The sequence below is a fragment of the Mesoplodon densirostris genome, chromosome 18, assembly GCF_025265405.1.
Source record: "Mesoplodon densirostris isolate mMesDen1 chromosome 18, mMesDen1 primary haplotype, whole genome shotgun sequence".
NCBI lineage: Eukaryota > Metazoa > Chordata > Mammalia > Artiodactyla > Ziphiidae > Mesoplodon > Mesoplodon densirostris.
Genome location: NC_082678.1, coordinates 11,499,797 through 11,567,598, shown reverse-complemented (window position 1 = coordinate 11,567,598; position 67,802 = coordinate 11,499,797). Strand labels below are relative to the sequence as shown.

At 56.9% G+C, this 67,802-nt stretch overlaps 4 protein-coding genes and 1 non-coding gene across 7 annotated transcripts in view; 4 read left to right on the top strand and 1 right to left on the bottom strand.

Moving 5' to 3' along the window:
• ICAM2 (intercellular adhesion molecule 2) overlaps window positions 1-3,071 on the top strand; it is a 4,399-nt gene extending 1,328 nt beyond the window's left edge. Inside the window, exons 2-4 of the mRNA XM_060082561.1 lie at window positions 509-775; window positions 1,919-2,239; window positions 2,893-3,071. Coding sequence (XP_059938544.1) covers window positions 509-775; window positions 1,919-2,239; window positions 2,893-3,071 — 767 coding nt within the window. The remainder of the gene's footprint in view (window positions 1-508; window positions 776-1,918; window positions 2,240-2,892) is intronic.
• A 165-nt stretch (window positions 3,072-3,236) lies between these two features.
• On the bottom strand, window positions 3,237-7,193 carry PRR29 (proline rich 29). Its single transcript, XM_060082701.1, has 9 exons — window positions 7,134-7,193; window positions 6,771-6,846; window positions 6,483-6,589; window positions 4,571-4,800; window positions 4,338-4,408; window positions 4,120-4,144; window positions 3,710-3,836; window positions 3,564-3,666; window positions 3,237-3,445 (listed from the first exon to the last, which is right to left on the bottom strand). Exons 1-9 carry the CDS (start codon window positions 7,191-7,193, stop codon window positions 3,237-3,239), a joined length of 1,008 nt encoding a protein of 335 aa, XP_059938684.1.
• Window positions 7,194-30,936: 23,743 nt separating this feature from the next.
• SCN4A (sodium voltage-gated channel alpha subunit 4) lies at window positions 30,937-57,883 on the top strand. The gene is made up of 24 exons (XM_060082306.1): window positions 30,937-31,209; window positions 31,299-31,417; window positions 31,546-31,635; window positions 31,926-32,054; window positions 32,553-32,644; window positions 34,485-34,781; window positions 35,579-35,642; window positions 35,898-36,039; window positions 36,823-37,032; window positions 37,654-37,807; window positions 39,661-39,899; window positions 41,678-41,851; window positions 42,724-43,080; window positions 47,979-48,470; window positions 50,171-50,303; window positions 50,996-51,150; window positions 51,631-51,804; window positions 51,901-52,023; window positions 53,281-53,559; window positions 53,849-53,902; window positions 54,110-54,247; window positions 54,805-54,909; window positions 55,557-55,827; window positions 56,658-57,883. The coding sequence occupies exons 1-24, from the start codon at window positions 30,937-30,939 to the stop codon at window positions 57,881-57,883; spliced, it is 5,490 nt and encodes a 1,829-aa protein (XP_059938289.1).
• Window positions 42,560-42,632, top strand: TRNAK-CUU (transfer RNA lysine (anticodon CUU)). The gene has a single exon. It is a non-coding gene; the product is annotated as a tRNA-Lys (tRNA).
• Window positions 57,884-64,306: 6,423 nt separating the features above from the next.
• On the top strand, window positions 64,307-67,295 carry CD79B (CD79b molecule). 3 transcript variants are annotated; one of them, XM_060082426.1, is made up of 6 exons: window positions 64,307-64,373; window positions 65,030-65,083; window positions 66,105-66,416; window positions 66,636-66,754; window positions 67,034-67,075; window positions 67,197-67,295. In XM_060082426.1, the coding sequence occupies exons 1-6, from the start codon at window positions 64,307-64,309 to the stop codon at window positions 67,293-67,295; spliced, it is 693 nt and encodes a 230-aa protein (XP_059938409.1). The 3 variants fall into 3 exon arrangements, with proteins under 3 accessions (XP_059938409.1, XP_059938407.1, XP_059938410.1); XM_060082424.1 differs by having other exon boundaries at window positions 65,027-65,083; XM_060082427.1 differs by lacking the exon at window positions 66,105-66,416 and having other exon boundaries at window positions 65,027-65,083.
• The last annotated feature ends 507 nt before the right edge of the window (window positions 67,296-67,802 follow it).

Below are 67,802 nucleotides of genomic sequence, written 5' to 3'. Positions count from 1 at the left end.
GTCTCCTTCACCGCACTGTGAGCGCCGCAAGGGCAGGGTTTGGTCTGCTTTGGTCCCAGCTGGATCCCCAGAGCCTAGAACAGTGCCTGGCACACAGCCGGTGTTCCAAAAGGATTTGCAGAAGAGAGGAAAGGAGGGAGGGAAGAGTTGAACCCATGGCCATGGGGGCTCAGAGGACACAGTCCACCTCCATTTCAGAGAGGCCTTCGTGGAGGAGGGGACATTTGGGCTGGGCCTCGTAGGTCGAATAAGATCCCTCTCCATGGAGACAGAAGACGTGCATGAGAAAGACTAATCTGGAGGCAACGAGCTGGAGGAACAGCAACCAGAGGCAGGGAGACAGCTGCAGGGGGGTCACAGTCTCTTTGGTCTAGACCCAAGGTGATAAGGTCTGAATAAGGGGAGAGGACAGAGGGGACCTCTACCCCTTAGCAGACTGCCCGCCGTGGGCAGCTCCACTGGGCAGGGCGGCAGGGACTTCTGCTGCCTAGTGTTTCTGGTCTTCCAGGGTCTGGCGAGGAGGCGTTCGAGGTACGCATGTGGCCAGAGCAGCTGATGGTGGAGTCCGGGGAGTCTCAGGTGATTAACTGTAGTACCACCTGTACGCAGCCCAACGCCGGTGGTCTGGAGACCACCCTACACAAGACTCTCCTGGAGGAACAGGCTCAGTGGAAGCTGTATGAGGTCTTCAACATCTCCCAGGACACAGATGTCATTTGCCATTTCACCTGCTCCGGGAAGCAGGAGTCCAAGAGTCTGAACATCAGTGTGTTCTGTGAGTGCAGCACCGCGGGGCCCTGCTCCCCTAGGCCAGAGCCTGTGTCTACTGAACGCACGCAGAGCTGCTCTGTTACTGCTGCTGGGCGCTCTTGTTATGGCCCCCACTTCCCTGGGCTCCTGGACCCAGTCCATGGGCTCAGAATCTTCTCACACCCTCCCCTGGCCTCCTTGAGCCTGTTGGCAACCCTGGTTTTGAGGTTTGCTCAGAGGAAGACAATCCAAGCAAGGTTTAGACAAATCTAAAAGTTGTTCCCCATGCCGTGCTGCGGTCTCCTCCTCGCGTGGTAGCACCCCATCACCAGAACATCCCGCACCCCATGACAAGGAGTGGAGGCCCCATCGGGAGGGCTGGTACACTCTGCAGTAGCCCACTGGCCTCCCGGAGAGAAGGCTGAGGCGTGGTTTTATCTCCCCCTGAGGGCCCTTGACAAATGTGTGGTCATCACACACATACCTGCCCAGAGGCCATGGAGACCTTGGATAGACTGGGATTCTCTCAACAGCTCAGCACCAAGGGTATCGCTCGAAACTGTCATCAGTGGATCAGATGAATAGAAAGCTGTCCTAAATCTAACATATTATCCTGGGGTAATGGGGGCAAGGCATTCTAGTTCAAAAAGGAGCCCAGGGTACCACCGAGTTTAATAGCTAAGGCCTAGAGGTAGCTCAGAACCCGATCCTGAAGAACCAAGGCAGGTCTGACTCCAGCCTCCACCTCTGAAGTGAAGAATCTCACAACTCATGGTCCAGTTCCAATGAGTACTCCCTTCTAAGTCTCTCTCAACATAATTATCCAACCATTTAATTTTTGAAATTTGTATTTAATTTTTGGAGAGGAAGGAGACAGATCCAGAACTTTTATATCTTTCTAGTTGACTGTACAGATTCTGGACCTTTTCTTTGTAGACACCAGGCTACCTCCATTCTTGTCCATTCCAGAAATCATGTCCATAAAACAACCACCCAGTACATCCTTCACCCTGAACTGCTTCCTCCTTCCTCTTTTTACACTGTAGAGCAGCCAGGCCCCAGCCCACTTCCTGAGAACACTGTGGTGACGGGGATGGTCCTGGCTGGGTGGAGCCTGCTGGAACTGCACCCCCATCCTGACCAGACCTCGCTTCCTTCTTTCCCTCAGACCCTCCAAAGCAAGTGCTGCTGAAGTTATGGCCCACTTTAGTGGCTGTAGGGAGATCGTTCACCATCCAGTGCAGGGTGCCCTCTGTGGCACCCCTCGAAGGTCTCACTGTCACCCTGCTCCATGGCAGTGAGATCGTATACAGCCAGACCTTTGTGGGGACAACACATTCCCCCCAAGAGGCCATGGTCACCCACAACACCACGGCTCACAGGGAAGACGACCGCCACAACTTCTCCTGCCGGGCCGAGATGGACCTGCGCTCTCGCGGCGGGGACCTCGTTCACAGCGTCTCAGATCCCCAGGCGCTCGACGTCTATGGTGAGGGGGAGCCCCCGGAGGAGGGGGGAAGGAGAGGGCGTTCACTCTCAGCCCCTCATGGGAGGGAAACGCCTTTGCCCCACTCTCAGCCAGCTCAGGGGGCAGCACCCAGGAACTTGATCCCAAGAGTTCCCTGGAGCTCTCTCCAAGTTGCCAGCTTGGACCCCAGCTAGCTGCTTGGCCATTAACAAGCTGGGTGACCTTAGCCAAGTCCAGCTCCTCTCTCTGGCCTTGGCCCCTATCTGCAATAAGTGTAGCCTGACTGACCCTTAAGATCCCCTGGAGCCCTGCTGTTCTGTGACTCTAGATGACCTAGATGTTCTCTGTCTTCTGAGAGTTTGGTAGAAGCTCCCTCAGCTCTGCCCAAGGAGGGGCTCGGCCTGGACCATGCCATTGTCCAGGCTGTGGTGTCCAGCAACCACGTGCTGGTGGCAGGGGGACATCTGCCCTCACGGTCTCACAGAGGCCCAGCTGGTGGCCTGGACCCTGGCCCACCTTTCCTCTAGTTGATATACCAGTTGCCCCTCACCTCTGCAACACAGGTGACTGCAGAATGACGAGGGTGGGTGGTGATGGAGGGATCTCTACTCCCCCTTTGGCCCTGGCCCCTGGGACCAGAGGACTTCTAAGACCACTGCCCTCTCCCTCCCCAGAGGCTGCACAAGACACCCAGATGGCGGTCATCATCACGGCCGGGTCAGTGCTGCTCTTCTTGTTTGTGACGTCCGTCCTGCTGTGCTTTGTCTTTGGGCAGCAGTGGCACCAGAGGCGGACAGGTACCTACAGGGTTCAAGCTGCTTGGAGGAGGCTGAGGTGGGCCTACCGGGCATAGCCTACGTGAGCGGCGTGGCCGCCAGCATGGCGGCCGCTGGGACTCAGCATGGCTCCTTAGGGCTGTGGTTCAGCCCTGGCTGAAGGACCATGACAAGCAGCAGAGGACTTCAGGGACCCTTCCTTTTCTGGTCTGAATACAAACACCTGGACTTAACCCTGAGCCTCAGTGTCTCCTCCTGGGAATGGTCAGGAAGGGAGCCACCAGGCCCGGTTGGACTTCGGTCTCCAAATGTCCCCTCAGCCTCCCTCCAGTCTCTCCTTCACGGGGGGCCTTCCAGAGCCCCGGGGAGCCCAGGCCCTGGGGCACCCCCATGCTGACCAGCCCAGGCACCAGACGCCCACCCTCATCGGACACTGAGTGACTCATTCCTACTGAGAGTGGGTGGGGAGATGCACCATGGCCCAGAGGGGCAGAGAGACACTCTGTTCCCACGTGGCCCACTCTGTTCCCACCGCAGGCCCCCGTGTCAGAGCAGGGCATGGCTCTGACCTTTCCTTTCTGTCAACAGAGCCAGCTTCCAGGGGTAGGCATGGGGGCCCCAAGGGCTCAGTTTTAGGATCTCCTCAGCCAGGCCTCCCCCATCACTCTGGGCCTTCAGAGAGCCGCGGACAACAAAAGCAGTCCTCGCCTCTTACCTCCTGCTCGGTTATTGGGCCAACGCGAGACGCCGCAGCGCTGGCCATCGCCGGGGTGGTGGGTGGGGGAGTGGAGGTCGAGGGAGGGCTCTGGTTCCCAGGCCTCTGCCAGCCCAGGCAGCAATCACTGGGACAGGGTTGGGCTTTCATGTGGCCGCCAGGGCCTGGACACTGCTCTAAGGGGCTCTCACCCTGAAGCAGAGATCAGGCTGGTTCAAGGTCTCCGTGGGGTAGAGAGGGGACTGACTGACCTCGGGGAGAGGGCCTAGTTGGGGCTGAGGGGGTAAGAAGGGCTGCCAGGCGTAGGTGCCGGGTTGGAAAAGCACTAGCGGGGCACACGGGGGCTCCAGGGCTATTTCCAGCCCTGCGATGAAGCTGGCGTGGGTCCTGGGGCTGACGTCTGTCCTCACGGTAGGCTCTCGGCATCATAGTAGTCTGGGGGGGGACAGCACGCTCATCGTGACTCCCTCCTGCCTCCGTGGAGCCCAAGGAGGAAACCAGAAGGGGACAGGCCAGTTGTCTGGGGCCATGACAGTAGGGGCCCCCAGCCCCACAGGGCGCATGGCCTTCCTGGCCTGCTGATCCACCGCCAGGCCTGGGCCCCTCTGCCCACCCACCTGGTCCCTACCTGAAGCTGGGGGTACATCCACACCCACAGTCCCTGTGGCGCTGGGGGGTGGGGGCGGGGGCACGGCTCTCCTGGGACTGGGAGAGAAAAGAAAGAGCCCTGTCAGAGGCCCCAGGCTAGCCTCTGGAATTTCACCCTCAAGTTTCCCTACTCCAGCCTGGCCCCTGGCCAGCTCTTCCAGCCCAGCCCCAGAGCAGGGCCCGGGCAGCACCCAGCCCCCTGGCCTCACTTACGCCCCCCTTTTCCCAGAGGTAGAAGGGTGGTGCTGAACCCTGGCCAAGTGCTGCAAGCAGGGCTGAGGTAGGGGAGGGGAGAGGAGAGGGGCCGGCCAGGGGAGCAGGGGGCCCAGAGCAGGCATCAGGCAGGGCAGGTAGTGGTGGTGGAACACCAAAGGCCCCTCCTCCTGGGCTTCGGTCTCCTCCTCCTCTTCATACGCTGCCTCCTGTTGGCCCTCCAGGTAGACCTGGGGATTGTGCAAGAGGGGAGGGGAGATGATACAGGATCAAGCTCTCCCTGCCGCCACCCCTCCATTCCTCTAAATTATTTCTCCAGATACTCAGCACAAAATAGCTACTGTTTATTGGGCGTTTACTACACACAAGCAAGGCTCTTTGGAGACATTTATTCCTTATTTTGCGGATGGGAAAAACTGAGGCTCAGAGGTTAAGTAACTTTTCTAAGGTCACCCAGCTAATAAGGCCAAGCAGGGACTGGAGGAATCCAGGTATGACTCCAGAGCTGGGGCCAGGAGTCCAGCAAGCTGCCCTTGGCCTCACCCTGTTATGGACACAGGGTTCTTGGACTCTTTAATCAATAGAAATTGATATGAAGCCAGCCAAGGAATTCAGGCTGGGAATTCACTGGGACTCATGCTGCACGAGGGAGCGAGAACAAGAAACAGGTGGCCCTGCTCGCTCCCCAAGGAGAGTGGGCTGGTTCCTTAAATGGGGAGAGGGGAGGGACTGATTGGTGGGTTGAGCTGGAGGGGAGGCTTAGGTGGTCTGCCCACCCTCTTGGTGGTGCTGTGTGCAGGAATCATGCTCAGTACCCTACTTTTGCCCCTCAGAAATGGCAGCTGATTTGTGGCCTTTTTGTATCTTATTGTTCATAATTGCCCCACCTGCGCATGCGTGCCATTATTTTTAGTCTCATTTCCTTTGTATTCTGTGGCTCGAAGAGACAGTTTGTCCAGGTGCAGGCACTGCAGCACCGCAGCAAAGGGTCCCAGGTCCCAGCCTGTCTCAAGCCCCAGTCCCTGGACCCACTTGTGCCCCACTTGTTGAGGTTGGGCGCTCCTCCCAAGGACCCCCTGAGGGCCTGGGGGTGAAGGGGTGGCAGCAGCTCCTCAGGGTCTCCCTCTGCCTCGACTCCTCTGACCGGCCCCTCCGTGAATCTCTGTCCGCTCCCTCCAAGCGGACAGGCATCCTCTCACCACCGGCGGTCACCCCTCCAGACCTCTCCGGCTGCCCACTGCTGGCTGAATAGGGCTCAGCCTTAGAGCTCCTCCCCTCCCGTGCTCCCATCACCTCCCCCCTCCACCCCCCTCCACGTATACACGGGGTTTCCTCCATTCTGTCTCCTGATTCTGCTCCTGCCCGGACACCCCTCACCTCCTCCAAGCATCAGAATCCTCCCTGGCTTTCAAGGGCTGGTTCTAAGGCAACATGCTCCTCCAAGGAGACGATCCTCATGCCCCAACCAGGTGGCCCTCACACTTTGTGCCAGTCACAGCCAAAGTGGCCTTGTATTCATAGTCATTCATTTATTCATGCACTTGTTCAACAAATAGCAGTTGAACCCCTAATAAGTATCAGGCACACTGCAGGCCCAGGGTACAATGGTGCCTGCCCTCCTGGGTCTGCAGTCCAATGGGGGATTCACTGCAGGGGAACCTTGAAAACAAGACCTGAGTGGTCTGGATTTTGGGACCCGCTACCTCCACACCATGGAGGCTGACACGCGGGCCTGGCACATAACAGATGCCGAACAGACCTAGCCAGATAGATGAGGGCTGGCTTCTGGCTCCTCTGTTGCCTGATCCTTTTTCTCAAGGTGGGGGGAACCCTAAATGGATGCCCACCTCTGGCCCTGTAGGTGGGCAGCCCTGGTAGCCCACCCCCACTCCCCCACCTCCAGCCCACGCACCTGCGGGCCGGACCAGGCAAGCCCCTGGTTGAGCGCCGCTGCCACCTGGCCACTCAGAAGCAGCTGGTGCATCTGTGCGTTCTGCAGCATCATCAGTTCCAGCAGGTCTAGGGGACGGGAGTTCAGCAGGCCCGCGCCAGAACTACCCCCGCCCTTGCCCCGACCCCAGGGCCTTTTCCCCAACTCCAGCTCTGGGGGGAGGGCCGGGGAAGGAGGGGTGCTGCAAGGACGCCCAGAGAATGTGCCGGGCAGAGTGGGGTACGAAGTGGGGAGATCCCGGAGTCTCACCTTCCTTCACGCGGCCCGGCTGTGGGGACGGAGGTGGGATGGTCCACAGGAGGGGCTGCAGAATGGTCACCCAGGGCTGGGGGGAGGGGGAGACTCAGGCTAGGTGGGGAAGGGATGGGGACCCCCCTCGCTCCCCACGCCTTTGAGTCGCTTCCCTAACCTCGCAGGAGCTTCTCCCCTCCGCGCCCCCATGGCCTCCCTGTCAAGTCTCTTCCTCTGGCTGGGGTCGCTCTCCTCACCCACCCCCCACTCCTCCAGGGTTCGGACCCTCCAGGGGCAGCTCCCCAAGTCAGCCCACCCCTCCACCCCGACCCCAAGGCCTTCCAGGTAAAGGCAGGCTCTGGTCCCCAACTCAGCCTTCACCGTCGGGGCTGCAGTCTGTGCTGGGGGATGACCCCAGCTCCCTCCAGTCCCTGAGGCCATGGCCAGCTGCTGCGGATCAGGGTTACCTTGACGACGTTGGGCGACGCCAAAGTCTCCTCCTACGCATGCGCAGGTCCCGCCAGCGTTCCGGTGCCTGGGGCGTTCGCCCTTTGTTGCCGCCTCCTGCTCTTCTCTCTCCACCTCTAGGGACGAGGGGTCCCGAGGACCCTCACCCCCACCCCCGGAGGCCCAACTCTCTCCCAGATGTCCACATCCAAACCCCCGCGCCGTGGCTGCCTGGGCGCCGTGGCTGCCTGGGCATCGCGGCTCATCCCTCGCTGTACCTCGCACCCTTGGGCATCCCCGGCACGGAGCCTGGGGGGGGGCCGAGTTTGTTGAGTGAATGCGTGAGTGGCTGGGGAGGCCCGCCCCAACTCGGACACTTGTTTTTTGGAGCCCAGTGCCCAACTAACTAGGATGATGAGTTAGGAGTAGAGAATTCTGTTGGAGCAGGCTTGGGGGCAAGGGGCAGGTGAATGAGGAGGGCAAGGGATGTGCTCCCTGTCACTCTGAATCAGAGGGCCGTCCTGCGGGCCAAGAGTGGTTTCTGGAGGCCACCAAGGAAGGAAACACCAACCAAGTTCACGGAAAAGGCTGGCCCCTGTTTGCTCCCTGGTTCCTGGTCAAGGGGAGCCACTGCTCCAAAGAGGTGGCAAAGTCTGGGGAGTTTGACATCAGTGACCCCATTATTGTCCTTCATCCCGGAAAAATTACCAAAGCTTGCGTTCTTTCAACAGGAAGTTATCGAGGTCCTCTTTGCTTAAGAACAGGTGAAGGGAGAGATCTATTTCGGCAGCTGTGACCATCCTAAGATAGGCCCTGAGCAGCCGTCGAAGAAAATCCAGACAGGAAGCTGGGATTAGCACCCCAGAGTTGCCTTCCCCCACCCTCCCCTCCTGTGCAGCTCCCCTCCCCAGAAGTCCTGGTGTCTAGAGCCAGAAAGACCATTCCCACCTCTTCCTCTGTACCTTTGTCCCTGTCTCCAGGAGATGGGGACTGTGGGCAGTGCATTAGCTGTCCCCGTGGGTCTTACGGCCTTGACAGCCATCATCAAGCTGAGATCGGGCACTGTGGTCACAGGCACGCAGTGCGTGGGAAGGACACAGAGGCGCGTCTTCCCATCTCCACCTTCATTCCAGGGAGAAAGATGAAACCAACCCTTGTGCTCACCATCAGCACACTTTGACCCAGGAGGTGCCTGTGTGTGCGAGGTGCCCTTCTGAGCACTGTAGACACAATAGTGTATCCTCGCTGGTTCCAGCGTTGTTGGGACGTGAAAAATTCCCCTGAAAGGAGAGCAAAGGTACAAGACTGTGCCAAGTGCCTTCTGAATGAACCATACAAGAAGGGATCATGGAAAAGAGAAGACTCAGCCACTGAAGGGTGGAGTTCTGAAGGAGGTAGAGATCCTTGGGATGGGGCCAAGCAGTGTGAGAGGGAGAGGTCAGCCCAGGCTGCGAACACAGCCAGAGCAAAGGTGCAGATGCGGGAATGGACAGGGCCTGTAAAGATCCAGTGGCTCAAACTGCCTGGCTAGAGTAGGGGATCTGGGCAGAGGGAAGTTCCAGGCAGACACAGGACAGACTCAAAGGCCAAGTTATAGAAGTGAGGCTTTGCCATGTGGGTAATGGGAAGCTCTTGGTGGGTTTTGAGCAGGAGAGAAATAAGGGGACGATGTGTGCACAGCCACATTTTAGAGAGATTTATCTCGTTTGTCATATCTTTGTTTATGTCAACCAGAATTAGAAAGAACAAATGTCTGATGGGATGTGTCCTCCCAATGGAATACTATTCCGCCATTGACAATTTTGGTATAGAATATATCTACTGATGTGGAATGATGTCCAAGAGAGTCAAGCAAAACAATCAGAAAGCATAGTAAGATCTTATTTTTGTTTTAAAAAGTATATGTATATATGTGCATCTCGGGGGGGGGGTGGGGAACAAGAGAGGAAAAGAGGGAGGGAGGGAGGGAGAGAGGGGGCAATTATAGAGAAGCTGTCAGGGCTGCCCATATCCGCCTGCCTCCCCACTTCTCCACACCCTCAGAGTGCTTCCTGGGATCTCCTTCCAAATAAACTTCTTGCTGCCAAATCCTTGTCTCAGGCTCTACTTTTGGGGGAATCCAAACTAAGACACCAGTCTCCCACTTTCACCATTTCTGCTGCCCAGGCTGCTGCAAAATCCTGGGAAAAGCCATTCTAGCAGCTCTCTGATAAATCTGTGTTCAATGACGTGAAATACCAAAGTCGACATTGAAGTACATTCGTCTGGGAGTATAATGGTCCATGGATTAAACTGAGGCAAAGCTGGAGGCAGGGAGGCCAGCAAGGAGGCCACCTTCCTTCCCTGTAAAGGAAGCTCAGAGCAGGCTGGAGGTGGCTGTAGGAAAGAGGCAGGAAGAGGTGATCATTTCAATACCTCAGATATAAGATTGCATGTTGACCCTACATGAGACTTACTTGTATTTTGGAAGACAGAGTTGAGATAAAAACCACCTGGCTTCTGGTACCCAATTAGAGATGTCAAAGGAAATGGAAGCATTTGTCCTTTGAATAATGGGAAAACCACACACTTATCTGGCAGCGCTATTTTGCTTACAGATCTAACTTCAATCCAACAGTGGAGGAGGTGCCTTTCTGGCTACTTGCCCTGCCTACTATTATTTTCTTTGGGGTGTTGAACACTCCACCTAATCCCTTTCCATTCTTCTCAGTGGGGACTCTTATTTGCATCTTCAGTTTTTTGTTTTAGGTTTTTTGTTTGTTTGTTTTAGTGTCCCAAAACTATATGTACCGAAAATCCTCCCTGTTGCCTTGGTAAATCTATTCCTGGAAATAAGCTAGACGTGGAAAAAAATTTCTACTCGTATGTGTTCGTTGCAGTGTTACTTTTAAGAGTTGAAAGTTGAACGTTACCCAGTGTCCCATAATAGGGAAATGGTTATGTAAATGGAAGTAATTCACTCCAAGGAAGAGTTTGCAGGCATTAAAAACCGTGGAAGGGGAAAAAGGGCTCCCTCCTCTCCTCCTTAGATGGAAATGTAGAGAAAAGGGTCCTTTTAGGAATCCAAGGGGAGGGACTTCCCCGGTGGTCCAGCGGTTAAGACTCTGCGCTCCCAGTTCAGGGAGCCTGGATTCGATCCCTGGTCAGGGAACTAGAGGCCGCATGCCGCAACTAAGAGCCTGTATGCCACAACTAAAGATTCAACTAAAAGATCCCACATGCCACAACGAAGATCCTGCTTGCTGCGACTAAGAGCCAGCACATCCATATAAATAAGTAGTAAAAAAAAAAAAAAAAAAAAAAAAAAAAAAAAAATTCAAGGGGAAATGTCTGTGTGGTACAGATGAGGAAGTGCTGAGCAGAGAGAGACTGACCCAGTAGCAGTCTCTTTTTTTTGACCCATTTCCTAAAAAGGCACAAATTGGAAGGAGTTAGAATATGAGGGTTGAAAGAGAGGCGCTAAATACTGCTTTGCAGAATTTCATGACTAACTGGATTTGTGGGGAGAAGCCTTGAAATTACAACAATAAAGAAATTCCATTTTTCTGCTTGGAGGCTCTGACTATACTATTTCTACAAATCATGGTTATCCTTGTGAGATGTGTGTGTGGGGTTTTATCCAAAAGGCCCCTGATGGTACTTTGGGGACTTATAAACACATAGACCACACCAATGGGATGCCATGTGGTGGGGACCCAGTTTCAAGGTCCCACCCCATCAGAATGGAGCTATGGGATGGAGTCCAGAACCCCCCCCATCCTGGGCTCCCTGGAAATTGGGGTGCCACCAACCATGGGGGAGTACTTGCTGAAGCTCCCAGAAAGTCACCCTGGACTGAATGACTCAGGGAAGAAACTGACTGCTCAGGCCAAGGGGTGGGGCTGGGACAGGGTGTGACGCAGCCAATTCCTGTGGGTCAGGATGAGATTTTCTGAAATGTGATTTTATTTTGCAGGATTCTTTGGCTTGTGGGTGACTGAAATTCAACCTAAACCAGCTTAAAGAAAAGGAACTTTTGGGGGCCCATGGGATAGGGGAGGACAGTGATGGCGTTGGTTTATAGTTTAACTGACTCAGGTGTCTTCAGGTCTCTCTCTCTCCATCCTTCTCTCCCTCTCCTTCATCTCCCCCTCTCTGCATATTGTTCCCTCTTCCTACAGACAGACTTTTCCACTCGTGGGAGACACACCGCAGGCACCTTCAGATGTACTTCAGTTACTCTACACAAACTTAGAGAATCCCACAGAGACAGAGATGATCTTTCTTTTGAATCAATACATAGAAATCCCCAGGAAGGACTATGATTGGCCCCACCTGAGTCACATATCCAGCTTTTGGACCAACCACTGTGGCCAAGAGGATTGGCCAGACCTAGGTGACAATGTCCATCTCTGTGGCTGGGGCAAGGTGGCTGTCCTGTAATCAGGAGCCCCACCAGAATCACATATTTGGAGTAGGGAAGCAGTTCCCCAAAGCAAGGAGGAATATTGTTATCAAGAGAGAGGTATTCATTCCACTCGGGCTGTGGATAAAAGTCGTATTTAACACACAGCTTTTGTTTTCCCATCATCCCCATCCTTAATCCAAATGGCACCTTGTGCAAGTTAGAAAAATTAGCCCCTTCCTCTAGATATTTTGCTACCATCTGCTAGAAAATTATCATCTTAAATATACTAATCTACAATGACTACAAATGGGATTGGTGCCCAGAATTGTGCAGTGCACAACCCATACAACCAAATGCAGCAGCCCTGCCCCCTCATATACTATAATTCCCTTCAATAACTTCAATTCCTCATTAAAGAAAGTCTTACTCCATAGAGCTTAGGGCAGGGGCAAGGCAGCGACTGAAAGGGCAGAGCCATAATTGGGAATGACAGCTGCTTCCCACCGTCTCCCCTCCAGTGCCCACAGACAGGGAGCCGTGTGCTATCCAGGGAACACTGACCAGGAATTCCAGACAGTGGCCAGCAGCAAAGCAAACTGGAGCTGCAGCAGGGCTGGGAGTGATAAGAGGGACCCTGGGGAACAGCTTTAGGGAGACAACTTGGGAAGGATGTGAGATAAAAGGTTTGCTTTTCTCTGAATGCCAGAAGAAGCAAAGAAGAGGCAGGGGCCAGCAGACACTGGATTACATTAGCAATACCACTACGTGGAAAATGTCTGTCAGGTCAGTGAGCAAAGCAGGATAAAGAACCTTGCAGAGAAAACACCAAGGCTCCCACTTTGGTCTAGAAGACATGCCTCTGAGGGTGTGAGTGATTCACTGGGTGGAGATGGGCGAAGTCCGGGCACAGCAGGAACTTCTGAGACCACAGCCAGGCCTGGCCCACAAGGAAGGGCTCAACAATGCTGAGGCTGGATCCACAGAGAGCTACTGGGAGGAGAGGTGCCATCAGGCCCGCTCCCAGGATGGAGGGTGACCACTCCCCGGGGCTTCCCTGTGCCCCTCTCAGAGGTCACTCCGGGCTGGGCTCGGCTCAGACAGAGCTCTGGCTGCCGGAAATGACGGTGGCAGTGATGGGTATGGGAGACTGGGGGAATCTTTGGGGAACAGTTATTCTGGATTCACCCAGGGATTCTCTCGTCTGCCGGGGCAGGCGCTGGTGAGCGAGCAGAGATGGGTCGTTTCTCAACGCCTCCACTAGGGGTCACCCCAGTCCCAGAGTGGAAGGTGGGGGAGGGGGGCTAAATAACCTCATCCCTCCCCCTACGACACCCCCTTCCCCAGCCTCTGAGGGACAGATGTCTAGCCGGAGGGGTGGGGGAGTGGTGGTGGAGAAATGACCCTCAAGACTGCTGTGTGGTACAGCTGAACAGCTGTGTGTGTGGGGGGATGGGTGTGTGTGTGTGAGAGATGTGGGTGTGGGTATATAGGTAGGCATCTACTTGATAAATATCTAGTGACCATAGGTACATATAGGTGGCCCTGTGTACATGTGAATGGGAGCATGTTACATGGGCACAGACAACCACATGGATGCAAGTAACATGCATGAAATGCAAGAACGCATGGGCGTGACTGTGGTGTGTGTACACACTTGATACAAGTATAATGTCTGTGATACGTGGCATCTGTGCTTATCTGGGCAGAAGAGCACGTATGGCTATATGCGTGTAATAATACACATATGTGCACGAGCCTGACGTGAGCGTGGGAGCGAGTCTGTACGTGTGAGCCGCAGGTCTGAGTGTGAATGGGTGTGACACGCAGTGGAAGCGTTTGTGTGACTGTATGAAGGGTGGTGGTTTACGTGTATGGCTGAGCGTGTGTGAGTGTGACGAGAGGGAGCGCAGCCATGAGTGTGCACAGAGTGTGTGAGTGTGCTAGCCAGTCTGTCCCCCGGGAGTGCTTCTGGGAACGAGCGTGAAAGGAGATTCACGTGTGAGAATGAGCCTGCGTTAGTTCGTCAAGGGAGGGAGAGAAACGCGTGTGCGGGCTCAGCCGCGTGCCCCAGTGAGCGTGCGTGTGCGTGAGCGTGTGCGTGTGCGTGAGCGTGTGGGTGGGCGAGCGTGCCGCGTTCCCCCGGCCCAGGCGGTCCCGGCCGGGCCCAGCACACCCCCGTGAGGGAAGCGCGGCCCAGGCTCCCACCTGAAGATTGGCCCAGTCCTCAGGTTTCACTCATGACCCTGTGACATCAGCGGCAGCAGCTGTCCCCGCCGGCCCGGCCCCCCGGCCAAGTCCCCCAGAGTCCCAGCCCCAGCCCGAGGTGGGCACGCCGCTCCGCGCTCGGCAGCGAGCACTCCGCTCCCGTCCAACAGTGAGTACTGCGCCCCTCCGCGCCCCGCCCCGGCCGGGCGCCCCGAGGGCAGGCCACCCGGAGGGGCCGGGCACCCTGGCCCCCAGCCCGGCTTGGCTCCGAGGAAGTCACCACTTTGCTCCGGGCACCGCTGTCCTCCTGCCCACACCGGGCCCTGCTCCGAGGCTGTCCCTGCCCAAGCTCCTCGGGCCGTGACCCTCAGTCCCCATGCTTGCCTCTCGCTGCCCCGTCACCTGCTCCCTGTGCCCTTGCCCGGCTGCCGTCCCTGCCCTCAGCAGGGGTCCTCACCCTGGTCACCAGTGGCCCAGGGGTTAAGGCTCGACTCCTTGGAGTGACCCGAGGGACAGAGACTGGGCTGGTGTCTTCAGGAGAGGAGGGTGAAGGAGCCAAAACAGCGACTCGCTGGGCCTGTGTGCGGTGGCCTAGAAGGCAGGGGCGCGGGGGGAGGGGAGCAGGAGGCCGGGGTGGGGGCGGGTGGGGGCGGGTGGGGGCGGGCGGCTCCTTTGCTCTGCTGAGACAGGAATCTGCGAGATGCCAGCAGAGGACACATATCAGGCTGCGAGGCCAGCCGGGCTCTGCCCTCCGCCCTGGCCTCTCCCCGCCCGGGGCGCCTTCGGGCTCCTTTCCTGGAGAAGCCCTGCGTGGTGGAGGGGGTGTGGGAACAGGGAGCCAGAAAGTCCGGCGTGAGGGGGGCCACCGCGCCGAGGGGGCTCTGGGGGACTCAGAAGGAGCCTCAGGGCCGGGGTGAGGGGGCAGGGGTGCGGTGCCAGGGCAGAGCGCAGTCCCCTGCCCGCTCCCTGCTGGCAGAGCAGGGTGCCCAGGACACTGGGAGGGAGGGCGGGCAGTGGCTAGCGGAGAAGGCCGAATGGGCTGAGCAGAGACAGAGAAGGTATTTTGGAGGCGCGTGGGGCTGGAGGGAGGTGTGCTTTCAGGGCTGCTGTGTGTGTGTGTATGTGTGTGTGTGTTGGGGGAATTTGTTCAAAAGATTTGGGATGCCCCATCTAGAAGGCTCCAATGGGGGCCGGGGGCGCTGCTTGAGGCTTTCCAAGAATGCACTGATGGGGGAGGGAGGGCCTGAGCCCCTTCCCACTCCACCCAGTTAAGTACTGTGTCCCGCTGCCCCTCACCCTGCTCAGTGCACGGGGTCAGGGCAGGGGGCCAGGTCATGACGTGAGCTCACGGCACCCCACTGTGGGGAGGCAGCCCTTCAGGTAGAGACTAGACAGGTCCCCCTCCTATCCACACCGCCTGCCGCGGGGGCCTGCCCAGAAATCAGTCACCCCAGAGCCCCGAAGGTTAGAGCCCAAGAGATCCTTGAAGGCCATTTAATTCAGCCCCTAAGCATGAGCCAGCTGGGGGAGAGTAGCTAGAGACAAGTTTCAGGCATCTGGCTAGTCTGGAGTGGGGAGGGGGCTGACAGAGAGGTGGGGCGGGGCCACGGGTGAGCACTGTTGTCACTCATCTGTGACCCCACGGGTGGCATTGACTGAATCCAGGTGTGCAGGACTGGGGTTGGGGGCACAGAGGGCTGGTTCTCTCAGGACCCTCCAGATCCTCCCGGGGTCATCCCCAGTGCCCTGCCTGTGGCCAGCGGTGTGGACAGCTGTGGCCATTGCACTAGTTTGGAGGCTTGTCACCTGTGCAGGACGATGCAGGGGCCCAGACATAACCCAAGGGTCCACCCGCATCTCCATCCCAGGCATCTCTCAAGGGATTGGCAGGGATTTTCGCAGGGTTTGGGAAAGGTACTTAGGGGTCCTTCCTAGGTGGTCCCATCCCAGCCTGGCCTTCCTTGATATTTCTGCTTGGGCACCTGCACAGGGTGGGAGCTCAGGACTCAAGATCACCTCGAGCTCTAAGCTGGCCTGAGTGTCAAGGTCTGCCCAGCTGGCTTCCCTGCCCCGACTCCAGACCCAGACCAAGGGGAAGCCCTGAGGTTGAAGCCAAAGGCATTGAACTCCTGGCCAGATGTTGGGGGTAGTCCTGACAAAGTCCCTGCCTTTGGGGGCAACTCTGGCCACCAGAACAGAGAAAAGTGTAATGGCAGGGATGGGGGGGGTTAGAGAAGGCTCCTGGGAGAGGCATAGCCAGAGAGGAGAGAAGGGATTGGACCTCACAGAGAGGAGTGCGAAGGCTCTCTCTCTGCAGGTGACAGGAGAGAGATGCATTGAAGAGAAAGAAAATATCTGAGCCCAGGGGCCTCAGAGAGCAGGTTAGGGGAAGGAGGTCAACAACCCCAGTCCAGGTTACACAAACTTTCTGTCCCTTGACTCCTTTTACAGGGAAGGCTCAGGCTCAGCGGGTCTTGTCACCCAGGTCACATGGCTGATGAGGGGCCAGGGCTCTGTCCACAGCGGCCAAGGCCCCCGCTCGCTGGGAAGGAACTCACGCTGGTGCAGGGCTGGGTCACGGGGCAGAGTTCGCTCCTGGGATACAGGGAGCAGTGGGTTCCTGCGGGCAGCCCTAGGGGTCTCCAGCTCTGCAGTAGCAGGAATAGGCCTGGGCTCCCCAGGGCTCCATCAGAAGGTGCTCATGGGGCTGGGGAATCCCAGGGTCCCTCCACCTCCACCACCCCTACCCAGGCCTTTCATGTGCTCTGGCCCCCATTCTGCCTCATCAGCAGCAGCTATTTTTATTCCCTGCAGTTTTCAGTCAACAGCCCTTGTGGGGGGGGGATGGGGCAGCAGGAGGAATGGGAGGGGCTTGAGGAGCCCACAGGAAGTGGGGGTGGCAGGGGAGCCGCTGTGCCCCTCAAAGGACAGGCTGCCCCCTCCCAGGCCTCCCTGTCCTCTGCCAGGAGCCCTAGCATAAATGGACAGTGCAAAACCACAAGAGTTACCAGACCCCACTGCTTTCGCACTGGTTTGTGAAACCAGGTGCCTGTCTACCCCTCCCCTGCCCCACAGGTGCTACAAGGTCACCGTCCAGTTTAGACTGGGGTAATGATATACCTTAGTGGTGAAGAGCCAAGGTCTCTTTCGAGAGCAGGGCTTCCAGCCTCAGTTTACTACATAAATAACACTTGACAACTTCCTTACCTTCTCTGTGCCTCCGTTTTCTCATCTGTCAAATGGAGTGATAACAATAGGATCCCGGTAAGGATTACATGAGCTCTTGACATGTGAGGTGCCCAGGACAGTGCTTGGCAAGCACATACGTGTTAACTAGTAATTCATTTTTATGCTTGTTAGCAGGCTGTGACTCTGAAGTAAATGTCTCCTTGTTGGGGGGGAGGGTGACAAAAGGGGAGAAGGAGCTATAAGGTGGGGAAGCAGGACAGAAGGTAGGACAACCCTATCCAGCTCCAGGTACCCTGCATAGCTGGGAGGGGGTGGGGGTTTTTCCTATTGGGAGATCCTTTTATCATATGGACAGCAGAGCCCATTTTATGAGGGTCTGTGGTTTGCAAATGTTGCCTTAAGGGCTGTGAAAGCGCTAAACAGAGCCCCCCACCCCGGGCTCACATTTTAGTAAGAGCTGCAGGTGACTCGTCTTTTTTGAGGCTTTTTAAGTTCTTGATTGGCCTAATTTTGGAGAAGGATCTTCCACCAGGGTAGTTGGTGAGAAAACATCACTGGAGCAGTTTCTGGGGTTGAACAAAGTTCTCGGAGTGACTGGCAAAGCCAAGCTGGCTGCGGGGCGGGAGAGTCCATCAGCCTTTCTTGGGGGTTTCAGGTTATAGGCTGGGGTCCTGCAGCCCGCTCATCCTACTACCTTGTGCAACTCCCAGGGCCCGACCGGGGCCTGAGGCCCGAGTGGGAAGGGCACAAAACTCACCTACCCAAATGGTTAGGGATTGATGGAGGGAATGGGGAGCGAGGTCGGCCTTGGGATTCTCCAGGCTCAGGATCAGTTTCGAACAGTCCTCTTCTTGCCCTCTGGGTGGACCTCAGGCAGGAAAAAGGCCTGTCAGCCATGGTCTGGGAATGGGGAGGGTGCGTGGCAGGGAGAAGCCAGCAGGGGCCGGCAGCTCCAGGGGCAGATCGTAGGTAGAAGCAGGCAGGGTGAGAGGAAGCAGCCCTGTGGGCAGGGGCTGGGTCTGCCTGAGGGTGGGTGAAGTGGGCCTAGAAATGTGTGTATACGAGGGGGTGCGTACACAAGTTGGAGGGGGGTATCCATGGAGCCCTGGTCACCATGTTTGAGGTACCTTCAAAAGAGCCGAGCCAGCGGAGGGCAGGAAGCCCCAGGCCTGGGTGGAACTAATCAGCCTCCCCACCCCTTGGAGCAGCTGGGAAATGACTCATAGAAGCAAGAGTGAGAGAGAGAGAGAGAGAGAGAGAGAGAGAGAGAGTGTGTGTGTGTGTGTGTGTGTAGGAGTGAGCTGCAGAGGGGTTGGGGGGTATATGAGGGTCGATCAGTGCCAGTGAAAAACCAAACCTCAGCAAAGGCTCTTTACCAAACTACAGGTGGGGACCTCTAGTCCCCACCACTCACAACTCGCAACATGAGGCCCCAGGAAGCCTGAGCCCTGGGCCTGCCAAGGGCTGCCAGACGCCCACCCCAGCCCATGCCTTTCAGGGACTTGGCCCAAGGACTCTGGTCTGTCCTTTGAAGAGGACCGACAGGTGAGGATCAGGCCAGCCCAGGGGGCAACTGGATGGGCCCTCAACCTGGGCGTGCCCCGTGCTGGGGGAGGGCAGCCATGCCCAGCCCAGTTCCCCACTGGGCGGGCGAGAGGGAGGCCATAGTAAGAGGCATGTGGATTTGGCGCCAGAGAGCTGCATTCGAATCCTGGCTCTGCCACTTGTTAGCTGGGATGATGAATGTGAAACACTTGGAACGGTGCCTGGCACGCGGTAAACACCAAATGAACGTACAGATGACTGCTCTGCATCAAGAAATAATTCTTACGCCTCCACCTCTCGGGCCCACACACATCGGGATAACAGGTGAATGCACTGAGGTTTGGGGAACAGAGGAACCAACCCCCTCCTGCTCCAAATAGACTTTTTCCTGAGCTGATGCTGACCGAGGCCTGGAATTCTACATCTTGAGATGAGATAAACTCCTTTGATTTAAGGCTCAGTCTTGGGAGGGGAAACCCACTCTCTGGCCTTTGCTTCTGGGGAGAAAAGGCTTCCAGGGCCGACTGATGAGCTGGGAGGGTTTAGCGGGAAGGGGCACGGTTCACAAAACCCAACAGAGCCCATTTGTGGGTTTTTATTTCATCAGGCCCCTAGCTGACCAGAAGCACTCTGGGTGGAGGAAAAGAGTCAGCTTTGGGAGGAGGCAGGCTGGGGAAAAACTAGAGGATGTTCTTAGAGAGCCTTTGGGGATTGGCAGAGCCAGAGATGATTGAGGGGAGAGGGGCAGACAAAATACCCTGAACAGGAGGCCAACCTTGCCATACAGTAAGGGCAAAATAAATGTGGCCTCTACGATCATTCTTTCCCCATAGGGAGGACAAATCATCAGGCCGATTGAATCAGGTGCCTGAAAAAGGGAGGCTTGTTTTGACCCAGTGAGCCCCACCTGGAAAATGCAGTCAGGACCAGCCCAGCCCTTGCCCAGGGTACCTCACCCCCACCCCCGCTGTGTGACCCTGATGGTCTCCGGAACTCTCAGAGTTCCTGAATGTCCGGAGGTTTCTGCACTGGGCTCCAGGCTGCCCTCCAAGACCTCTTGGAGCAGATTTCCTCTGCAGAGAGTGTTAGACCAGGAGGGGAGGGCCACCTGGGGTGACCTCCTCCAGGCCCCTGGCCTGCCAAGGCCGGGGTCCTAAGTGCTGGCAGAGAAACAACACAGCTACCCCCTTCCCATGCCTACCCTTCAGCCTGCCCCGGGTTAGAAAAAGTTGTGACTTGAGATTTACAACTAGGGAGACATAGGGCTCCATTTTGCATTCTTGGAGCTGGGCCACAGTGGAAATGCAGGAAGTTGGGAAGTAGGCCACCAGGATGTACGGTGCTGTCCTTGGCCAGGACAGAAAAAGTTTGATCTGTTTCGGTCTCTCAGAAAGTTCTGAGTCTGAGCCCTCACTGCAGGTGAAGCTTGAGGCGGGGCCTCCACTGGCTGGCTGCAGCTCTGGGTAATTTTGCTCCTAATCCACAGAGAAACAAAACAGCCTGAGCCTGGACTGCAGCTTTACCGGAGAGGAAGGGTATGCTTGGTTGGCAAGAGGGATGGTGACTGGAGCCTGAGCAAGGCCAGCAAGCTATCCACCATCTCTGCATCCTGGGGGATGTGCCCTAGAGTGAACGGGAAGGCTGTGAGGGGCAGGTCACATCCATTCTCAATCTTCTGGGAGTTTCTCACAGCAGCTTTTACATCTCAGGCTGGCGGGGCATGGCTGAGGCTCCTGGGGGTGGGGGGAGTGGGAGGGGAGGGAAGGGGAGGGTTTCAAGCCAATGCAGTGCAGCTAGGTGGGTTGAAGGACCCTCCCTGAAAGCTTGGTGTCCCAGGAAGAGAAGGTTCTAGAAGCATATAGTGGCAAGAGGTGGGGGGTGTGTGTGTGTCTGTCCTGAGCCTTGTTTGGCCAATAATTTGGGACAATCTGGATCACAGACACTCAGCTGTGAGGGACTGGCTTTGAACGGAGAGGCAGAATCAAGATTCAACAAACCTTCACAAAAGACTGCAGGTGAAGAGGTGCAATGAATGAGGGGAATTTAAGTAGAAGTAGATGGAAAATCCTACACCTGGATTTATATTAACCTTGCATCCTAGCTATAATCATTATTAGTTCCAGGAGGGGGCTTTTTGGTTGACTCTTTTGGACTTTGTACAAAGACAATCATGTCATCTGTGAACGAAGACAATTTTATTTTTTCCTTCCCAATCTGTACACGTTTTCTTTTCTTTTCTTGTCTTATTGCATTAGCTAGGACTTCCAGTATGATATTGAAAAGGAGTGGAGAGAGGCGACATCCTTGCCTTTCTTCTGAACTTAGTGGGAAAGCTTCTAGTTTCTCACCATCAAGTACTATGTTAGCTATAGGATCTTTTTAAATGTTCTCTATCAGGTTGAGGAAGTTCCCCTCTATTCTTAGTTTGCTGGGAGTTTTTATCATGAATGGGTTGGACTTTGTCAAATCCTTTTTCTGCATTCATTGATATGATCAGATGATTTTTCTTCAGCCTGTTGATGTGACAGATTAACATTAATTGATTTCTAATATTGAACCTGCCTTGCATACCTGGGATAAATCCCATTTGGTTGTATAGTTCTTTTTATATACTGTTGGGTTTGATTTGCTAATATTTTGTTGAGGTCCACCTGTATTTAAAAGAGAAAAATCAATTGCACAATTATAGGACAGGGAAGATCTAATATGGCCATAGCTCATGGCGAAAAGCTCCAGGGGTGACTGTAAAGTCACCTTGTAAGTGGGCTGCTGAAAAAGTAAATGCCATCTTGGGATCAATGAATTCAATGGGCGTCTAGGCCAAGGAAAAAAGGCCTCTCTCTGTGGTCAGACTATATCTGGAATTGGGTGTTCCAATCTGGCAGCCTCACAGAGGGAGACAATGCAGGGCTGGACCTGCTCCAGAGAAGAGCCGCCTCACCCTCCAGTGTCCTCCCCCTCGGCTCCCTGCCTGTGGACAGCTGGCCCCAGCCTGGCTCCCTGACTCCAGACGCTTCCTTTCCCACCCCTTGCCTCTAGTCTCCCAAGACTTTACCCACCACTTCCGCCCAAACTTCCGTTTTGACGCAGTTTCCGATGGAGCTTCTCACTTACTAAATGGGCCCTGGTGCCCAGGGAGCAGGGTTTTAGTCCTGGCTCAACCTTTCATTTATCATTCTCTAAAATTATCTTATTTGCTTCCCTATTTATTATCTGCCTCCTCTCTCGGGAATGCAAGCTCAGTGAGGACAGGGACTTTGCCACTGCTGTATCCCTGGCTCCCAAAACAGAGCCCGGCATAGAACAGATGCTCAGGAGATGTTTGTTGAATGAATAAATGTGTGATCTGGGGGAGTCACTACTCTTCTCTGGGCCTCAGTTTCCCCATCTGTAAAGTGAGGGAGTTGGACTCGATCTCTTGGGTCCTTGCAATGCTAACATTCTTTTATTCTCTGTTTTTTTTTTTAATTGAAGTGTAGTTGATTTACAATGTTGTGGCAATCTCTGCTGTACAGCAAAGTGACTCAGTTATACACATATAGACATTCTTTTTTTATGTTCTTTTCCATTATGGTTTATCCCAGGAGACTGGGCATAGTTCCCTGTGCTATACAGTAGGAACTTGTTGTTTATCCATTCTAAATGTAATAGTTTGGGGACTTCCCTGGTGGTCCAGTGGGTAAGACTCCATGATCCCAATGCAGGAGGCCCAGGTTCGATCCCTGGTCAGGGAACTAGATCCCACAAGCATGCTGCAACTAAGAAGCCCACATGCTGCAACTAAGAAGACTGCATGCCACAACTAAAGATCCTGCATGCAGCAGCAAAGACCTGGTGCAGCCTAAATAAATAAAATAAAATAAAAATAAACGTAATAGTTTGCATCTACTAACCCCAGACTCCCAGTCCATCCCTCTCCCTCCTCCCCTCCCTCTTGGCAACCACAAGTCTGTTCTCTATGACTGTGAGTCTTTTTTTATTTTGTAGATAGGTTCATTTGTGCCATATTTTAGAGTCCACATATAAGTGATATCATCATATTTGTCTTTCTCTTTCTGACTTAACTTCAGTTAGTGTGATAATCTCTAGTTGAATCCATGTTGCTGCAAATGGCATCATTTCATTCTTTTTTATGGCTGAGTAGTATTCCATTGTATATATGTACCACATCTTCTTTATCCATTCATCTGTCGATGGACATTTAGGTTGTTTCCACGTCTTGGCTATTGTGAATAGTGCTGCAATGAACGTAAGGGTGCATGTATCAATATCTTTTTGAATTATAGTTTTGTCTGGGTATATGCCCAGGAGTGGGATTACTGGATCATATGGTAGTTCTATTTTTAGTTTTCTGAGGAACATCCATACTGTTTTCCATAGTGACTACACGAACTTACATTCCCACCAAAAGTGTAGGAGGGTTCCCTTTTCTCCACACCCTCTCCAGCATTTGTTATTTGTATCTAACATTCTTCAATTCAGTGGGAAGAGGTTCCCTCAGGCCCTCAGCCACTACATCTCAGGAACAGGCTGGGGTGGAGGCCAGAGACTGATCTGTGGCTGGTGGAAGGAGGGGTCAAGCTGTCATGTGGCTCTCTTTACTCTGGGTTGTAACTTGAGGGGCCATGTGGAGATCTGCCAACAAGTCACCCAGCCAGTGATATGGGGCATTATCAATGCTTGTCTCTGCCAGAAAGTCACCATGCATACACCCCAGACGTCCTTTCATTTTCCACTAGTGCCACTGCAAACAACACAGTTTGTAAGGGTGAGCACACATTGTAAGGGTGAGCAGGAGGCATATACATGCTGGCCAATGTGGCCCCACCCAGGCCCACCACCCCTGGGAGGGGCTCTCCAAAGCTGCAGGATGAAATCCAGACTCCCAGACATGGTCTTCAAGGCTCTGGCCTAGCTACCCAACCCACCTCCCCCAAAACCCTAAACAGATTCCATGCCCCCCAAAGACTGACACAGTGTAGTTCCGTATGTCCTGAATCTGCCTTTGCTCTGGCTGTTCCCTTTCCCTGGAGTGTCCTTCCTCTCCATTTCCCTGTGCTCACAATTTACTCATCCTTTGAGACCCAAGTGAAAAGACACATCTTTCCTGCCCCCAGACTGGAAGTCACCACTCATCCACGTGAACTCCCATAGCACAATCAACTCCCTTCTTTGGGGAGGGCATTTCTTTTTCCTTGTACCATAGCTTCGTGTACCCATGTCCACCCTCTCCCCAGCTATCAGCTCTTGGAAGGCAGGATGCCCAGCAGATACATCTTTGTTACCTACTCAGGGCTAGCTCAGGTTCTGACTTATGAACAGAATGAATGGATGGGTGGATGGATGGATGGATGAATGAATGAATGAATGAATGAATGAATGAATGAATGGGTGAAACATATCAGAATCCATTTTATTCCCAGAAAGATCTGTATCCAAGGCCTCATCCACTCACTGAGTGTCTGCTGTGTACCCAGCACTGGGATTGGCCATGGTGACCTAGACAAGACATGGTTCCTGCTCTCTTGGCATTTCTGTCTGGTGGAGGAGACAGAAGAATGAATGAGGCCAATAGAAAAGTGATTACAAATCATGATAAATGATGTCAAGGAAAATACAAGGGACTGTAATAGAGAGTTGAGGAGGAGAAATCCTCTTGGAGAAGGGACATGAGAGCCTAGACCGGGGAGTAATGTCTAGGACATGAGAGCCTAGACCATGTGAAGAGCGGGGAGGCAAGAGCTCCAGGGAGAGCAAAGGCCCAAAGGCAGGCATGAGTCTGGTGGTCAAGGAGCTGGAAGGAGGCCAGGAGGACAGATCAGCAGACAAAGGCGAAGAGGTAGATCGGGGCTGGATCACCAGGGCCTTAGGTTTTATTCTAAGCGCAACAGGATGTGACTACAGAAATTTAAGCAGGAGAAACAACATGATTAGTTTCTTGTTTTTATTTTTATTTTATTTTATTTAATTAATTAATTTATTTATGGCTGCATTGGGTCTTCGTTGCTGCGCACGGGTTTTCTCTAGTATGTCGAACGGGGGCTTTTCTTGCTGCGGAGCACGGGCTCTAAGCACACAGGCTTCAGTAGTTGTGGCACATGAGCTTAGTTGCTCCACGGCATGTGGGATCTTCCCTGATCAGGGCTGGAACCCGTGTCTCCTGCATTGGCAGGTGGATTCTTAACCACTGTGCCACCAGGGAAGTCCCTAGTTTCTTGTTTTTAAAACAGCACCTGCTGCTTCCTGGGACTGGTTTGGAGAGGCCAGGGGCAAAAGCAGGTAGCTATCGTAAGAAATTGTTGTGAAATGGACCAGGGGAGAAAGGAGAGGTTAGATATGTTTTGGAGATGGTATTAACAGAACTTTGGACAGGCTGAATGTAGAGGTGAGGGAAAAGGAGAATTCACAAAGACACCTCCTTTTTTTAAATAAATTTATTTTATTTTTGGCTGCGTTGGGTCTTCGTTGCTGCGAGCGGGTTTTCTCTAGTTGTGGCGAACAGGGGCTACTCTTCATTGTGGTGCGCGGGCTTCTCATTATGGTGGCTTCTCTTGTTGTGGAGCATGGGCTGTAGGTGTGCGGGCTTCAGTAGTTGTGGTACGTGGGCTCAGTAGTTGTGGCTCACAACCTCTAGAGCGCAGGCTCAGTAGCTGTGGCGCACTGGCTTAGTTGCTCTGCGGCCTGTGGGATCTTCCTGGATCAGGGCTCGAACCCGTGTCCCCTGCACTGGCAGGCGGATTCTTAACCACTGGGCCACCAGGGAAGCCCGACACCTCCGTTTTTGACTTGAGCAAATTTGGACTTGGCTGGATGGTGGTACCATTTCCTGGGTTGAGGAAGATGGTGGGTAAGACAGTGGTATTGAGGACCCCTGACCTTGCAACTGATATCAGAAATGAGAGCGGTCTTGGGTGGACTGTGTCCTCAAGCTTCATAGTTGGCTGTAACCCTTTATGGGAGCAGCGCCTGCTCTCCATAATAGTTGTACCAATTCACATTCCCACCAACAGTGTAGGAGGGTTCCTTTTTCTTCACACTCTCTCAGCATTTATTATCTGTAGACTTTTTGATGATGGCCATTCTGACCAGAGTGAGTGATACTTCTTTGTCGTTTTGATTTGCATTTCTCTAATAATTAGCGATGTGGCGCACTTTTTCATGTGCCTGTTGGCCATCTGTACGTCTTCTTTGGAGAAATGTCTATTTGGATCTTCTGCCCATTTTTTGATTGGGTTGTTTGTTTTTTGAGAATATATTTCTTTTTTTAACTTTTTATTTTATATTGGAGTATAGTTGATTAACAATGTTGTGTTAGTTTCAGGTGTACAGCAAAGTGATTCAGTTATACATATACATGTATCTATTCTTTTTCAAATTCTTTTCCTATTTAGGTTGTTACATAATATTGAGCACAGTTTCCTGTGCTATATGGTAGGTCCTTGGCAAATGTTTCATTCCAGATGCTGTCGATTGGATGCCTGTTAGCTATCCACATAGTGGGGTCCAGTAGCCAGTTAAATATATCGGTCTGGAGTTCAGAGGAGGGGTTTAACATACTCCTATAACACTATTTACAGTCATAGGAATGATGCCACCCAGACCCAGACAGAGCCCTGAGACTGGGGAGAGGAAGAGGCACAAGCAAAGGACATTGAGAAGGAACAGCCGGAGAGGCAGGAGATAAACTATGGGTGAGCTGTCATGGAGGCTGAGCGGATAGAGCCTGTCCAGAAGGGGACTGCAGCCAACTGGATTGAAGGTTTCTATGAGGTTGAGGGAAGTGAAGACAAAAATGTGTTCAGCAGACTTGGCAGCAGGGAGGGTGCTAGTGACTTGACAGAAGCCACTTCCGTGGAGTGGGGGGAACGTACGCCAGGTTGGAATGGGTTGGAGAGGGAGCAAAGGTAAGGAAAAACAGCTGGTGTAGACACTTTCCAAGAAGTGTGTCCGTGAAGAGGAACAGAAAAATTAGAGCAAGCGTGAAGGGAGGCGTGGGGCCGGGAGGGTTTTTTTTTTTTTTTTTTCTTTTTGCGGTACGCGGGCCTCTCACTGCTGTGGCCTCTCCCGTTGCGGAGCACAGGCTCCGGATGCGCAGGCCCAGCGGCCATGGCTCACGGGCCCAGCCGCTCCGCGGCATATGGGATCCTCCCAGATCGGGGCACGAACCCGTATCCCCTGCATCGGCAGGCAGACTCTCAACCACTGCGCCACCAGGGAGGCCCTAGGGAGGGGGTTTTTTGTCACCACTGCCATTATTCTGAAGATGGCAGCACCTGGTCATAGAAGGGGAGGGGCTGGTGGTGGGAGAGAGAGAAGATAAGTAGAGAAGGAGGTCCTCGGGAAGGCAAGCGGGGTCAGGGGCCTGAGACCAAGTGGAAGTCCTGGTCTTGAGTCTTCTTTTGTTATCAGGACAGAGGAGGAAGGGGCGGGCAGTGAGGGTACTTCTGGTGGCTTGTGTGTGACGGATCCTGTTGTCTCAGTGAAGACTGAGACAGGGTCACCAGCTGGGAGCATCGTGGGGAAGACTATGGGGGCGTTGAGGAAAGAAGAGAAGGCAGGAAATAGTTGTTCTCAAAAAGTGGAAAAGCAAGACTCACAGAGAAACCTACGCTGAGAGGGCGGCACCGAGGGCAAACCCCGAGTTTATAACCACAGAGACAGTGTGAACCCAGCGAAGTCCTGCCTTGGCCGCAGCAGCATCCAGCAGCTCAGGAGCTGCCTCAGGAAGAGCACAGCCAGGCCAGGCAGGCTGAGGTTTCCCCAGGTGAGGGAGGTGGAAGGGGAGAGAAGGCTGCAGTTATGCCTATTTTCGAGGGAGGGATTATGATGATGGATCTTGTAATGGAGGCTGGAAGAGGAGGGAGGTGAAACCTGAGGGGCTGACGGAGAGGGAGAAATCTCAGGGTCAAGGACTGACTGTAAGAAGAAGCCCAAGGATTACACAACAGGGCCCTTGAGCTGAGCAGTAGGAGGTGGGGGAGGGGAATGTGTGAGGGGCGATATCAGAGGAGATCCAGTTTCTGGTTAGGATTTAAGTTCAGGGTGGGCTCAAAGGAGAAACGGGCTAAGGTGGAAGGGTCCTCTCATCCATTCATTCATTTGATAACCTTTTATCCAGTGTTAGGCACACTGGTGGTACAAAGGAGCAATCCGCTCAGCCAGGGTGCCCAGGGAGGGCTTCCTGGAGGTGGTGGTTCTTGTGTAGATTGAGTCTGGAAGGACGAATTAAAGCTCTCCGGGATGCCAAAAAGAAGGAGTGCTCCAGGTGGCAAGCAGACCAGAAGCAAAGGCATGGGCTTCGGTGGGAAACAGTTTGGCCCTTTTGTGAAAATGGAGGTAGCATGGCCAGAGGGTGGGTGTGTGTGGCCAAGTGATGGGCCACGAGGCAGGGATCGGATCATGCAGGGCCTTGGGACCCATGTGGAGGAGTGTGGACACATTATTAAGCAGTGGGAAGCCACCGAAGGATTAAGCAGAAGGTGACGTGATCAGATTTGTGATTTTAGAACTGGGGATCGGAGGGGAGCCGAGCAGGAGGGAGGGAGGCAGATGGGAGGCTATTTGGATAGAGCAGGTGAGGGGTGATGAAGCAGCGGTAGCCTGGAGGACAGAGAGACATGTGGGTGCTGGGAAGGAGCCTCAGCATGGCTTGGGAACTGACCAGATGTGCCACCAGGATGCTTTCAGCCACCAGCCACCAAAACCATTGCCTCAACTGGCCTAGCCAAGGAGGGCATTTACCCACTCACATAACAAGACATCCAGATGTGAAGTGGCTTCAGGGCTGGTGAAGAGGGTAGGAGGAGAGGAATTTACAATGAAGTGCAGATTTCAAAGGGAGAGATGAGGAGTCCATTGGAGGCCCGCTGGGGGCCAGCAGGAGGAGGTGCCAGGCTGGATGTGCCATCTGTCAGTCCCATGCCAATGTGCCAGGCACTGGTTCAGGGGTGACCCCAAGCCCAGGCCTGTGAGGAGTCTGGTGGGGGGAGATAGACCACAGATAATCACACAAGGAGGGCATGAATCACCATTGACCTAAGAGCTGCCAATGTTGTGGCTGCATGTGAAGGCGAGCCGTGACTTGACCGCTCTGGGGCCGTCAGGGAAGTGGGACCAGAAACCACGGAAAGGCGGTGGATGGCAGTTATTCTCGTGGCAGAGGAGAAGGGCACGGGGAGAGGTGCCTGCTGTGAAAGGCAAACAGGGCTGCAGACCAGGCCCTGGAGAAGCAGCATCTTCCAGGGGCAGGAAGGAGGGGCTCACAGAGCAGATGTAGAGAGAGTGGCCGGAGGGGGAGGCCACGCTCTTCTCCTGAGAAGAGAGGCTGTGGCCGTGAGATGCTCGAGGGAGGGTCGGCTACAGAGGAACCACTGGGTCTGACTGATTGGGGCCTCTGGTGCCTCTGGTGAGGGCAGTTTCCATGGGTGCTGGGGCCCGAGCCAGACTGTTCATCTCTGGTTATCTGTGGTTCCACTTGGGCACCTGCGAGGGAGAGAGGGCGCAGCATCAGGCCAGAGGATTGTTGCCAAGCGGGGCAAGTGACCTGGGAGGGCGCCGAGTGACCGTGGTCCCGCCAGGGCCATCTGGCACGTCAGTGTCTTCTGTTTGGGCGTGGACGTGAGGCCAGTGATGGGGAAGGAGGAGCGGAGGTATGTGGCAAGTGGTAGGTGCGGCTGTGAGGTCAGTGTGAGGCATGGTTTCAGGCTGGGCGTGCGCTCTCGTGTGTCTGCGCTCGTGTGTACACGTGTGTGTTCGTGCACACACACTCCCACGCACACGATGGGGCCAATGAGCAGCTGAGGGACGGGGTCAGCAGGAATGAGCAGAGTCATCCCCGTGGAAACACGACTCCCCGGGAGGGAGCAGCTGGGCAGCCAGGCAGGGGGCGTGGCCAGCTCTGCCCAATGGCTCCGGCCACTCCCTGGGCCGCCCTCCCCAACTGTTGACCAAGTCTGAGGAAGTGCCTGCACTGGCCAGGGCAGGGGCACTGCTCAGGCTTCTGGGCCCGCTGTGATAGGGCTACCCTCCGGTGTAGCCCTGGGTGTCTCTGGGGGCTCTGTCTGAGGCCCTTTGTTGGAGGGGTGGTTCCGGGGCATCTGTCCGTGTGGGCCTAGTGATGGCTGTGTGTGACCAGGCTGCTGTGGTGTCCCTGTGCCCGCCTGCTGATGGGGGTCATTCCCCAGGGCCTTTGCAATAAGTGACCTACCACCTTGCTTCCACAGGGAACAGGCTCAGGAGGGCTGCACAGCTCTCACAGGCCTCTACAGCTTCTGGTGGGGACCCCTCTACCAGCCCAGTTCATACTGGGACCACCAGCCAAAAGCAGTCCCTGGGAGCTCTAGCCCTGCCCCCACCATTGAAACTGTCCATCTCCTTGTCTCCAGGACCTTTCCTGTGTGTCCTTCTCTTCCACGTTAGCATCCTCAGGCTCTCCTGACATGCCCCCCACACGCACACCCTGCATTTTCCCACTCCAGCTCCCCCTGCCTGCCCATGGGTTAGGTCCCATGGGTCCTGGGGGAGGGAGCTGGTGGGATCCTTGGCGGTGCCCAGGAACCTTCCTTCTTCCCTCTCCCCGCCCAACATCACACCTCCCCGAAGCTCAGGACAGGGTACTCCACATTCCCACATCTTCCTTTTCTCTTCCCTCCAGGCCAGATATGGTGAGTACAGGCAGGTGTACCACATTCTCCTTTCTCATGCCCCTGGCAGACATCACTAATCAATCACAGCAGTCTTTTTGCACTGAGTCTGGCTGCAATCTTTTTTTTTTTTTTTTCCAGGCTGCAATCTTGATAGTCTTTGCCCACATCTCCAAGCAGCCAATAGCAGCTGATCCAAGTCAACCCTCAAGATGTAATCCGTTTGCCATTCCTGCTTTAGGCTGACCCCATCAGGCCCCTCACCTCGGCCCATCCTCAATCCACCCTCACATTCCACTTCTGATTCTTTTCTGCCTCACTGCTGGATAGAGGTCACATGGGCATAGCCAGCAGTGGTTTTCTCTGTCCCCATAGGCTGAAGCCACACAGTCCCCAGAACTTGGACCCAGGAGGCGGTTGAAGGCACTGGGGCATTGGCCCCAAGTCTCGAAGGCGGAAGAGGATCTGGTTGGTTTGCTGTCAGTCCAGAGGGCAGCCAAGCCCTTGCTGGGGAGAGTGTGGTGCGGGGCTTGGGGGTGATGCTCTTGTGTCCAGCACCTGTGCAGCAGCACCTGGGCCCTGCAGGCACATCTCCCAGCCCCAAAAGGGCCTGCACGCCGACCTCCCTGCCCTGGCCCCTGGTCAGGCAGGAGGTGAGTAGCGGACAGCAGGCCCAGGGCGGGGTGGCCGCCCAGCACCCCGGGGGCTGCACGCTGCAGCTGTCCTGGCTGCCTGCCGCCCTGCTGGCCCCTGAGCCCAGGATGCGAGGATGGCCAACTCATCTCAGCCCACGGTGGTGCCTCTGGGCCCTGAGAGCCTGCGCCCCTTCACCCGGGAGTCCCAGGCAGCCATAGAACGGCGGGTGATGGAGGAGGAGGCCCGGAAGCAGCGGAACAAGCAGATGGAGACTGAGGAGCCCGAACAGAGGCCGTGCAGTGACCTGGAGGCTGGCAGGAGCCTGCCCCTTGTCTATGGGGACCCCCCGCCGGAGGTCATTGGCATCCCCCTGGAGGACCTGGATCCCTACTACAGTGACAAGAAGGTCCGGGCCTGGGAGGCTTCCCTCCACCTGTCTGTCCATTGTCGAGCCATCTGCCTGCCCCAGGCCTCACAGCTCTCTCCCTGCCGCAGACCTTCATCGTGCTCAACAAGGGCAAGGCCATCTTCCGCTTCTCCGCCACACCTGCTCTCTACCTGCTGAGCCCCTTTAGCACCCTCAGACGCTGCGCCATCAAGGTGCTCATCCACTCATATCCTGCCCGAGTGGGGCGCGCGCGAGGGCGGGGAAAGGCAGGGAGGGGCCGAGGGTGGGCGGGAGGCCCTCTCGCCACCTCCCCTCCCCACCTGCCCCCTCGCTTTCCTTGACTCTCCCCCCAACGCTGTTCAGCATGTTCATCATGATCACCATCTTGACCAACTGCGTGTTCATGACCATGAGCGACCCGCCTTCCTGGTCTAAGCATGTGGAGTAAGTCTCCCCTCCCCCGTCCCCCCGGTCCCAGGTGTCTGCCCGTCCCAGGTGTGCACTCTGAGGACGCCCCGAGTGACACTGCTCTTGTCTTCCAGGGAGACAAACACTGTCACTGCCACCCCCATCAACAAACACCTTAAGTCCCTGGAATGGCACACACTGTCACGCTCACCAATGTCCTCAGCCCCTGGGTGGCATATGTCATTTCTGTGCCCTCCTTCCCAGGAGGTCCGTCACTGTCACCCAGGTGTGACACGGCTGGCCCTGGCCGGCCCTTTCCCTGCCAGGTACACCTTCACAGGGATCTACACCTTTGAGTCCCTCATCAAGATCCTGGCCCGAGGCTTTTGCATCGAAGACTTCACATTCCTCCGGGACCCCTGGAACTGGCTGGACTTCAGCGTCATCATGATGGCGTGAGCAGGGCCCCGAGGGCGTCCTGAGGCTGATGAGGGTGAGGGGAGGGGACCAGGTCTCAGAGAGGGCAGCTGAGTGGGCCAGCCCTCCGAGGGTGGACTGCAGGGCTGTGGGTCCAGCTGGCAGATAGTGGGCTGCACGATCCTAGGAGCTGCCATTCCCGGGGTCTGGCTGCGAGGCTGTCCCGGTGCCCCTACACATAGCACATATGACCACACACAGCAGCCCTGAGCCCTAGTCCCATGGGCCCCCACCCGGGAGAGCTGGGCTACCCTTGCTAAGCCCACTCCTCAGCAAAGCTCCTGCACTGTCTTCCTCACCTCTCAGGCCCCGATAGGAAACTTGCTGTGCCTGACCTGTCCCCCTACATCTCCACGGTAACCCCAACTACGAGGATTCCTTGGGAATCCTCATTCTGGGCCTGGAGAACCTGTGACTTCTGCCCTACCGCCCACCCCTGGCTCTGACACAGCCCTCGCCCCAACCTCCCCACCCAGGTACCTGACGGAGTTTGTGGACTTGGGCAACATCTCAGCCCTGAGAACCTTCCGGGTGCTGCGGGCCCTGAAAACCATCACAGTCATCCCAGGTACTGGGGAGGATCAGGGACCCTCTGCCCAGGCCATCAGGCCTCCCCTCCTCACCCAGGCCTGGAACCAGGCACTCAAGTTCTACGGCTCAGGGTCACAACCCTCCCAAGTGGTGTAGGACCCACACAAAAGCCTGGACATAGAGAGGCCCCTGTGGCCAGAGAGGAGAAGGGGCCCCAGGTGGGAGGATGGGTTTTGAGAGGCAGCATAGCAAGGTGGTTAGAGCACAGATCCTTGAGCCAGACTGCCTAGGTTCAATTCCCACCTCCACCACTTCCTAACTTTGACCTTGGGTAAGTGGCTTCCCTGTCTGCCTCAATTTCCGTATCTCTGAAATGTGTATAATAACAGTACCACTCATCCGGTCGTTATGAGAATTCAAAGCCTTGATAGCAATAAGGTGCTTAGAACAATGCCTGGCACAGGGTATGTGTATTCAATAAAATAAGCAGACTGGGCAGAGCAGAGACCTCCACCTGAGAGAGACGCAGAGAAACAGTGATGGAAAGTCCCATCCCCATGGGCTCAATAATGAACACGCCACATACCCACTGAGCAATCAGGCCAGGGCAATTCCAAAGTAATGCATCAAGAAGCATGAAATAACTAGAATCTGGATCATCCGGACCCTCAAAAAAGCATGTGGAGAAACTGGAGAAGGTTCATGAAAGGAGAGAAAGATGATCTGAAAAGGCGTGGAGAACAGACTCTGGGAGGAGGGGGAAATTGTGAAGTCTTAGTGCTAGAAAATACCTTAGTTCTCCTCTAGTCCAAAGCCCTCGTGAATTGCAGTTGAAGAAGGAGGGACCCCGGGAGGGAACAGCTTACTGAAGGCCACACAGCACGTTGGCCCCTGAGTCAAGGCCACAATACCTTCCCTGGTGCCATGATTCCAGCATCCTCAGAGCTCAGAGGGCTTTTATAAGGAGGCTGCTGAGCATCTGTTTTCATACCAAGATAAGAAGAAGAAATAAGCTAATACTGAAGCAAGAGACACACTGATTAGGCCCAAGGAAGAAAAAATTGGGGACTTCCCTGGTGGCGCAGTGGTTGAGAATCCACCTGCCAATGCAGGGGACACGGGTTCGAGCCCTGGTCCGGGAAGATCCCACATGCCGCAGAGCAACTAAGCCCATGCACCACAACTACTGAGCCCACGCTCTACAGTCCATGAGCCACAACTACTGAAGCCTGCACGCCTAGAGCCCGAGCTCCGCAACAAGAGAAGCCACTGCAGTGAGAAGCCCACAAGCCCGCGCGCAGCAAGGAAGACCCAACGAAGCCAAAAATAATAAATAAATAAATTTATTGAAGAAAAAAAGAGAGAGAGAAAGAGTTCTGTGTCAAATAAGGTGAAACGTGGCATTAAAGTTTTTGTTTCTGTAGGACTTTTCCGAGCCTTTGATAGTCTAATCTACACAAGGACCCTCCAAGAGACCACTACAGAGCTCAGCCTTCCCCAAACATGATTGAACCCCTTTTGTGTAGGGCACAGCTTGCGAGATGAGCGTTCTAAGGAAGACACTTTGGGAGTGCTGACTTAGTGACACTTATTAAGCTCCACTGTGTGACTGGTTGTTGCCCTCTGAGTCGGGCAACACACTGTGAAGGCTTCATAGTCCCTTCTTCTAGTGGCTGAGGTTCGGTGGCCATTCAAGGCTTCAGATGGAGGTTGTAACCAGAGAAGGATGGGGCTAATTTGGGAAGGCTTCGGGCAAGCAGTGCCCCAAGTAAGTCAAGGCTTGAAGGAGGTGGAGTAGGCAGAGGCTTGGAGGGGCTAAGTCGGTGAGTTACCCCCTGCCCTGCCCAGCCCCAAGCTCTCACCCTCTCTGTGATCAGGGCTGAAGACCATTGTGGGAGCCCTGATCCAGTCAGTGAAAAAGCTGGCAGATGTGATGATCCTCACCGTCTTCTGCCTGAGCGTCTTTGCCCTGGTGGGGCTGCAGCTCTTCATGGGAAACCTGCGGCAGAAGTGTGTGCGCTGGCCCCCACCCTTCAATGACACCAACACCACGTGGTACGGCAATGACACCTGGTACGGCAATGACACCTGGTACGGCAATGACACCTGGAACAGCCAGGAGAGCTGGGCCAGCAACATTACCTTTGACTGGGATGCCTACATCAATGACGAAGGTAAGAACGGAAGGTCGGTAGGCCAGTGGGGTCTTTCCCAGCCCCGATGGCAGCCCCTTGTGAGACAAAGAACATGGAGAAGATCTGAGTGTAAATCCATCACTTACCAGCTGGGGTAACGTCTGACAAGTCACTTCATCTCTCCCTCCCTCAGAATCTTTACCTATAAGATGGAGACAACAATATCTTTCTCAAAGCGTTTGTGTGACAACAAATGCCAAATTGCTTTGAAAATCCTAAAGCTTTTGCTCTAAAAAGCAGCAGTCCATAGTCCCTAACCTACGTACTCCTTGTTCTCCATCACACCACATGCTCGCACCCTGGCAGGGCCACCACCAGGCCCCCGCATCCTATTCACATACCCAGACTTCATAGCCTCGCACGCACAAGGCAACATTCTCATGAAGCCACTGTTACTTCACACTGTGCCTTCTGGCAGCTGAGAAAACGGTACCCCTCCTTCAGCCTGGCATCCTGGATTCTAGCCGCATCCCCCCTTCAGCTGAGGGTCCTGCACAGGCACATGGTAGCCCCATCCACACGCATGCATGTCCCCCACCCCGTATCCCTCTGTGCCCCTGCTGCACCCCACACTAGACACTGAGCTGACAGCAAAGTGTATCTACCCAGAGACCTTGGAACTTGGAGCTGCCCTTAAAGGAGAGGGAAAGGGCACCCAGAGAGCATCCATTTGGTGCGTGTGGTCCACACAGATGTGTCCACAGGTGCACAGTGGGTACTGTGCCCACAGTGTCCATGTGGTGACATGTTTCCTTTGTGGCCTCTGACTCCCAAAGGGAACTTCTATTTCCTGGAAGGCTCCAATGACGCCCTGCTCTGTGGGAACAGCAGCGACGCTGGGTGAGTGACACTGGTGGGGGAGGTGGGGGTGGTGGAGGGCAGATGTCCCAGGGTTGTCAGAAGATGGGGGACGATTAGGGATGAGAACCTGGGGTGGATGGAAACGTAAAGAAAATTCATGGGTATGGGGGGAACACTTTCCATTTTTGGGGATGCAGACAAGACGGAAGGATATTTTTCTCTTGGGATCCCCCCATCTATCTCCCGGCTGGAGCTCTCCTTTCTCCCTAAAACCAGCCCCCATCCTATCCCCAGGCGCTGCCCTGAGGGTTACAAGTGCATCAAGGCCGGGCGGAACCCCAACTATGGCTACACCAGCTATGACACCTTCAGCTGGGCCTTCCTGGCTCTCTTCCGCCTCATGACACAGGACTATTGGGAGAACCTCTTCCAGCTGGTACAGCAGCCCCCCGCCCTGCCCCTCAGCCCCACGTCTACCTCCCTCCATCTCCACAGCCTCCTCTGGGCTTGGTGGGGCCCCTAACAAGGCTGTCCCCTCCATGGTACCCCCTAAATGCCCCTACATACGGGTTCTCAGAGCCCTCTGACGCTAGGTACCTGCCCAGATCTGAGCCCCAGCCCTTTCTTCCTTTTCCTCATTTGACTTAAGAGCTGAGGTCTGAGCCGGGCACAGACTCCCAGGCCTCACGGTAACCGGTAGGGCAGCTTAGACTCCAACTCTGCCCATACACAGTTATTTACCTTCTGCTGTTTGCAGGTGGGCAGGTTGGGTCTGGAGCAACAGTGCCTTCTGGTTCCTGGCGATGTTTCTAACATGATGATGTTAATAATAATATTTAGTAATAATAATAATGGCTACTATTTGCTGAGCTCTTACTAGATGCCAGGCACTCTGGGAAAGCTAGGATTCAAGCTGATCCCAAAGCCCATGTTCACCAATTTTTATCCTGGTTCTCTGATCTCAAGATGTCTGGCTGAGGTCCTCAGTGCTTTCTGAGCCAGAAGATCAGGAAGGTCTGCCTCCTGAGTATATATTTTGAAGCACCCCAGAATGTGGCTTAGCGTGCCAAGGGTGGCCATACCTTGCCTCCAAAGCCTCAAACTGCCTGGCTCTGTGAAGGACCCTCTCTATTTACCTATCTGGGCAATGGATGTATGGAGATGGGTGTGGGTGAAAGCAGGCGGGTGCCATGTGACGCTTTCCCTCCCCCACTCCCAGACCCTTCGAGCAGCCGGCAAGACCTACATGATCTTCTTCGTGGTCATCATCTTCCTGGGCTCCTTCTATCTCATCAACCTGATCCTGGCAGTGGTGGCCATGGCATACGCTGAGCAGAATGAGGCCACCTTGGCCGAGAATCAGGAGAAAGAAGAAGAGTTTCAGCAGATGCTGGAGAAATTCAAAAAGCAGCAGGAAGAGGTAGGGAAGGTCTGGACTCAGGGAGAGGAGGCCGAGGACCCAGGGATCTCCCTGCCCCTCAGCCTCGGTGCTCCTGGGCAGGCTGAGGGGGGTCGGGGGAGGCATGGGGTAGGGCCTGCGAGGCAGAGGACGGGGAGCAGAAGGCCCAGGCTGGAGCTTTGGTGGGGTGGGAGGCGTGCAAGCAGTAGAAAGAGTATTTCTCAGCTCAGTGCCTCAGTTTCCCCATATATAACAAGGAACCTGGAGTAGTTAAACCTGACGTAGCCTTCCAGCTCAAATTCCTATGGTTTTATGATTCTTTATGGGCAGCATACAGGTCCAGGCTGAGGGAGAGGTGGGTCCTGATGAGGCCCCAGGGAGCAGCTGTACATTTACCCATCATCTCATGAAGGGTCATTCAAGGCTTCAGAGAGTGAAGGGTCTTCAGGATGTGTGTCCTCAGTCACTTTGGTCCCTACCCTGTCACCCCACCACCACCGAGGTTGCCGCCCCTGCCCACAGTAAGCTGGGTGCAGGCCAAAAAGAGGGGGCCCCAGCCTGAAAGACTCAGGAAGAAGCTCTGAGAGTCCGTTAGTCCATCCCCATGGCTCAGCGATGGACTTTATGTCCGTCACCCTTGCTGGTCCACAGGCCAAGACCGCTCAGGGGCTGGAAGGTAGGGAGGCAGACGAGGACCCAGCCCACGGCAAAGACTGCAACGGCAGCCTGGACACATCGGCGGGGGAGAAGGGGCCCCCAAGACCCAGCTGCAGTGCAGACAGCGGCATCTCAGATGCTATGGAAGGTGAGTGCCTGGCACCCCCATACCCACCCTACTCTGCCTGTCCTGCTCATCAGGCCGCTTGGGCTCCCGGGGTGGGGGCCGGGAGGGCCTAGCTGGGCCCAGCTTCAGGACAGTAACTTAATATTGGCATCGAAGAAATGGCTGTGATAAATATAGTCGTGGCTTACCCTGGCCCAATTCTGGCTGCAAGGCCAGGCTGTGGCGGGAACTGGGGGCTTCCGGGAGGCCTTGGGGGCTGCCAAGACAATGGGGAAGGACAGGATAATAATACTAACCAGGGAGGCCCGATGTTCCGGAAACTGGAGATCCTGTTCCTCAAATATCTCCTCGGTGAAAGTTAAACATCAAAGGTCACCCTGCCCAGATAGAGTCACAGACTCCCCCAAATCCCTGTGCTGCCCCCCAGGCCTCAGTGGGAGACTAGGATAAGGTAACGAGGAGAGGGTGGATAGACATACAGACGGATGGATGGATGGATGGATGGATGGATGGGTGGGTGGGTGGGCTGAAAGATTAATGAATGGGAAGAGACATGGGTATGTGGATGGATGAGAGGGAGGGAGGAAGGCAGTAAGCAAAGAGGGAGGAAAGGGGGAAGCAAGGGAGGGAAGATGCAAGGAAATCTGACATAGAAGGGATCGGGTCCCCTCCCCAGGTGGCTCGCCTTGTGCCAGGAAGGACTTGGAGGACTTTGCAAACCTCTAGAGGGCCCCATCCCAGCTGACCTTGTGTGACGGGCATCCAGGTGTCTGTGTGCCCTGCCAGAGAATGCCCCAGGGAACGCTGGGCAGCGCTGGCCGAGGAGGTCACTCAACGCTGTCCTTGCTGGGACTGTGGTGGGAAGTTTGGGGCCTCAGACACAGTTTGGGGCACCCGCAGTAGCACCCGGGTTGGGGGTAGGGGTGTTGCTGCCAGAGCAGAATCTGCAGCCTTTGAGAGGTCCGGTTTACTAATTCTTGGATGGGGGTGCGACTCAGCCGCCCCCAGCCTCTGGGGTGCCCCAATCACGCACTCACACCCAGGTGTCTATGGGGCTGCCCCCGGCTCCAGTCCTCTTTCCTCATCTATGGCGTGGGGGCACTCATATACTTACCTCATCCATTTCCGGTGGTAATTAAATGAGAGCACGCCCAGGCTGAGAACCCCCATGGGCAGCAGAGGCCTGGAAGACCAGGAGGAGAAGCAGCGTCACCCATGGGCCTTACGGAGCCCCAGGGGTTTAGAGCTGGAGTGGCAAGAGCAGGGGATGTTTCCCAAAAGCTACCCTGGGGGGAAAGGAAGGACTGGCTGGGGACAGTCTGGAGGGGCTCGCATACTGGCAGTGGGAGGGAGAGCCCTCGGGGGGAACCATGGTTTGCTCCTGAGTGGTGCTGGCCAGCAGCAGGTGGAACTGGGACCCAGCCCCCCTTCAGTGGCCTCCCGCCTCTCCCAGGGGGCCCTCGGGCCCCTCCCCAGCCGAGATCGCAGCCCTGGGCCGTAGGCAGAGGACGGGAGTCACCCCATCGCGTTGCGGGGTGGGGAGCTCCAGGAAGGCGGAGCTGAAGTAGAACATTGGGAGAGGAGCCTGGGGTAAGGCTGCTGAGGGTGTGGCTTTTTGAGGGTCAGCTAAGGGACAGCGTGTTGGGGGGCGGGGCACTGAGGGGTGGGGCCATGTGGGCGGTGTCTAGAGGGATGGGTCTTGAGGGTGACCCACTGAGAGGTGGGGCTTGGAGTAGGCCTCCCTGAGGGGGCGGGGCTTGAGGTGTGATGCTCTAAGGGGCGGGGCTTGGAAGGTGGGACCAAAGATCTAGGTGGAGGAAGGAGCACGTGAGGGGGGGACCCTCATCAGGTATCTGTTTCCACCCTGCTCCCAGAGCTGGAAGAGGCCCACCAGAAGTGCCCACCATGGTGGTACAAGTGTTCCCAGAAAGTGCTCATATGGAACTGCTGCGCCCCGTGGATGAAGTTCAAGAACATCATCCACTTGATCGTCATGGACCCCTTCGTGGACCTGGGCATCACCATCTGCATTGTGCTCAACACCCTCTTCATGGCCATGGAGCACTACCCCATGACGGAGCGATTTGACAGAGTGCTCAACGTGGGCAACCTGGTAAGGAGCGGACGAGGGAGAGGCTGTCCTTCCCGCGCAGGACAGGAGAGGGGCCGCGGGGCCCGACGGGCTGTGTGGAAATACGGGGCACGAGTAGGGGGCATAAGGGGACAGGCTGGGGTTATTTTCCCAGCATATGGGTATGTGGGGGCATGAGTTGATGTACCAGGGATGTACATGGGGTGATCCATGGGATGTGGAATTTGGGTTTCAGGGTACTTGGGGGCAGATAGAATGGGGATGAGGTGCTTGACCTCTTATGATCAGGATTTCAGGGGCTTTGGGGTCCAGGCCATGCCCTGGAGGCAGAGATGGGGGAGTGAGAGCATAGAGGGATGGGGGGGCTGGATGGCAAGTCTCTCCACTTTCAGAGGTTGTTGTGGGCCTAAGAGGGACCAAGGGACCTGGAAGTGGGGGCATAAAGCCATGGGCACCCAAGCTCAAGGGGCCCCAGCTCACCCTGGAGGCCCCAGGGCATAGTCCCCCAGCCCTGAGCCCCCCTGCCCGCGGCCACTTCTCCGGCTCGGCCAGGCCGGCTCCCCTCTCCAGCCCTTTCTGCTCTGCTATTGTTGACACACACTGATCCGCCTGCTTATCCCTGCCCATTAGGAGCATTATCACCTCGTTGCCAGCCCCTGTGGAGCCTGACAAAGGGCAAAAGCTGCCTCCTTCTCCAGCCCAGCCCCACCCTTCCCAATTGCCTTTGCAATCTTTCCAGGATGGCGAATGGGCAAGACGCTCTCCCTCCCCTGAGGGCGTGGGGAGCCCAGGAAGAGTCAGATTTGGGGCCTGGGGCAGGACGAGGACTGGGTGGGCAGCACAGGAATCAGACCCTGGACTCCCCAGCCCGCGAGGCAGGCACGTCCACCCCACGAAGATGCCCGAGGCGGCCATGGCCAGGCCGGGCTGGAGGAGCAAGGGTGTGCTCTGGACCCGCGGTGCAGCTGCTGGGGTGTGTGTGATGGGCCCGGCCCGCCGCCTGCCCACCCCCTGCCCACACTCTGCTGCTGTCTGGGCACCTGCTACGGGCAGGGACAGCTCCTGGGCGGGGCTCAGCATGTGCCCGGGCAGGCTGTGGACCCAGGGCAGCTGGTGCCTGGCAGGAAGGGGGGCTGTGCCCAGGGAGCTTTTAGAGGTTCTGCAGCTCTCAGACGAGTCCAGGGCTCTGGGGGCTCAGCTCTGGCTTCTCACTGATCCTCCGCTTCATCCTCTTTTGGGCCCTGCCTTAGACTTCCAAAGCCACCAAGATTTTCTGGGTCCTGGGACCCCAGCCAACCAGGGTAGAGAGGCTGTAGGGTGTAGGGACAGGAGAATGAACTAAGCACCCCAAGACCTGGTTTGAGACATGCTTCTATATGGGCAGTGACCTCTCTGAGCCTCAATTTCTCATTTCTGGGATGAGCATGATCAACCCTCCCAACTTCACAGAGGTTGGGATACCGACAAGGTCACAATGTGACCCACAGCATGCTCTGTGAGTGCTGAATATTATTATGATTGGGCTGAGGCCCCCAGGAAGTCACGTGACAGGCCAACAGTCACAAGGCCAGGAATGGACGGGCCCCGGTCTCTGAGTGGTTCCCACTCTGCCCTGTGGCACGGTCGTTCCGCTCCTCACTCACTCACATACACACACCTGTGGGCCGTGGGTACCACTGCCTGCACCCCCAGGGCTCTGTCACCCTCCCCTCGAGCCCTGGAGGTGGGAGTGGGGTGGGAGACTCCCGAGATCCTGTGCCCCTGAGGCTCTGTGACAGGGGCTGCACCCCACCCTGCAGGTCTTCACAGGCATCTTCACAGCAGAGATGGTGCTGAAGCTCATCGCCCTGGACCCCTATGAGTACTTCCAGCAGGGCTGGAACATCTTCGACAGTATCATCGTCACCCTCAGCCTGGTGGAACTGGGTCTGGCCAACGTGCAGGGGCTGTCGGTGCTCCGTTCCTTCCGTCTGGTGCGTGAGACCCTGGCACCCGGGCTGGGGAAGGGTGTGGTGAGGATGCCCGGAGGAAGGGAGGAGAAGCCACCAAGAAGCCAGAGGGCTGGAAGTAAGGCCCCCTCTGCCCTTTGGTCACCACTCTGCCTCTTAGAACTTTTCTTACTGGAAGAAAGGAGAAAGGTGCCCTCCCCCTTATCACACAGAGCTGCTGGGGGACCAAAATGACAGCCCAGGAGCTGACATTTGGACTTGACTCCTAAGTGACCTTGGGTGGCAGTGGGGTGGGAACTTCAACCCATATTGCAGAGCTGAAAGCTGAGGCTCAGGAAGCTCATCAGTAGTGGAATTGGGACTCCGAATTAGCATCCTTTCCACTACCCCATAGGGGCCTCTCATGCATCCACAAAAGTATAGAGAAGGTAAGATACACCTCTGTGTACCTTTCACCCAGTTCCAACAGCTGTCAACATTCTATAGTTCTTGTGTTATCTGTCCCCCCCAATTTTTCTGTGGGGAGTATCTTAAAGCAGATCCTGAGATTTCATTTCACTTGCAAATACTTTAGCCTGTATATTTAAGAGATAAGGACTCTTTCTTTTGATCATTCGAAGAGGATTAAGTGGTAGGATGTGAGCATTCCCATTTAACAGAGAGGTAAACTGAGGGCTTGCATCCCTCAGTGGGTGGGAGTTGAGCTGTTCAAAAAGAGTTCTTTCTGGGAATTCCCTGGTGGTCCAGTGGTTAGGACTCTGCACTCTTGCTGCGGAGGGCCTGGGTTCAATCCCTGGCCAAGGAACTACTCTTTCTCCTGTAAGGATGGGGCTCTCTTGGGGCTGGGCCAGGGGTCCCCGGGCCTCACCGGCCCCTACCCTCCCCCTGCCCGGCAGCTGCGGGTCTTCAAGCTGGCCAAGTCGTGGCCAACATTGAACATGCTCATCAAGATCATCGGCAACTCGGTGGGGGCACTGGGCAACCTGACGCTGGTGCTGGCCATCATTGTGTTCATCTTCGCCGTGGTGGGCATGCAGCTGTTCGGCAAGAGCTACAAGGAGTGCGTGTGCAAGATTGCCGCGGACTGCACCCTGCCCCGCTGGCACATGCACGACTTCTTCCACTCCTTCCTCATCGTCTTCCGCATCCTGTGCGGGGAGTGGATCGAGACCATGTGGGACTGCATGGAGGTGGCCGGCCAGGCCATGTGCCTCACCGTCTTCCTCATGGTCATGGTCATCGGCAACCTGGTGGTGAGTGAGGTCAGCTGGGTGGCTCCCCCACCCTCGCCCAGGACATCCAAGTGTCCAACATGTGTCCATGCCTTTATTTCCTTTAAATCAGGCTGTCGTTGAAGGGTCCTTTTCCCATGAGGTTACACTGTGTGAAGCCGCCGATGCTTGTTTTCTACCTAACCCCAGCCCCAAATGGCAGTTTTGTATGGTTTAACTCAGTGGCTCTCAAATTTTAACCTGCTTAGGAATCACCTGGGAGTTTCTCAAAACCTAGATTCCTGGCCCCATGCCCCAGAGTCAGATGCAGCAGCTCTGAGCCGTGGCCCAGGAACCGGCATCTCTAACGAGCTCTGGGTGATGTTACTGCCGCTGGTGCAGGGACCACACTGCGCGTAGTACTGTTGAGATCTAGTGTTTTGGGTAAAGTAACATGATAACGAGTCAGACTGACCCATGTTGCAGTCCCGGCTCCTCCGCTGTCTATGTGACCCTGAACGAATCACTGCTCTCTGGTTGGCTGAGTTCTCTAACTTCACGTGGAAGAAAATGGTAGGCCCCTCAGGGGGTGGCCGGGAGGACTGTGACCGAAGCAGGCACAGTGTGGGGTTGGTACCAGGAGCTCCTGGCCCTTTTGTCCTCCTACCCTCTCACCCTCTGTTCCCAGGAATTAGGCCATGGGCGTTGGGAGGATCTGGAGGTGGCATGGGCTGCATCCATCCTGCCACTTTCTGTGTGCGGGGCTGGTGCAGGGAAGGAGGGGCAGGGGCCCATGAGAAACGGGGTGTGAGGCCATGGCCCCGCTAACCAGAATTTCTGTGGCTGGGGCCGGGGGAGGCATCTCTCCTCACCCTGCCAACTCTGCTCCTCCCCTTCTCGGGGTGGGGTCACTCCTGCCAGGAGAGCGGCGCCCAGCTGCCCCCTGTGGTGGCCAACGCTGCCCCGGGCAACAGGAGGTGGGAAGACGCACGTCCCCACGTTCCGCAAAGGCCTGTGGAATCCTTGAGCTGCTGGGTCAGCGCTTCTCAGATATGGCTGAGCTCCGGCTGGGGGCAGGGGCGGACTGGCGGCGGGGGGTGTCACCTTGACTGAGGAGGGGACCATGGGAGGGTGTCCCAAGCCCCCAGGGACAGCCAGACAGCAGAACCCAGGCTGGTGGCTACTGGGAGGGGGGTCTTAGGGAGTGGGGAGAGTGAGGGAAGATGAAGAGTGAGGGCAGATGTCCCAGCAGAACTTTGGGGCAGGATTCGGGATGGGTGCGTGGGAGCAGGCTCTGAGTAGAAGTTTGTGAGGTCAAGTTTAAGGGCCTGGAGGTGACTAAAAGGGTCTGCAGGGGGTTTCTGTCTGTGTGTGTATAAACTCAAAAACATTTCAGGCCCCTACTTTGCCACTTGATGACTGGGAAACCTTGAGCAAGTTATTTCTCTCTGGCCTCAGTTTTTCTCATCTGGAAAATGGGGATGATGGGAGTGGTGACCTACTCCACTGGGTGGTCGTAAGGATTACATGACACATGTCCAAGTGCTTAGCAAAGCACTTGGCCCAAGAGGCCAGGGGAGTCCAAATGTTACAGGCATCGGGGGAGCAGTGGCGGATTCAGTACCCATCACCAATCAGCATCACACTCCTGGTGTTGGGCTCTGCCACGTGCCGGTTCCTGTGCCAGGGGCTTTACGTGTATTATCCCTAATGCTATTGACGACCCTGTGCGGCAGGTAATGTTGGCTCCGTGCTTCCAGGAGGCACAGCCCAGAACCACACAGCTAGTGTGAAACGGAGCCTGGACTAGAACCTGCGTCTGTGTAACTCCAATAGCAATAGCATCAATACCAGCAGCAATGGTACCAATGATGAGGTTAGCATCAGCAGTACCAGCGATGACAGCTTGACTTCTACTCATGTTTATTCAGCATTCTGGGCACTTTCCTGGTATTGATCTCTTAATGCTCACCACCCCCTATGAGGGCTGTGCTGTTTTATCGAGCAGAGTCTCAGGAAGGTTGATTAGTAACCTGTGCAGGATTTGAACCCAAGCAGTCTTGCCCCAGAGTCTGGAACCATTGCACTGCACTGCCTCTGTGTGTGTGCCACCCGCACCCTCCCATCACACACACATGCACACGCCTGCACACACACACAGACAGACACACACACCTACCCACCCTGATGCCCTTCTCCGGCCCAGCTCTGTGGCTCTCCCACTTTGCTCAAAGGAAGCGGAGTGACCAAGGGGGGCGGCACTGCCAGGTCCTTGGGCACTGTCCCTGCCCACCACCCTCCCAGGCCTCATGGAAGCAAGTGTCTGCCAGAAGGCACCGGGGCACCCCGCCAGGCTGTGTGTGGGGACCCGGGTCCCCTGCGTCCATGGCACTCAGGCACTTCCTCGGGGCTACTGTGAAGAAGAGGAAATGACCAGGGCATAGGGAACCCACCCCTCAGAGCCCCCCAGGGGAACTTGCTGTCACCCCACCTTCCCTCCAACCCACCCCCCATGCCTGGCCTGAGGCAGCTATTTCTGTCCCAGGCAGGAGCCGTGTGCAAACCCTGCTGACCCAGAGAGCAGCTAATTCCCATCTCAGATGTGTTTCTGGCAACTGAACACCTCCCGCCAGAGAGCGAAAGAAAACCCAGTAAATTTTGGTGGGGGGCAAAGGCAGAGAAGTAGCTAGAAGGCATGGCAGTGGGGACGAATACCCCCAGCACATTCTCCCAGAGAGAAGATATACAGTATACTACATATATATATATATATATATATATAAAGACCACATTAAAAAAATTTTTTTATTTATTCTTAATTTTATTTTTGGCTGTGTTGGGTCTTGGTTGCTGTGTGCAGGCTTTCTCTGGTTGCGGCGAGCGGGAGCTACTCTTCATTGCGGTGCGCGGGCTTCTCATTGCAGTGGCTTCTCTTGTTGTGGAGCACGGGCTCTAGGCGTGTGGGCTTCGGTAGTTGTGGCTCGTGGGCTCTAGAGCGCAGGCTCAGTAGTTGTGGCGCACGGGCTTAGTTGCTCCACGGCATGTGGGATCTTCCCAGGCCAGGGCTCGAAACCGTGTCCCCTGCATTGACAGGCGGATTCTTTTTTTTTTTTTTTTTTTTTTTTTTGCGGTACGCGGGCCTCTCACTCTTGTGGCCTCTGCCGTTGCGGAGCACAGGCTCCGGACGCGCAGGCTCAGCGGCCATGGCTCACGGGCCCAGCTGCTCCGCGGCATGTGGGATCTTCCCGGATCGGGGCACAAACCCATGTCCCCTGCATCGGCAGGCGGACTCTCAACCACCGCGCCACCAGGGAAGCCCAACAGGCGGATTCTTAACCACTGCGCCACCAGGGAAGTCCCTATATATATATATATATTTTAAAGATATTATGTCAACATGATAGTTAAGACAATGACAAAAAGACTTTGGAGGACACTGGTGAAGGCCAGACAGTGAGATGCATGGAGAAGATGGCCAAGGTTGGGAGCTTCACATTACGGTCCTCCCTTGGTATCTCAGGGGATCGGTTCCAGGACACCCTGCAGATTCCAAAATCTGAGGATACTCAAGTCCTGTAGAAAATGGCGTAGTACGGTTGGCCCTACTTCCTCATGTCCACTCATACAGCCCCACCCTGAGACCCCCAGAGTAATACCTGCCTCTGGCTGACAGGCGACAGGACCCCCACCCCAGCCAGGCTGTACCTTCCTCCTCACTGCCCTGGGGTGGGAGTAAGCTGGTGGAAGTCAGGGCCACTGCACTGTGTAGCCTCTGGGGCAGCCATTCACATTGTAGTCTAAATAAATGATGTCCTCTGAAGTTGTACAATGATTGGAAACCTGGGTTCTACTTCTGACTGTGCTGTTTGTCCTCAGGCAAGTCACTCCACCTCTCTGGGACTCAGTTTCCTCAGTCATAAAATGCTGAGCTGGCCTCAGAGTTAATCACACTCCTCCCTGTACCTTGTAGAGTCTTCTATTATCGCACACATAACAGCCAACAAGTTTTGAGTGCCTACTGTGTGCTCTACTTGTATTGACCTTTTAATCCTCACAGCAACGTGAGGAGGTAGGTATTGGAATCATCGCCATTGTACAGATGAGGAAACTGAGGCACAGAGCAGTGATAGGACTTGCCTCAGGACACACGGCTAGTAAACTGGGGTTCAAAGCCAAGCAGCGTGGTTTCAAAGCCCGTGCACCCCAGTCTCTGCTTTGTGCATACCCACTGCATTGTATCTGTCTGATCAAATGTCTGTCTCTAGGCTGAGGGCAAACTGAGGCCACTCGCTCCTACACGCAGTGGGAGGGGCTCAACGAATGTCTGTCCGCTGGAAAATAAAGTTGACAGGGGTAGACCAGTAGCCTCTTAAGTCCCTTGCAGTGGGGCTAAGAGAAGAGAACCAGGTGGAGCAGGGAACCCCAAAGGAAGAAAAGGGAGTGAACAGTGGTAGGTGAGATGCCTCTTCTACAGCAACAGGGGACATGCATCTGGGTATCGGGAGCACAGGGTCTATTAAAAGTCCCATTTACCAGACAAGAGAAGAAGGCTCAAAAGATTCAGGCTCCCAATAAGTCCTGGAAGCTTGGAGACATGAGTCCTGTTTTTCGTTCCACATCCCCTGGCAGTGGAGGTGGAGGACAGAGTCACAGAAAGAGTCCCTGTCACCCAGTGGGCCTCCCCGAACCCTGCCTCTGCCTTGGTCAGCAGAGTCCTATCATGTGCGTAAGACTCAGTTTCCCTATCTGTAAAGTGGGCATGACAGTAGCACTTCTCACCTTCACAAGCAGTTGTGAGGGTTCCATTAGGTAACGTCCTCTTCACAGCCCACCATGAGGTGGGTCTGGTCTGGAGACCCGAGGCCCCTCGTGCTGGCTGAAGGTGGCACCCTCAGGGGCCTAGAGGCTGAGCTCAGGCTCCCCCCACCCCCGCTTCCCAGGTCCTGAACCTCTTCTTGGCCCTGCTGCTCAGCTCCTTCAGCGCGGACAGCCTGGCGGCCTCGGACGAGGATGGCGAGATGAACAACCTGCAGATCGCCATCATGCGCATCAAGTGGGGCATCGGCTTCGCCAAAGCCTTCCTCGTGGGGCTGCTGCATGGCAAGATCCTGAGCCCCAAGGTTATCATGCTCAGCCTCGGGGGGATTGGGGAGGCTGGCGAGGCCGGCGAGGCTGGGGAAAGCGTCTCAGAAGACGAGAAGAAGGAGCTACCGCCCGAGGAGGATGAAAACAAGGACCTCAAGAAGGACAATCATATCCTGAACCACATGGGCCTGGCTGACGGCCCTCCCCCGAGCATTGAGCTGGACCACCTCAACTTCATCAACAACCCCTACCTGACCATCCACGTGCCCATTGCCTCCGAGGAGTCTGACCTGGAGATGCCCACAGAGGAGGAAACGGACACCTTCTCGGAGCCTGAGGATGGCAAGGTGAGCCTATCGCAGAGCCTGGATCGAGGGATCGGGAGTCAGACAGACAAGACTCTACATTTTTGTGTGACCTTGAACATGGCACAAATCCTCTCCAAGCCTCAGTTTCTCCATCTATAAAATGGGGTAATGGTACCTACCTTGTGGTATTACTGTGAGCATTAGATGAGATGCTGTGTGCAAAGCACAGTCAGCTCTCTGTGAATGGTGACTGTTATTACTATTAATCCAATTACTATGGCATGCCCTGCCTGTCCTAATACCCCAGGCCTCTCTCCCTTCACCCCTGCCCCACAACTCCACCTGGGTCCCCTCTCCCCAGCAGGTGGCGCTCTGAGACAGCATGTTCTCACCTGAGGCACCCTAGCTCCAGGGCTGGAATCCAAGAGGCCTCTCTTAGACCCCCTCTGGGTTTGAAGCTCCTGCCAAGTCCTTGCCATTATCATCTGTTTCTGTTTAGACCCCACCTGGAGGGCTGGGCCCAACCTCTGAGTGTGGGCCAAAGTGCCAGGTCTGGGCTGAGGAGAGGGGTCAGGGGCCCGGTAGGGTTGGGTTCAAGGGGAACAGAGAGCCGGGAGCTGGAGCCGCTACCCCCCCTCCCCCATGCAGGGGGCCTGCTGCTGGGTTGAGGTTCCCTTCCCTGCGAGGGTGGGGGAGGCCCTGGTGGTCGCCCCCAGAAGCTCAGGCTGAGCCCCCTTGCCCACCCTCCAGCTCCAGCAGGGGAAGGACTAGCACATAAGCTCTGGTGGGGCCCCCTGCCCGTCCCCTGCCCGTCCCCACCCTGTCGGCGAGGGCCCCGCTGGCACCAGAGCCTGAATAAACTTTGCCCTGAAAGCTCTTGACTCCTTGTTCCCCCCAAATACGTGGCACACTGACTTACCAGGGAGCCGAGCGCCTGCCAAGCTATAAATACCCAGGGAAATGTGGCAGTAACTTCGGTATGAGGAGTGCGGGTGGAGGAGGGCTGGACAGCAGCCGGGGCCAAGGCTCTGGGGACTCTCACGGGGAAACAAGTACGGCTCCCAGGGGGCTGTGGGAGTTGGGGTGCATGGGCAGGGCAAGTGGCTCAATGGGTGCCGTGCCCAACCTAACGCCCGGTGCCTCGGTTTCCCTTTCTGTCGACTGGGCACAAGGCCCTCCCTGGTTTTCTGGCCACTGTCGTGACAGCCGCCCCCTGCCCCTCCAGGCTACCCTCTCCATCTTCCTCTTCAGGGACCTCACCCCCAGCCATGAAGGGGGCCCCTTGAGGAGTGGAGGCTGGGGGCAGGAGGCCGGCCTAGATGCAGCACTGGGAGGAGGTGGGAGAGGCCTGGCCAGGCTGGAGCACCAGCCGTCCCACCCGACCCACTCCCGTTAGGTTCCCTTGACCCCAGGCTGGAGCTTTGGCTGCAGAAAAATTTCCATCCTTTTTGGATTTCTCAGCCAAACAGACCCTGAGGATAGGAAGGCTCGGACTTTGCTCCATCCTGATCTCCTTCCTTCCCCAGGCCTCATCCCTGTCCCACTCCAAGGGCAGGACCAAGGCCTGTGGTTCTTCTGCATAGGCCCCAGTGGTGGCTGCATAATCCAGGGCTGAATGAATGAGTGAATGAGTCTGCTCCACCCTCTCTTTCCCTTCTCCCTTCTGGTCTCCCATCTTGACCTCCCCCACCCCACCTTGTGGGAGGGCCTGGGGTCACGTGACCCTGTGGCCTCTGCAGAAGCCGCTGCAGCCCCTCGACGGGAACTCCTCCGTCTGCAGCACTGCTGACTACAAGCCCCCCGAGGAGGACCCCGAGGAACAGGCCGAGGAGAGCCCTGAGGGGGAGCAGCCTGAGGAGTGCTTCACCGAGGGTGAGGGCCAGCCCGCGTGTGTGACCCCACCTCTCCTGGGTGCCTCCCCTAGCCCGGCAGACCCCGTAAGGGGCCCGAGGCCGGCAACAGCCCCAGCCCCAGCCCATTGCCCCCTTGGGGACATCTCGGGGACACACGCATCACCAAAAGCAGGCAGGGCCTTCCTCCTCTGATGCTCTCCTGCCCTACCCTGCGGCACCCCAGGTGAATAGAATGCCGGGAAGGGGTGTCAGAGCTGGGGATGCCTCCCAGCCCCTGAGCCTCTGATCCCTGCAGTGTTGGCGGTAGGTGACTAGCATCAGCCCAAGGGCTGCTGTGCAGAATCCCCACAGAGCCCTGAGTACGGCCAGCACTGCACGAAGCAGGCGCTCAGCAGTGGCTGCTCTAAGACTGTCCTCCTCCTCGGCTTCGTCTGCCAGATAGAGGCCTGCCTTGCCCTTCAGGGACATTTTTGCCCGGAGGGCCTGGGCTGTGGCATAGTGAAGGCTGCCTGAGCGAGGTGGGGGAGGATGGGGACAGCCTGACGGCTATAGACCTGTGCTGGCTGCCTGCACCCCTGTGCTCTGGAATGCCTCTGCATGCGGTTGTGTGCCGGGGTGGGGGGTGGGGGATCCTGGGCAGGTGGCAGGACTGTGCCTCCTAAGGTGGCCCCCAGGCCCGTGACCGGTGCCCCTGCCACCCGCCCTCCCCAGCCTGTGTGCAGCGCTTTCCCTGCCTCTACGTGGACATCTCCCAGGGCCGAGGGAAGATGTGGTGGACCCTCCGCAGGGCCTGCTTCAAGATCGTTGAGCACAACTGGTTTGAGACCTTCATTGTCTTCATGATCCTACTCAGCAGTGGGGCCTTGGTAGGCGCTGCCCTGGGGACCGGGCACTGGGCAGAGGCAGGGGCCAGGCCTGGGCAGCCCCGAACCCAGAGAATCCTAAAGAACTCACCAGTCTTCCAGGATGTGTTGTAGACTGTGTTAATTTTCTTAAAGAGACAGATGGGCTCTGAATCCCTGTGCATCCTTAGCTGACAGGTCCCAACCGGGGATCAGGTGGGGAAGGCCTTGGGAACTGGGGGTTGGAAGGGCAGGATGGGTCAAGGTGAACCCCCCATGACAGACCAGTCAGGGTTACTATTATTAGGCCTGGGGAAGGGGAGCTGAGGGGCTTCTCCCCACCGGGAACTCACGGGCTCACCCGCATGATGGGCACAGGGAGTCTGCCCACGCCTGGCCCCGGTGCCAGACCCCTGGGAACCAGCAGCTTCAGGCAGGTAGGGATGTGGCTGCTGCCCCGGCCTCCTCCGGGCCCTGACCACCCCGCCCTGCTGGTGCCCCCAGGCCTTCGAGGACATACACATCGAGCAGCGGCGAGTCATCCGGACCATCCTGGAATACGCCGACAAGGTCTTCACCTACGTCTTCATCATGGAGATGCTGCTCAAGTGGGTGGCCTATGGCTTCAAGGTGTACTTTACCAACGCCTGGTGCTGGCTCGACTTCCTCATCGTGGATGTGAGTCTACCCCACCCCTGGCCCCGCAGCCAGATCCCAGGCGGTCCTTGTGGCTGAGGCCCTGCTCCCCCTGACCACCCTCCCCTCCCATTACAGGTCTCCATCATCAGCCTGGTGGCCAACTGGCTGGGCTACTCGGAGCTGGGACCCATCAAATCCCTTCGGACGCTCAGGGCTCTGCGTCCCCTGAGGGCACTGTCTAGATTCGAGGGCATGAGGGTGGGTGCCGAGGGGGACTCTGAATAGGGCTAAGGACTGGGGGAGCAGCCACAGCCTGGAAGGGGGCTGGGAGTGTCTGTACTCCGGCCACCACCAGGGGTCCAGGTTTGCAGGTCCCCAGGCATCCTCCCACACCAGCCCAAGTGCCCATTCCCGCCCTCAGCCCCCTCCTTCGCTCATCTCTTCCACCACTGGGGGCAGCAGAGGCTGCAGCAGCTCCCAGGAGGGGCCTGAGGGCACCGAGGCAGGAGGAGAGGAAGGAAAGCAGGTCTGTGGGTTTATAGGTGTCCCTCCCCAGCCTCAGACTGGGGCTCCCCAGGACTCCAAGCCTGCCCACCCCTCCCTCAGGCCCTTGAGGGCGGAAGTGACAGGTAAATACAGGGTTTGGGCAAGACCAAAGGGACTTCCCCAGGCAAAGGTCGGGGGTGGGGGTGTGTCTGTTAGGAGCAAGACCCACGCTGGAGGGACGGACTTCCATGAAGTAGCTGGTTGCAGGTCAGCAGGGCACTCAGCCTGGGGGCTCCCTCCTGGTCATGCAAGAGGCCAGCCAGCACTGGGCCCTCCCACCCCTGGAGCCGGGACCCCTCCCCACCAGGGGAAAGTGACCTGGCAGCTGGTTGGTGCCCCAGCCAGGGGTAGAGCTCCCCTGGGCATCACCGGGCTTGTGCCACCCACTTTGCTTGGAGGTCACGGAACGGCTTCTCCTTGAAAACAGATAATTCTCAGATTCGGTTCAGCGTGAAATAATGAGGTTGGCCTGGGTGGCCGCTGCTGGCAGGGCACAGGAGTCCAGTCCCAAGGGTCCTGCTGCTTCAAAGACTGTTGGCTTCTTTTCTGGGTCTGCGTCTCTAATCCTGCGAACAGATGAGCAGGGGAACAGGTCACGGGGGCTGAGTTTCCTATGGGGGCCAAGGAAAGGGTGTTTGTCTCCTGCCCGGTGACCCGTGGCCGGGCTGCTTCCAGAAAAGCCCAGCCTCCACTCTGGGCTGATGGCTCCAGCCAAGCGGAGAGCCCTCTTCAGCCACCACTACCCCTACTCCTTGCTTACCATCCCCCCACCCCCAAGTAAAGCCCAGCAGACTTCTCCCCCAGGCCTGGCTCAGATGGGCCCTCCTCCAGGAAGCCTTCCCTGAGCAACAAGGCCCAGCCGTGTCTGGTCCCCTGGTTACTGTGGGTGGGAACCCTCTCCCAGAGGAGCCTGGGTGTCCCCGTGTGCCTGGGAGAGGATCTGGAAGTGACCCCCTCGCTGGCCCCCAGGTGGTGGTGAACGCCCTCCTGGGAGCCATCCCCTCCATCATGAACGTGCTGCTCGTCTGCCTCATCTTCTGGCTCATCTTCAGCATCATGGGCGTCAACCTGTTTGCCGGCAAGTTCTACTACTGCGTGAACACCACCACCTCCGAGAGGTTCGACATCTCCGAGGTCAACAACAAGTCCGAGTGCGAGAGCCTGATGCACACGGGCCAGGTCCGCTGGCTCAACGTCAAGGTCAACTACGACAACGTGGGTCTGGGCTACCTCTCCCTCCTGCAGGTGGTGAGTGTGACCCGCTGCCCCTGCCTGAGGCTGGGATGGAGGTGCCCCCACATTCTCGCTGTACCTGAGCGCCCTGCCGCTCCTTGTTAGGGGGCCGCCCACCCTGTTTCCAGGGCTGTGGGACCCAGAGGTAGTGTCTATACCTCTCCGGTCTCTATTTGATGCCTCCCCAGGGGAGCTCAGGGCAGGCAGCCTCTGGGGAGGACCAGGAGGGGGCAGGGAGGGAAACTCAAGGCTGGTGGAAGCAGGGGGCAGCCCCCTCCCCTCACCCCCAACCACACTCTCTCAGGCCACCTTCAAGGGCTGGATGGACATCATGTATGCAGCCGTGGACTCCCGGGAGGTGAGTGGGGGTCCCCGAGATGTAGCTGGTGAGTGAGCCAGGGGAGAGGACTCAGATCCATCCCCACCCCATGCTGCCTCCTCAGGAGCCCCTGAGACCCCACAGCCTGGGAGTGGATGGACCCACAGTGAGATGGGGAGCAGGGAGCAGGCAGCATGTGCCCCCAGCCCACCCAGCCCACCCCGTCCCATCCTGTGGCCCCTGCAGAAGGAGGAACAGCCCCAGTACGAGGTGAACATCTACATGTACCTCTATTTCGTCATCTTCATCATCTTCGGCTCCTTCTTCACCCTGAACCTCTTCATTGGCGTCATCATCGACAACTTCAACCAGCAGAAGAAGAAGATGAGTATCCAGCCCGACCTTCCCCGGGCCCTCCCCTCCCCAGGCTCCCTTCTCCCTCCCTCCGACCACTCCTTCCTTCATATGTTCACAAATGCTGCCTCTGCACTTGCTGTGCTCTCGCTGGCTGGCGGCATGATTCAGCAAGGCTGGGTTCACATCCCACCAGACGACCTTGGACAAGGGAGATGTGGCCATCTCGAACCTTGGTTTCCTTATGTACAGAATGAGGTTCGTGCCGCCTGCCATGCCAGCTCATTCTGAGGACCCAACGAGACATTGATGGAAGGTGGCCCAAAGCGGGCAGTGAGGCTGCGCTGACCCCTTGCCTCTGTCGGTCACCCTGTCCCCTCCCCTCCCTCCTCTGGATCCCTGAGTCCCCCTTCCCCTGCCTCCCTCAACCCCCATCTCTGGCCGCTCCAGGCAGGTCCCACCGGCACCCCTACTGGGGTGCGGGTGGCTTTAAGGGTGGTGCCTGAGAAGGTGAGAAGGGGGAGGTCCTGGAAAGGGCGAACGGGGACACCCCCCACCGCAGCCTTACGGGCCCCATCCCGCTATACTTTGGAGGGAAAGACCTCTTCATGACAGAGGAACAGAAGAAATACTATAACGCCATGAAGAAGCTTGGCTCCAAGAAGCCTCAGAAGCCAATTCCCCGGCCCCAGGTACCAGCCTTCCGGGCCCCTCCCCCTGCAGCCTGTATGAGACTCCTGCCTAAGGGGGCCACGGGGGCAGGGGGCAAAATGCAGCCTGTGCTCTGCCCACCAAGCTGTGTCCCTGGCGTGAGACTGGGTCCACCTGCCGGGAGGGGCGCCTCTCTGTAACTGTACAGACACTCTACACACAAGCAGCAGCTACCTGATAAACTCCGGTCATTGGTTTACCCTTCGCCTGGCCCTGCACAGCTCCCCAGTGTCCAGTCAGCTCTTCAGCTGGTGGCCTCTGGGGCAAGGGCCTCTGGAACGGGGAGGAAGAGGATGTCCAGACAGCCCCCCAGTGAGCAATGACTTCAGGAGAAGGATGAGGGGCTGCTGGGGGACCTTGACGGGAGGAAAGGTCCCAGAGTGAGGAAGGATGCCCACGGACCCCACAGATCGGCCTGTTCTGATGGGTCTTGCCGCCCCTGCCCTGGCCGACTCCACCACAAGACCTGACCTCTCTCTCTCTCTCTCTCTCTCTCTCTCTCTCTCTCTCTCTCTCTCCCTGTCATGCTGTCGTGTCCTCCTGCATCTTCTGCCGGTCCACGTCCTGCCCCGACCACTGCCCCCCACACCCCTCCGCGTGCATCCCCGCACTCCCATCCCTGCTACAGAACAAGATCCAGGGCATGGTGTACGACCTGGTGATGAAGCAGGCGTTCGACATCACGATCATGATGCTCATCTGCCTCAACATGGTCACCATGATGGTGGAGACAGATGACCAGAGCCAGCTCAAGGTGGACATCCTCTACAACATCAACATGGTCTTCATCATCATCTTCTCGGGCGAGTGCATGCTCAAGATGTTGGCCCTGCGCCAGTACTACTTCACCATCGGCTGGAATATCTTCGACTTTGTGGTCGTCATCCTGTCCATTGTGGGTGAGCAAGCAGGGCCAGGCTGGGCTGAGTCATTCAGGAAGGCCCGGTGCTCCCATCCTCGTGTCCACACACACACCCACTCATGCACCTGCCGTGCTCACACTCACACTCACACATACACACATGCGTGTGCACCTGGTGTCTACACTTAATGCGCAAAAGCATGTACGGTGGGCTCCCAGGCAACCTGTCACCTTCACACGCATGACTACACCTGAGAAACATTTACTTGTCCAGTGGGGGCACACTCAGGTGCCCATGTGCTTCGGGAAAAACATAAGAAGATGGTTCCAGTATCCTTACACACAGGAGAGCTGTGTGTAATTGTGATAGTAACTAGCTATCATTTATCAGTCATATACTATTTGCCTGACACTGTGCTAGGCACTTCACAGGCATTAGCTCCCTGATTATTCCTGACAAATGTCCTGAGGCTGGTACTGTTGTCACCTCCATTTTACAGGCGAGGAAACTGAGTCACAAACCGATTAGGTGACACGCCTGAAGTCACACACCCAGAGCTGTCTTCCCCCGCCCTCTCATCCATGGCATCTGCAAACAGCCTCAGCTATAGGCCTACCACCATTCGCTTTGACACATCCCACCTCCATGCAGCTGTATCAGGGCAAAGATGGAGCCCAGGCCCCAAGACCCCTGGGGGAGCCTAATGGGTCAGGCCATTCGGGCTGTGCTTTGAGCGGTGAGCTTCTACTGCTCCTTTCTAGGGAAGAGCCCAGCGGGCTGGGCCCCCCTGAGCCGCACATGCCCCCCGCTCCCCGACCCAGCCGCCCACCCTGAGGGCAGCAGTCCTCACCACTTCCTCCCCGCAGGCCTCGCACTCTCTGACCTGATCCAGAAATACTTCGTGTCACCCACGCTGTTCCGTGTCATCCGCCTGGCGCGGATCGGGCGCGTCCTACGGCTGATCCGAGGGGCCAAGGGCATCAGGACGCTGCTCTTTGCTCTCATGATGTCACTGCCCGCGCTCTTCAACATCGGCCTGCTCCTCTTCCTGGTCATGTTCATTTACTCCATCTTCGGCATGTCCAACTTCGCTTACGTCAAGAAGGAGTCAGGCATCGACGACATGTTTAACTTTGAGACCTTCGGCAACAGCATCATCTGCCTCTTTGAGATCACCACGTCAGCCGGCTGGGATGGGCTTCTCAACCCCATCCTCAACAGTGGGCCCCCCGACTGTGATCCCACGCTGGAGAACCCGGGCACCAACGTCAAGGGTGACTGCGGCAACCCCTCCATCGGCATCTGCTTCTTCTGCAGCTACATCATCATCTCCTTCCTCATCGTGGTCAACATGTACATTGCCATCATCCTGGAGAACTTCAACGTGGCCACGGAGGAGAGCAGTGAGCCTCTCGGGGAGGATGACTTCGAGATGTTCTACGAGATGTGGGAGAAGTTTGACCCCGACGCCACGCAGTTCATCGACTACAGCCGCCTCTCCGACTTCGTGGACACCCTGCAGGAGCCGCTGAGGATCGCCAAGCCCAACAAGATCAAGCTCATCACACTGGACCTGCCCATGGTGCCAGGGGACAAGATCCACTGCCTGGACATCCTCTTTGCCCTGACCAAAGAGGTCCTGGGAGACTCTGGGGAGATGGATGCCCTCAAGGAGACCATGGAGGAGAAGTTCATGGCTGCCAACCCATCCAAGGTCTCCTACGAGCCCATCACAACCACCCTCAAGAGGAAGCACGAGGAAGTGTGCGCCATCAAGATCCAGAGGGCCTACCGCCGGCACCTGCTGCAGCGCTCCGTGAAGCAGGCTTCCTACATGTACCGCCACAGTCAGGACAGCAGCGGGGATGCAGCACCCGAGAAGGAGGGGCTGATTGCTGACACCATGAACAAGATGTATGGCCCTGAGAACGGGAACAGCGGTTTGCAGAGCAAGGGGGAGTGGAGGGGCTCGACATGGGGCCCCAGACCTGCCACGGGGCTCCTGTCCATCAGACCCGCAGACACAGCCCTCCCTCCCGCCCCACCCCCGGGGCCGACGGTGCGCCCAGGGGTCAAAGAGTCTCTTGTCTAGCAGACGGCAGTGAGGTGGCACAGCCCCAAAGCTCCCCTGGGGCGCCTGCCCCTGAGGGAGCTAGGACTTTGCGTCTGGGACTGATCCAGCTCCCTGTCAGGGACAGGATTTGGCCGTGCTGGGCTGTCACCCAGGCCGTGGAAAACGGGAATTGAACCTGAAGTCTCCACGCTGAGCCCGAGGCTGTTGCCTCCATGATGTTACCTTCGAGGTGCTCTCACCTCCTCACGGCCCCGGGGGAGGTCGGAACATCAGAATCTCTGCTCCCCACATGGGGAGGAGCCGGCCTGTGCTGGAAGGGTTGGCTGCCCTCCTGTCACCAGAGTCTTAAGGGCCACTGACCTCTCCCCAGGAAGTGGCTCAGGGCCCCCCCAGCTCCCTCCAGGACAAGGAAGTCTTAACTTCAGTGAGAGCAGACGCCTGACCCCAGGGCCTGCCAGCCCTCCCCTGACTCTGGGTGCAGCATCACCCTGCCAGCTTAGGAATTCTCTGGGAAAGGGAAGCATCACTGGTCCAGAAATGGCTCCACAAACCTGATGGGTCACTGGATCCTGACTCATTGGGCCGGTGTGACCCCTGACACCCTTTCTGGATTTGTCCATTGCCCAGGCCCCTGGCTCCCTGGCTGGCCCCTGGGAGAAGAGCAGAAGGGAGGATTCCACTTGGGAATCATCTTTTTCTAGGAAGCACGGATGGGTAGCACAGGTTGGATCCCACCAGCATATCGCTGCACTGGGGGCTTTCTTGGCCAGAGCACCCAGATCTCGGGTGGTGTCTGGGACCCTGGTGCTCAGGAAGAAGGTTCCCTTCCCTCCCTCCTTCCCTCCCTCCTGCATCAGCACCACTGGGGCTCCTGGCAGCCTCCCCAACCCCAGAGGTTTCCTCCCCACCCTCCAGCACACCCATCTCTTCCTCCCTCCTCATCCTTCTCCCCGCCTCAAAGTGATCCTAAGAATGTTCTAGCTGAGCCCATGTTCGAGATTTCCACACTGGGGCAGGCACTGCTCACCTGGCTCAGACCCAACCTTCCCACTTCCTGCCGCCCGGAAGGCCAGGCGGCACTTCTGCTGGCGCCGCTGGCTTGGGCATGGCGGTGCCAGTCCTCTGCCGGCTGCCGAGAACAGACAGAGGCTGAGCTCGGAGGAGGCGGTGAGACGCCGGCTTAGGGGTCACTGGATTTACTCATCGGTGTGTATGTGCCTGTGTGCCAGCGTTATACCTATGTGTATAGCTCTGTTTGTGTGTGTGTGTGTATGTGTGTGTGTGAACCACCATGTCCCTCAGAGCCTGCATATGCATGTGTGTATGGGTATATTTGTGTACATGTGTGTCAGTGTGCCCTGCAGTGTCTGGCTGGGATGTGTGTGTGTGTGTCTTCTCTGTAGGCCTGTCTGTGTGAGCATCCCTGTGCTGTGTGTGTGTGAGCGTCCCTGTCCTGTGTGTGTGTGTGTGTGAGTGTGAACACACGTGGTCAGGTTTTTGCACATTGAGTCCCCCATTACCCTTAGTTCCTCTTCTTTTTCTTCTTGTTTCTCGTGAACAGTTTGATTAAAACTCAGGAAGCAGCAAAACCTCCAAAACAACCTGTGTGTATGTGTGTGTGTGTGTGTGTGCGCGCGCGTGTGTGCACGCGCGCGTCTGTGCTCGCCCAGAGGCCAGAGCCTTCCCTTCTGTCTGCCGCGCTCGCCGGCCTCCTCACCACCCCGCCTGGGCCTCCCTCTCTCTCACCCCCGTGAGTCCACTCCTCTGCCTTCCTCCACGTCTCTTCCTCACCCCCACTGCCCAGCCCCGCTCCCCGGCCCCGCCTGGGTCCTCTCTGGAATGAGGCCCCCGCTCCTTCCATCTCCTCCTGCAGCAGTTCTGTCTCTTTCTTCAGAAGTTCATCCTGTAGGGGTCAGCCTCCTCTCTGACCAGCTCTCCGCCCACTGCCTTTCCCTCCTCGTTGGGGCTCTGACTAGCGAGGCCCCAAGAGCCTCAGCCCCTGCTGGACTGGACTCTCCACCGGACTGTGTGCAGGTTGCAGAGCCAGCGTGGCTGAGCGGGGTCCAGGCCTCCCCCTACCTGCAGCCTCCTCCCCTGCAGACCCACACCCATTGCACCTTGTCCGGGTGGGAACAGGCCCAAGCCAGGCCAGTAGACAGGCTCCTTTGTACAATTCTTATAATAAACCTCCCCGGTGCCTCTGACATGTGGGCTCTCTCCTTCTGTGCTTCTGCGTGCGGACATCGACGGGAGCTGAGGGCAGCAGGAAGGCCTGGTGGGGATTGAGCCAAGTGGGGAAGACTTGGGGAGCTGCCAGGGATTGGGAAGAAGGCAGGATAAGGAGAGCCCAGCTCCCTCCTCTGGCTCCGTCTGGCCGTCTCCTGCCCCCTCCAGAAGGAGACTGGGACTCCAGCCTCACAGCTGGAGTCCAAGAGGCCAGATGAGGTCAAGAGTCGTGCCCCGCTCCCTTCACTCCCCTAACAGGCAGTACCACACTGCGTCTCCCTGCCCACGACAGCACCCAGGAAATGGGTGTTGGGACCCGTGTCCCCAGCCCCTCCTCTCCAGAAGCCCCCATAACTTCTCTGCCCCCCAGAGACCCTAAGGTGCCTATGGGTACATGGTGTGGCCCCTCCCTCTCCCCAGAGGTACAATTCCCCCAGGATGCTGCCTCTGACCCCTGACCCCAGAAAACCCAGGGTCCCATGGACCTATGACAAAGAGTAATGTTATGTAGTGAGCTCAGGCCACAATCCCAGTGGGTGAAATATAATTTTAGATTTAATTTTGTTTTCTGACAGCCGAGACTGTATTCCTCCAAACTAGTGAGTATTAGTCCCTTCCAGGATTTCTGTATCCCCTTTTCCTGGGTCCTGAGGTTACATGGCACCCTTGGGGGCTGGGGAGGGGAACCCCCAGGCCACTCCGACATCCCTCAGCCATGTCCTGGAGCCCCTTCCCACAGTGTGGTGGTCTTTGCCTGCAGGGGTGGGGTCTGACATCCCCGCAGGGCTCCCTGAGCCCCCCACCGGGGCACTGACCCCCCTCCCAGAGGTGGGGGAGGGGCTCCTTCTCACATGAAAGTTCTCCAAACCTCGCCCGGGTCCCTCTCTGGCCCCAAGGACAGGAGAGCTTGGGGGTGTCCTGACCCACCCTTCCCCTGAGCCTTGAATGGTAAAAGAAAAAAGGCGAAATCCTGGGTGAGAAACAGAGATAACCGAAGTTCCTATTTCAGCATCAAGACCCTCCCCCAGGGAGGGAGACGCAGGAGGGAGGGGATGTGGGAACAGATGTATATGTATGACTGATTCACTTTGTTGTAAAGCAGAGACTAAAAAAAAAAGACCCTCCCCCAGTTATCGGTCCTACGCACCAGCTGCCTGAGGGTGAACCTGAGTCCCTTCAAGGCTCACGACCGCCCTACGAAGAAGATATTATTACAATTATTTCTGTCTTACCCAAATGAGGAAACTTGGTCTCTGAGAGGTTAAGAACGGGTGTTGCTTAACAGGGGTGCAGTTGACATGTGAGACAAGGAAATTCTGCTTTGTGAGAGGCTGCCCCTCCCACTGCAGGGTCTTCACTGCCCCCTGGCCCATGAATGCCAGAGGTGTCCGTTGGTCATTTGACCTTGGCAATGGCCCTGGAGCATTTCCCAATGCTCTCAGCGTGCTTCGTTGAGAAGCCCCAGGTGACTTGAGGCGGCTTCCTGGCCTCCTGCAGGGTCAGGATTCACACCCGAATCCTTCTGAGCCTGCAGGTCGCCCTGGTAACAGCGAGCCAAGCAGAGTCAGTAGGCGAGGGCGGGGGGGGGGGAGGGGCAGAGGTCAGAGCCCTTCTTTCCAAACTGAGGTTTCTGCCCTCTCCCACCACCCTCCCAGGGTTACTGGGGGTCCCTGCCCTCTTGTTCCCCAAACCCCCAAGCTCCGTGTCCCTTCTCCCTACACCCCCATCTCTTATTTTGATGCTGCCTTCCTGGAAAGGTGGGGTGAGGGCTGCCTGATGTCGGGGTGCACAGCCCAGGGCAGCCGGGGGCAGAGGCAGGAGTGGGCTGACGAGGCCTCCTGTTCCAGGAAAGAAAAGGCGTCACAAGCCCTGGACAGAGCTCAGTACTGTTGTCACTGGGGAGGGAACAGCATGGCCCCAACTGTGACAAATAACCCTGCAGGCGGCGGGGCCCCCATTGCCCCCACCCCCTCCTGGCATGAATGGGAATGAAGTCCAAAGGACACATCTGCATCCCTGCCCATGGGAGACGCAGATGTGTGTGTGTTTGGAGGACACCTACTGCGCCCCCAACCTCCGTGCCCCCTAGAGTCACCCTGGGCCGCAGGACCAGCTCCCGAGCAGCCCCACACCACGCAGCCCGGCAGCACACCCGTGTCAGCAGCTACATGCACACACACACACGTGTGTATCCCAAGCCTTCTCCGTCTTCCTCCCAACTTTGGGGGACGCTAGCCCCAAAGCTAACCAAGGCTTCCATCACCAGGAGGTACTTCGCTAAAGGAAGAGACCCCTGGATTTTCCCCCATTCCTCTGGGGGAGTCTCCAACCTCCCCCACCAGGGGCCCATGGTCCCCAAGCTGACCTCAGGTGATGTTTATATTCCTGGGCTGTTTGTTCTGTGAACTGAACATCTGACACCTTTTCAGAGAAATGTGTTTTTTTTTTTTTCATTTGGAACATCTGGAAACAAGAACATCTGGGACTGCCAGGAACGAGCTGTTCCTTGGATGGAACCTTAACCCTCCTGTCCCCGCTTTCCACAGCTCCAGTCCTGGCCCGTACTCCTCGGGGGGAGGGGGTGGACCCCACCATCGCAGGTGAGGCTTATGCTCAGGACTGAGGGGGCGGCACCCAGACCTCTGTCTTCCTCCCCACCAACCCTGGCCTAGGAGGAGGGTCCACGTCTCCCTGAACCCAAACAGACCTGCCAGCAGCACAGGCTGTTTGAAAACTGGCGGATGGTAAGGAGAATATGTAGGCAGAGGACACAGGATTTGCATCTTCCTTCCCCTCCTGGCAGTTGGAAGAAGAGAGAGAGTGAGGGGCCAAGAGAGAGCAAAGAAGCTTCCATAAAACATAAAACTCAAGAGTGGGCTCAGGGCTTCCCTGGTGGCGCAGTGGTCGAGAGTCCACCTGCCGATGCAGGGGACGCGGGTTCATGCCCCGGTCCGGGAAGATCCCACATGCCGCGGAGCGGCTGGGCCCGTGAGCCATGGCTGCTGAGCCTGCGTGTCCGGAGCCTGTGCTCCGCAACAGGAGAGACCGCGATATTGAGAGGCCCGCGCTCCGCAATGAAGAGCGGCCCCCGCTTGCCACAACTAGAGAAAGCCCTCGCACAGAAATGAAGACCCAACACAGCAAAAATAAATAAATTAATAAAAAAAAAAAAAAAAAAAAAAAAAAAGAGTGGGCTCAGCTGTGGGGCTGAGGGATGCAAGCCTGCCATGTGCAGCTGTGCAGGTTGTGCACTGCACAAGGGCACCTCCCCCGCCCCGCGCCCCCAAGGGATGAGGGTTGTGCCTGATCCAGGGGCAGGGGCACAAAGTTGAGCTTAGACAAGCTCCTAGACTTATGGTTCCATCCACCACTCTGCTGACCGGCGAGACAAAGCCAGAGATCCTTTTTGTTTCAGAACCTGAAGGCTCCCCCATACTAGCCTCCTGTCCTCTGCCCAAGACCTCTGGAGCTGTGGCTAACACTTCAGTGCCCTGAGAGTCCCCTGATTGCTGAGTGGTGGGTTTTCTCTAAGCTGTCAACACCTAAGTCCACCTCCTTTGGCAGCTCCCAGCAAACTCTCCCACCAAGTGAGGGAGGGGCCCTCTCGCCAGGTCCTGGACCAAATCTCCCAAGCGGCTGCCACTCTTGGCCTGTCCTTGCTCAAGAACCACTGTGGTTCCTTTCCTCCCCAGGGTCAAATCTCCATCAACCCCCAACATGGCCACCTGCACTCCAGCCAAGAGGCTGTGCTCTGGGCCCATGGCTGCCCGCCAGCACCCCTGCCCCATCCTTCCTGGGTGCCCCTCTTCCCACAGGGTGTAGGCTGGTCCAGGGTGGAGAGGCCGCACTCGCGTTCATCCACAGGACCCACGTGTATTCAGCTAAGTGTGAGGTGGGAGGCTAGGGGGCCCCAGGGCACGGGGATGGGGTGGGGACTCAGAGGCTGCCGCCACCCGGGGCGTCCACCGTGGACCCCGCTGTAGTGCCCGAGCTGGGGTGACCCTTGAGCCTTAGCAGCACAGCTGACAAAAGAGCCTGCCCTCCCCCAGGGTCCCCGGAGAGCTGGTGCCTCCCCTGGGTCCCAATTTGCATGGCAGGAAGGGGCCTGGTGGGGAAGAGGCGGGGAGGAGACAGGCTGCAGCCTGGGCAGTTACACGTTTTCCCCCCAGGAGCCTCCGCTGTCACGGGCTTGGGGCAGGAGACGGAGGGGTGAGCATGGCGGGGCCGGCGCTGTGTCCCGGGCTCAGCAACTGGTTGGTGCTTCTGCTGCTGCTTCTTTCAGGTACGGCCCGAGCCGAGAGGCCTGCTGGTTCCGCTGTTTCCACTGGTTCTGTCTCCTGCTCTCTCATCCTCCTCCTTCTGTCTCTCACACTTTTCTGCCTCCTGTCTCCCTCTGACAGCCCTGGGGACCGGGTCTGTGGGTATCAGCCATGCTGATGGCTCAGGGCTCCACGGCCCCAGCCCCTCTCCCGCCCGGAGGGTGTCAGGCTGAGCTGGGCCTGAGGGGTTGGTGGCTCTGACCGCAGAAGAGCTAGGCCCAGGAGAGAGAAAGAAGAGTGTGGTTCACCCCAAGGCCGTGGAGGGCACTGCGTGGGGGGCGGGCAGTGGAGAGCTGCCCCCAAGAAGACCTGGGACAGGCATGTTCCAGAAGTGGTGCCCTGGTCTGGAAGGCGGTGGAGCCCTCCAGCTGTAACTTCCCTCCCGTCTCATCCAGGCGCGGCTCAAGTGTCTCAAGGTCAAGGGCAGAAAGGGGGCTGGGAGTGGGAGTCAGATCTTCTGGTGACCCCACCCCACTCTAGTCTCTCCAGAGCAGGGCTGGGGGAGAGCTGAGGGGTCTTGATGCTGATGTCCTGGGCGGGGAGGACGTGGGTCTGGGAATGCAGGGGTGGGGCAGCCAAGTCCCAGTGACCGGCCCGCCCACTCCCTCCCACCCAGCAGGTGAGACGGTGCTGGAGGTCAGCAAAACACAGGAGCTCTACCCGGATCCCAAAGGTCAGCAACTTCCCCCGCCCCTTCTGGGGACAAGTATGTCTGTGTCCAAAGCCGGTCACTGTCCTGTGGGCTGTCTCATGGTCGCCCTTGTGCCCTTGTGCCCCCTGGGTCTCCCCACCCAGGACTCCCATCCCCAGGCCTCCGTAGGGTCTGTCTCCCTCTGTAAGGCCTGGCTCTGAAGCCCCTCCAATCCCCACTCCTCCAGCTGTCATCCTCAATAAATTACAGGGCTCCAGTCCCAGTGATCCGGGGCAGCGCCAAGCCCAGGGTTGGAGTGGGGGCCAGAGAGAAACCCGCTGAGGACTCAGGCCCGTTCTCCCTGGCTGGGGAGTTGGGCTTAGCCCCAGCAGGAGACCGTAACCTCAGGGGCCCCGACAGGTCGCAGGGGTTCCTGGGGGACCACTGACTGGGAACCAGGCAGGAGGGAGGCTTCTTGGAGCAGGTGGGTGGGGACATCATGGCAAACTGAGAAAGAAGGCTTAGGAATAAAAAGAGGAGCAGGTCCACACAGAAGTGGGGAGGGAGGTGATGGAGGAGAGACGGCCAGGAGATTGATGTGGGAGGCCTTGACTGCCAGGCTAAGGATTTGCGGGGTGTCCCTGAGGATTTCGGGCTGGTGTGGGTAGCCCAGGGCAGGGAGAGGTGAGAGCACCAGGCCAGGCCAGAGGCTGTGCTATGGGCCTTCTGGCCTCATGGGGTGAGGCTGGCATCGGGCTACTGTAACGTGCATGGAAAGGAATCAGAAGGTTCCAGGCCCTTCTAAAGGAAAATCAGGAGGGAATGGTGGGCCATCAGGAAGGGGCGGGGTCTGGCGGCCTGGCCTGTGGCTCCTCACGTGGCTCTGTCTCTCCCACATCTCTGCCTCATGTCTGACCCACACCCCGAGAAGCAAGGACAGACGGGGGGGCTGAGCCAGGGGTCAGTGCTGCCCAGGACGGGGGCCCACGGCTGAGGGCCTGAGCTCGGGCTGACGGTCAAGAAGAGAGGAGCAGGATTTTAATCCCAGCCTTGGCGCCCACAGGAAGCCTTTGTTCCCGGATCTGGCAGCAACCACGTTTCGTGGCCAAGAAACGGGGCTCCATGGTGGAAATCATCTGCCACCTGGAGGTCCCGGGCAACGTGAGCTGGCTCCGGAAGCAGGAGACGGACTCGGAGGCCAAGTTATTTCTCCCCAAAAAGGGCCGCATCCTCCAGACCTATAACACCACCGAGGCCACGCTCATCATCCAAGACATCCAATTTCAGGACAACGGCATCTATTTCTGCGAGGAGGAGCGCTTCAAGGAGACCCCGAGGAGAGAGCGCGGCTGTGGCACCGAGCTTCGGGTCATGGGTGCGTGCGGGGCCCGCCCCCCAGCCAGGCAGGAGAGTGGGCGTGCTCGTGGAGCCGTCCACACCCACCCCACCCCAGCCCGGACCAGTAGGGGGGCCACAGTGTGGCGGTGACTGTGGCCCTCGAGCACCTGGGAGAGCCGCTGAGAAACAGGTCCTGAGGGGCGCAGGCCCGAAGGGGGGGCCCCAGCCTCACCGCCCCCGCCCCACCTCCCCCCAGGGTTCAGCACCTTGGCGCAGCTGAAGCGGCGGAACACGCTGAAAGATGGCATCATCATGATCCAGACACTGCTCATCATCCTCTTCATCATCGTGCCCATCTTCCTGCTGCTGGACAAGGTGACCCTGGGGGCCGGGGAAGCAGCCACGGGGCAGGCCGGACACGGGCAGGGTCTCCATCTTCCCCAGCCCCAGAGCCTGCCCATCGATTTACCGATCCAATCACTCCTTTATTCATCAGCTGTTCTCGCAGAGTGCGCCTCACCCCGACCCCTGACCCCTGACCCCTGGCCCCTGACCCTTCACCCCGGGCCAATCTCCCTGGCCCTCCCCAGCCTGGCCCAGCAGTGGATGGGGTGGGGGAAGCTAACACTCTGCTCTCTGTCCCTCACCCGCCAGGATGACAGCAAGGCCGGGATGGAGGAAGATCACACCTATGAGGTAAGGAGTGGGGTGGACCCCGCAGCTCCCGGGGCCGTGGGGGGCAGGGGGGCCGGTCAGAGACACCATCTGTGTGCGGTCAGCGAGTGGCCAAGGCCTGAGCTCTGCTCTGTGTCCGCAGGGCCTGGACATTGACCAGACAGCCACTTACGAGGATATAGTGACTCTGCGGACAGGAGAGGTGAAGTGGTCGGTGGGTGAACACCCAGGCCAGGAGTGAGAGGCCGGCCCTCCCCACGCCCCTGGGCATAGCCCGCTGGGCCCTCACTGACTGCTTGAGAGCCGCCCGGCTCCTAGCCCATCACCTTTACCCTGGACCCCCTGTCCGCCTCCAAAGCTGGCCCACCAGGTCCGCCTGACCCTCCAGCCCTTGGTCCCGATCTCTTGCCAAAGGGACTGGAGCAGAAGGGCCACAGGGCAGTGATTTGGAGCAGGGAGTTCTCTGGGGCTAGACTGGACCCAGCCTTCTGGGGGTGCTATGCGGGGATCCATCCCCTATTCAGGACGGGGAAGGCACAGACTTGTCTGGAACCTGCAAATGGACTCAGAACAGCCCGGCTTCCTGTAGAGCCCGGGAAGGGCCCTGGCCCACCCCGACGTGGCTACAGATGGGCCACCGAGAGCTTCATCCCTCTCCCATCCTCTCCTGCTCTCTCCCGCCCTCCCCCACTCCAGGGGGCTGCTGGCCTTGAGCCCTTTCTCCCACGGAATAAACAATGTGTCTTGA

Coding starts and splice junctions, on each gene's coding strand:
- SCN4A (XM_060082306.1), top strand. CDS start 30,937: ATGGCCAACTCATCTCAGCCCACGGTGGTGCCTCTGGGCCCTGAGAGC. Junction 31,210..31,298: donor CCTACTACAGTGACAAGAAG/GTCCGGGCCTGG, acceptor TCCCTGCCGCAG/ACCTTCATCGTGCTCAACAA. Junction 37,033..37,653: donor AGCAGGAAGAGGTAGGGAAG/GTCTGGACTCAG, acceptor GCTGGTCCACAG/GCCAAGACCGCTCAGGGGCT.
- PRR29 (XM_060082701.1), bottom strand. CDS start 7,193: ATGGCCTCAGGGACTGGAGGGAGCTGGGGTCATCCCCCAGCACAGACT. Junction 6,590..6,770: donor GCCGGGCCGCGTGAAGGAAG/GTGAGACTCCGG, acceptor CCCGTCCCCTAG/ACCTGCTGGAACTGATGATG. Junction 4,801..6,482: donor TTGCCTGGTCCGGCCCGCAG/GTGCGTGGGCTG, acceptor CACAATCCCCAG/GTCTACCTGGAGGGCCAACA.
- CD79B (XM_060082424.1), top strand. CDS start 64,307: ATGGCGGGGCCGGCGCTGTGTCCCGGGCTCAGCAACTGGTTGGTGCTT. Junction 66,417..66,635: donor CACCGAGCTTCGGGTCATGG/GTGCGTGCGGGG, acceptor ACCTCCCCCCAG/GGTTCAGCACCTTGGCGCAG. Junction 67,076..67,196: donor AGGAAGATCACACCTATGAG/GTAAGGAGTGGG, acceptor CTGTGTCCGCAG/GGCCTGGACATTGACCAGAC.